The 72,089-nt window shown below is 43.3% G+C and overlaps 1 pseudogene; it reads right to left on the bottom strand.

Annotated features, from left to right (window-relative positions):
- Positions 1-53,385: 53,385 nt before the first annotated feature.
- On the bottom strand, positions 53,386-53,505 carry LOC136650383 (5S ribosomal RNA; annotated as a pseudogene).
- Positions 53,506-72,089: the final 18,584 nt, after the last annotated feature.

Below are 72,089 nucleotides of genomic sequence, written 5' to 3'. Positions count from 1 at the left end.
TTTCAGTAGCCTTTGGTGAGGGACCGTGTCAAACGCCTTCTGAAAGTCCAGATATATAATGTCCACGGGTTGTCCCGCATCCACATGCCTGTTGACCTTTTCAAAGAATTCTATAAGGTTCGTGAGGCAAGACTTACCCTTACAGAAGCCATGCTGACTCTCCCTCAGCAAGGCCTGTTCGTCTATGTGTTTTGAATTGGACTCACTGGGTGAGTCATTAATGGACTCACTGGGTGCTATCAAAAAGTGAGAAGAGATATACTTGGAAATGGTTTTCATGCTACTTCCTGTCATGACACCTGTGCTATATCATTATAAACTTAAAAAAAACTTTAGCTTAAGCTATCTGCTATGTAAGCAGTACAAATGTGTTACATCTCACAAAAATGTTCCCTGTATTTACTTTTATTTTCCTTTGTATTTTAGCCCAACTCTCTCTATTTACATGACCACAATCAGTGATATTTACATCTTTAAGAGTGTACAAGCTAAGCCATGACTTAAATAGTACATCATGTTGATAATATATGCTATTTAGGACTGTATGTAATTCTTGACTGATTTCTCTATCCCAGTGGTTCTCACACATTTAGCACTGGGACCCACTTTTTAGAATGAGAATTTGTCAGGACCCACTGGAAATGATGTCATGAGCAGAAGTTACATCAAGGAGGAAAATCTTTAACAATCCTAGGCTGCAATCCTGCCCACACTTACCCAGGGCAAGTCCCATTTACTATCATTGTTAAAAGGATATACATAGTAGCTTGTTAAAAGTACAGGTCTGTCACATTTCTCCAAATGCAGTCACATACCACGGTAGCATCAAATCTAATATATTAAAAATAGAACATTGAAATGAATGGGGACCCACCTGAAATGGGCTCATGACCCACACTTTGAGGAACACTGCTCTATCCAATTCCTTTTTTTTTTAAACAAAGTCAAGCAGAACAGATAGACCTTGCCAAATGGAAAATTATATATCTTACTACACACTACACACACACACACACACATACCCCGTGAGAGTAAGTGCGACTGAACTTGAAGACAAAGCCTTCCACCAAATGACTTGTCTAAAATACTACATGAGAACAAACAGGAATCAGTGTCTGAAAATTTAGAACAAACTTTTGGAAGAACATGAGGTTTGAGGTGTGTTTCCAAATTTGATTTTATTAAACTCAGCAGAGCCACTGATTTTCTCCATCTAAACATAAAAAAGGCTATAGCTTCGTATATGAAACATAACAGAAGGTCAACAGTAATCTTCTTGACATGATCGCTTAAGCTTATACAAATATATTAAAATACTTGCACCTAATCCTAAACATTTATATTGGCATATCCGCCTGCAGTGTCACTATAATATTTTTAGATTCTAGGCTGGCAACAGTAGTTGGTGTGTGTGTGTGTGTGTGTGTGTGTGTGTGTGTGTGTGTGTGTGTGTGTGTGTGTGTGTGTGTGTAGCTCGCACGCACTTTTTGGCCTCTGCCCCCTTAAGGGGAGGGGGAAGCCAGAAGGCAGGGAGGAGGCAGCGGCGCGATCCCCAGGCTCGTGCCGCTCAGGGGGCTGCAGGGGCTTGGCTGTATGTACCTGAGCCTCCTGCAGCCTCCCAGGGGTGAGGGGAGCCCTGCGCGACCTTCTGCAGGGCTCCCCGCAGCTTCAAAAGTGAAAGTGGAGCGATCGTGCCCCACCTCCGCTAAACCAGAAGTGGAGCATGATCACAGATGGTCACGCAGGGTTCCCTGCACCCCCAGGAGGTTCAGATACACGCAGCCAAGCCCTTGATCCTGGGGATCACGCCGCAGCCTTCCCCCAGCACCTGCTGCCTCCCCCCACCCCCGCAAGGACTCTTGGAGAGTTTGAAAACTGCTGTGCTAAACCAAATATCCTAATCTTAAAGGATTAATTCTACTGCTTGAGTTTAAATGGGGCCCTGTGATGAATGCCTTGTTGCTCACCTATTATCTGTTCTTATTTTGGACATTTCTAGCTCTTCAGAAGCTTCTGTGCAAGTTCAGCAGTCTGTGTCCTTTGTTTGAAACACCATTAACAGCCAGCCCTGTCTTGGCTATGGGCAGCTAGTCTGCCTAGAGAAGGGTGTACCTTGCCCACTGGTGTGCAAGGTAACTGTTCCAGTAAAGGGGAAGGATGGAGAGGCCAGGTGGCTCCACTCATCTAATCAGGTAACTTGATGACCTCATCAATGCTGAGTTACTTTAAGTCCAAACACAAAGAAACTCATGAACATTGCACCAGATTCTGTATTTGATATCTGATGCTGGTTCATGGACTCTCTGCTAAGTTCAGGGACTCGATTTCCTAGGACATTGTAAGTTAAATAGCTAGTGTCAGGGACTGCAGTTCTAACTAGATGCATTGACAGAATTAATTTCCTTTTATGTGTTTTACTCCAAAGCTGCTTACAGACTTTACCACTTAGGGATACGATGCATGGGGCAGGCTTCTGAGGATTTTGCTCACTTGCTGAGCATTATGAGATTTATTGCATCCATTGGATCAAGCTTTCTTGCAGTTCCCCCTACAGCTTAGTTCAGCCGGCTTGTACTTTGTTTTACCCCACCTTTTCATGTTTTAATAAACTCTTCCCGGGTTTTAACTTTTACCTCCCTATTGTCAGTTAACTCCATCAAAGTCTTGCCTCTGTCCCCTTGGCTACAGGATATGTATGAGGGATTTTTCACGTAACAGGTTTCCTCAGTTTATCTGTGTATGGCTCTGCCCGTGCATTAGTAGGATTTTCATTCTGAGCAAAAGGGAAGATTGGGGGAAGGAGGGAGATACCAGCACCAGGGTTCTACCCCCATCACCAAAGCATGTATACTCAGATGTCCTAATTGAACTCAGATGAGTTCAATTGACTTAATTTTAATTAGGTGTATGTTGGATTGCAGCCTTAAAAAACAAACAAAAAAACCCTCAGTATTCTTTTCTATGAAACTGCTTTTCATAAAATATGCACGCTAACTTTTTGTGGATACAACAGCTGAAATATTATTACCTATCACATGCTCTAATTTAGGACACCTTTCATTAATTCAAGCAAACAATATGTTAATCACCATTTCTCAGAGATCCATTGTCTTGGAAAATGGCACATGGTAATGATGCTAAATTACAGCAAACTTAACAGCATGAAATTAAGAAGAATGAAAATCCTAAACAGAAAGCTGTCAAACTTCAGAGCTGAGATCTGAAAGATACAGATAGTTAAATCCTCGTCACATCACCTCAGACACATGCTTTCACAGAAGCGGTTCACCTTCAGAGCCAAGTCATCCCACAAACATCCAGGTATAAATTCACCTCACGTGTGATTTTTTTCTTTAATTATCCAAAAAATACGCCTACCCATATATCTTTATGTGTCTTTATAAGACACATTCAGTCTGTTGCCAAAGTCATGTTACTTCCATTGTACAATTCTGCAAATATCCCCCCATTCCTTTCACTCCCTCAGCTACAACTTTGGCTCACGTGTTGTATCACCCCAAGCCTTGACCACTGAAAATTTCTTCTCTTTATCTTCCCCTGCCACACATAATGCTCTCACCTCCTAAGTCCTCCACCAAAACTGGTCACCTCTAGAGTCTTTTTTAATTTTGACTCTTAGTCAGAGACTGGGGACAGCAGAATCAGCCAGCTCAGTTCAGCACACATTCTTCGCGATCTCATCTCTTCTGGGATAGGGAACCATCTTTTGATTTATTTTGTATGTAAAGTGCCTTGTAAAATTTTCTGTTGATAAATGGTATATAAATAATTTTAATAACATTTTAATCTGGGAAGACACAGGCAAACTGCTTCTCCTAGCAGTTCCTAAAGTGTACTGTGACATCTAGGACACCTTGCCCTTCTCAAGGGTCAAGAGAAAGCTTTGGAGGCAATCAGTAGACAACCAGGAGAAGGATTACTGCTCCAAGTGCCTCTAGGACCCAGAGCCCCCACCCCCACAGTTAGTGAGGGGAGGAGCAGTGTTGGTGGCAGTCACAAATTTTGGCCAGCCAGAGTTTGTGGACTCCTATATATTTAGCTGCAATATTTAAAAAAGACTGAACTAGTGAAATCAGTATGAAGACAACACACACTGTAGGATGCTGCTTTTTGTCTCAGTGTAAACAAATCAGTGGATGGTCGATAATGCAGGCAATCAAAGTATTGATTGGTAGACCCAGCATTTCTATACAATGTCATGGCTGCAGGATGCAAATGACAGTAACAGTCAGCAACTGTTCCAAATATTTTTTTGTTGTTTTTTAAACCAAATTCATGGCGATGTTGGAATGATTATGTGCTAGAGCCTGAGCGAAATTCCTGGCTCTCTGCATCATGATCAGAGTTCATTAAGCCCACTCTGAGCATGTACAGACTGCCTAGTCAACAGAAGGGCTCGCAGCTCGCTTACAGCTAGATATTAAGAGATTTGTGTCTTTGAGAGGAAATAAAGCTAACTACAAGCCCCAAGCTGTAATAGGAAACTAGCTAGCTGTCTAGACCGCAAGCACAGGTAGAAAGGGAGAGAAAAAAGTGCTTTTAGAACAAAACAGGCACAGGCTAGTTTGGGGATTTTCCACTACACCTGAAAGGGTTGGGGGCTTCAAATAGAGTAGGGGGGATGCAAGAAGAGGCAGGTTCTTCACGTGAGTTGCTCAAACAGTTTTGATAGGTTGTGAGTTGATGTCACATTATGAACAGCCAATGAAATCTAACCAATGAAATGCAATGTAATGAAATAAGAGCTAGAAGCCCTGAGTATTCGGGGCTCAACCTTTGGGAAAAGGTTTCAGCTGAGACACATTGCTAGCAATGGAATGAAGCTTACTCCTTCAACCTCCTTGGTGTCCATTTGAACCTTGTCTAACCTGCTACAATTAGAATCTCAGTTTTATTTTTAAAAACACCCACACACCCCTCAACACAAACCTTACAGTACAATCCTAAGTATGTGCTCTCAGAAGTAAGCCCAATGAGGTTAAATCTGCCAATGGTTCTCTCACGAGTACAGCCACATCAAAACGGCCCACACTCCTATAACCTTACCAGGGGGTAAGCCTCTGTGGCACTCCTATAACCTTACCAGGGGGTAAGCCTCTACTTAGACCTGTGCCAGCAAATTCACTGGTACAGAGTCACATGGACCTGTATTGTAGGATTGGGTCCAGGAAGGGAGTTTGAATTTGGCAGTTGTCACTGCCACTAAAGTGGGCCTGCTCTACACTCCTCCCTGCCTGTCACCACCACATCTCACTTTCCCCTCCACCCCATTTCTCCTCCTCTGCCAATTTTGCTGGGTCAGTGAGCCAATCCAAAGCCATCAACAGCATGTGAGAGGCTGCTGTGGTCTCCCTGCCAGCACTTCGGTGGCTTTGTGAGCTGCCAATGGTCATTCTGCAACTGCTGTAAGGCAATCTCCACTGGCAGAATGTTCATTCCACTAGTGCATTGGGCTGTCCGTAATAACAGGAAAACATTGCCTATATTGATGCACATGAACATCCCACGACTGCTTTGTTCCCTTGTTTGGGTGGTATTAAGCATGCTTTAAACTAAATGATTAGATAATACGATTCGTGTAATCCGGTCCCTCTGAAGTCACACAAAAGCATGAAAGATATTGTGGCATCAGCTGAGATTAACAAGGGTTAGCGATTCCCATACTTCTCATTTTCTAAAATATGTAACAGTTCCATTCAATACAGTTCCATTCGAACTGTATTTGTTAAAATAATTAACCATTCTCAGACAAACTGCGCAGTTTAATTTTCTTCAGCCCTCCCACACCCACGCTGCTATTAAACAGAGAAACACTACTCAAGCGGGGCACTCATAGTGTGTTTGGCCACAAGTGAGGGGTCTTTTGGATATATGGATTAGGAAACAGGTATGCTACTTATGAAGGTAATTGGTAAGGTCACTTGCAGCTGCTCCAAATTTATGTAGAAATGCACTGTGTTCACCCAACAATAGTACTGTGAGAAAAGTTATTATAATTCCCTTTTTACACGTGCTGCTGAGAAATAATGACTTTGCCTAAAGGTCAAGGCTATACCACTATAGAAGATGAGCCTGAATGCAAATCTGCCAAAATATAGTCCCAATCTCTATTTAATGGGCCACTGTGCTCTTGGAAATAAGAGCACAGTCATTTGTATTTCATCACGTCAAATAAGATTATTGCTAGGATAACATAGAGCAGTGTTTCTCAAGCTGTGGGTTGGGACCCACTTGGTGGGTCGCAAGCCAATTTCATGCGGGTTCCTGTTCATTTCAATATTTTATTTATATTATGTATGATAAGATATAATATATAATATGGTATTATATAATATGATATGACTTGAAGTGGTATGTGACTGCATTTGGGGAAATGTTACAGACCTGTACTTTTAACAAGCGACTATGTATATTCTTTTAACAATAATAGTAAATGGGACTTACTCCTGGCTAAGTGTGGGTAGGATTGCAGCCTAGGATTGTTAAAAAATTTTCATGCTTAAGATGTCACTTCTGGTCATGACATCACATTCGGTGGGTCCTGAAAGATTCTCATTCTAAAAAAGTGGGTCCTGGTGCTAAATGTGTGAGAAGCACTGACATAGAGTTCATCCTAGAGCCAGGTTGGTGTAGTGGTTTGGGAGGTGGACTCAGACCTGGAAGATCCAGGTTCAAATCCCCCCTCAGCCACGAAGCTTACTGGATGACCTTGGGCCAGTCACTTTCTCTCAGCCTCACCTACCTCACAGGGTTGTTGTGAGGAAAAAAGGAGGGGAGCAGCTGTGTACACCGCCCTGAGCTCTTTGGAGGAAGGGCGGTATAAAAATGTGGTAAATAAATAATAGAGGTTGGGAGTTGTATCCCCACTCAGCCATGAAGCTTCCTGGGTGACCTTGGGCCAGTCTCAGCCTCACCTCAGCCTCAGCTCAGCCTCAGCTCTTTAGAGAAAGGGTAGAATGAAAAAAGCATAACAATAAAATTTATGTTTAGAAAAAATACAACATTTGTGATCCACTTGGAATATGTATCACATTGTTAATCATAATGACAACACAAGGTCAGCTTAGGTATGATTAGGCACAGAACTGCCTTTATGTTTCATGAGAATCCATGCCTGGCGTGGTTTAAACTGTGTTTTGTGCTCCCTGGCTATACATATAAATGAAAGTACATCTCTAGGCTACAATGTTCAGAGTCAAGTACAGGGGGAGGGGAAAATCAATCATTTACATAATAAGGTCTGTCTGACAATCCAAAAAAAACTTTATAATTTGCCAGGGAACTGCTTTACACAGATCAAGAGGATGACAAGGTTAAAAAGGAAGTTGGATTTGGCCCTGTCAAAAGCTTTTCTGAAACTATAATTAGTAAGCAGTTTTCAGACATTCTAGGATAATGCGATTATTAAAGCCAACTTATAAGGGTGACTCTTACTGCTCAGTTAAGTGCCCATCTTAACACTACGTTTCCAATCTACGATGCATTGTGCAAGCTTATATTTCTCTTTAGACCAGTGTTTCCAAACTGTGCGTAGTGAGCAATATTTGGTGGGTCTCAAAAAGTTTCTGAAATATTAAAGAAACAAACAAAACACTTTGCAAGCACCCTTGTCCAAATTGCAGAAGCAAAATGCAGCAGCAGGGAATCGTAAAGGAGAGATGGCTCTCATGACTGGAATGCTGAACTGTGGGATTAATCTTCATATCCCCAAATTAATGTGTCACATTTTCCAACTTTCTCCAGTAATTGGCATGCTGTAGATCACATGTGAACCCAGTTTCAGCCTTTCGCCTGGCCTGGAAGTCCCTAACTGCACATCTTGCTCTCCATCTCAGCTTTCTTGGTACCCTGAAATTACTTTAAAGGCTCATGACAGATTGGCATTTTAAAAAGTGGGTCCTGGTGTTAAAAGGTTTGGGAAGCACTGCTTTAGACTGTTAAATGTAAAGTCTCTGTAGTTTTCAAAATGAAGAATTCTAGGGTTCCTCAGAAGGTTATTGTAAATTCCTTACTTAAAAAGGTCAAAAACTGAAGACAACATTTCCTGAAATAAATGTTTCTAATCACTACCAATCTTTTCCTGACAGTCGGGGAGAGACTGTGTATTCTAGGCATACTGTTACCACAAACAATACTGAAGACAACCCAGCAGTACTCCAAATGAAATCACTGTGCGACTAAAACCTTGCCCAGAATTCTCTGGATCATGCCAGAATCCTTTGTCAGACAAGGAAGAAATGGCACCTTTGACAAAAATTTGAACACCAATTACACTGTTTTTTCCTATTTGACTTCCTTAATATGAATTTGACTGTGGGTAGTAAGGGTCAACCACTGGTATATCAAACAGTATATACCCATGTATATCAAACTGTCCATGTATATTCAAACTGGGTGAATCTTTGAATTTTCAGATCAACCTCTGAACTTTCAGAAGTGCCCAATGCTCCATCAGAAGTACCATGGGGGACCCAGTGCAGGGTTTTGCTCTCTGATTGCCAACAGCCTGTCAGAGAGGGCTGTTTCAGCATTGTATCAATGTCACCTAGGACAAATTTACTATGGCTGCCCTTACATTTGCAAGATAGTTCAGTATAAAAGGTTTCTGAACAGTAACACTAAGTATCAGTATGACAAGTGCAGGGACCATGATGGGTTTACTGTGAGTCATTTTGAAGGCAAAGGAATCACAACTTTATCTCATGACCTACCAGGAACAAACCCAATCAACAGAGATGCCTGCATTGTGCACAGAGATGCATAATCTGAGCACATGACTTATGTAGGCTAGTACCAAATTTTATGATGCAGGAAAAACTACATAATGCATATTGCATATAGGCTATGTGAAAAGAGAGACTTCTGCTAAGGGCTAAACACTTTTTTTACAAGAACCACTGAATGGATCTCACTTCCATTATCTATGCATCTGTGGGAAACTCTGGCCTCTGAGCGGCCCGCTTGGAGGCAGGCAGTGCAGCATGGCCTTTCCCAGGTTGATGAGACACTTGGCCAACAGTCTGAGGCGAAGAGGCAAAGAAGGAAGGCCCATGGCCAGGGAGACAGACCAGGGATGGACTGCACTTGCTCCCGGTGTGGAAGGGATTGTCACTCCCGAATCGGCCTTTTCAGCCACACTAGACGCTGTTCCAGAACCACCATTCAGAGCGCGATACCATAGTCTTTTGAGACTGAAGGTTGCCAACATGAGGATGTCTGCTATAATGAGGATCAGTAAAGAGACTGCACCAAATCAGACAGGGTAGTCGGCGCGCGCTCTCTCTCTCGCCATCCTAATATATCTCACTGAACTTAGGGCCCAATCATAAGAGCACACTATGACAAGGAAACATAGTGTTCCACACTTTCCTGCTGTCGCAAGTGCAACTTTGCCAAAGAGTGTGATCTGGCCACTGTTAGAAGCAATAAGCAACCGGGTTCACATGGCAACAGACAATGGATGCCCGCCATTTCAGGTAATGGTGCATATGGAGTTGGAGAGAGACTGGTGGAAGCTGGAATGGGGTGGGAGAATTGAGTGATGACATGGGCCGGGAGGATGACGGATTGGGCCCAGGAAGTGGGCAGGTTCAGCAGTAGCACCAGCACCCGCTGACTCTCTGATCCCTCTTCATGGGTCAACATGAACTTGAGCCAGCAATATAGTTGGCATGGGTTCAATTTGACCCACCAGTCCTGCAGGGGCTTACCCCGGGTAAGGGCTGAATCTTCCCCAAGGAATTCAGCAGATATCACGTTGGCACTGCTGCATTGCTGCACGAGGAGTTGCACTGGATTGGGCTGTTAGTCTCTGCTCTACAAATTCAATTACCAACAGTGTATAATGCCACTAAGCAGAGGCTACGTAAATCAAGGGTTAAGCAATTTAACCAAGCCAAGAGTTTAGAGCAGTGTTTCTCAAACTGTTGGTTGGGACGCACTAGGTGGGTCATGAGCCAATTTCAGGTAGTTTGCTTAGCAACTAGCTCAACTGCCAATGAAAACACAGAGCTGAAGATATAGGGCAGCGGTTCTCAAACATGCAGGGTGTTTGAGCTCTGCAGTAAGTCCTTGCGGGAGAGGCGGGAGGCATCCCACACTGGGTCATGCAAACCGTAGTGATGCCATTGGAAATACAGCAATCCATCCATTCCAAGATGTATGTGCAGACTTAATGACTTTCAAGACCTTTTGAACTCACTGCTATGACTCCTTTAATTCTGCACACTGGTAAAAATGTATAGTGAGACCTCATGAAAGAATTATATCAGCTAAACAGATTAGGAAGAGTTCACATTATTTTGTATGAAGATTCATTTTAAAGAAACTCAGCTAGGATGGGAAAAAAACAATTCACAAAGGCAAACATTTCTGTACTGTTTGATTACAGAGAACCACTTCCATCTCAGAATCCAGACTAAATAAAAGCCGTATGCATTCAGTGCATGCGCAACCCTCTTAATAACTTATCTGTGTTAAAACCATTTCAAGGATTTTGTAGTTTAGTCTGAAATATATGAATGGTTGTGTATCTGGTGGCTCACTACTGAGAAAGGTTATTACTTTTCTTCTTGAGCAACCTCAAATACATACAATGGTATAGAAGAGATAAATATGATTTGCAAATGCCCAAGCAAAAATCAGCCCACCAGCAATGTATTCTGGCCTACCGGGGACTCAATAAATCTGCTGTCAGTGATGGCAAAAACTGGAGAGGAGGGGTTTTCAAGCACCCAACAGTTCACCATTCAAAGCAAGTGAACTCTGTTACATCTGGCTTCATTCTACATATCTAGAGACACAGCTCCTCTCTTTAGTTCAGTGTACAGAACAGAGATCAAATCACCCATGTGATTGGTTAACCAACAAGACATTAATTTTGTTTCTACACAGGTTTTGTTCTTTTTTCTCTGAAATTATAAAGACTAAATACTTACTCCTCTGTTAGAAGGGGAGTTCAGATGCTCAGGATTCCACATCAGCCACCAAATTTTCTCTAGAAGCCACATTCTGTGTTCCAAGATCTGATCATATGTAGATTCCTCAAATGGGATCCTTAGTGCATTTACTGTTTACTGACTGAGATAGAGAGTTAAAGAGTAAACTCATCTCTCTTTGCAGGAACTCTGCTTTTCTCAATAAGCCATTGCTCTGAAGGATACTTCAGAACATACCTGAAGTATCATCTTGTGTGAGGACTGTGAGGTCAACCAAAAGGGACTATGGATACCTAGTAAGAGATGTGCAAACAAATGATGCTTGACAACCTCCCATTTGGCAGCCACATCAAGACAGCCAGAGTCCCCATGGGAGGGGAACAGCTCTGGGGTCATTTTTGCCCAGGCAAAATCAACAGGTGGAGGTTTTGTTAAACATCACCTTCCAATAATTCTCTCTTGCAGAGTTCTCCTCCAAAAGAATCCTCATTCCTGTTATCACAATAAGCATGGGGTTGGGACAAGGTATATAGCCAAAAATTGTGGTGTGCAAAGTGGGGTTTCAAAGGTGGGGAATCACCACAGAACAGCCAGTGGCACCAGGTTGCACGTCCCTTGTTGTCTTGTGTGCTCCCTGAGGCATTTGGTGGGCCACTGTGAGATACAGGAAGCCGGACTAGATGAGCCTTTAGCCTGATCCAGCAGGGTTCTGGCTTATGTTCCTATGAGCAAGGGAGCAGAATACCACCCACATGCTTTTCCTTGTAACTGCATAAACCAGAGAGACTCCATAAGGCTACAGACTTTCTTTTAAAGGAGAACTCCACATTCAGGAAGGGGCCTGCAATATTTTCAAGTGGGGGCAGGCTCCCCTGTGGCTACATCCCCTGTTGGGACAATGTATTTGCCAAGATAACATCTAGTCACAGTAACACAGCTTAATCTCAGAACAAGTCCCGAGGTTTCACTCAAGAGAGAAATGTATGTATGTGGTCAGATGCTAACAGAATGCTGAATTTGTGTGGCCACTGAGACAAACACTTCGAAGCAGTATTTCTCTCACTTTGTTCCTTCCTGATGGCTAAGGATGTAATCAATACATTTTTATCCTTCCCACGAAACTCAGCACTACAATGTTAGAAAAATGGAACATATTCTTTTCATATTTCATTTCCTCTCATACATTGATTTCTTTTTTCCCCCCTGTGGCTAGAACGGTGCTGAAAATTTACATTCCTCCATTTAATACAAACAACTTCAACTTAAATAGCTGCTTGATGCTGCAGCATATCAGAGTTCAGCATTTTACATCCCGACACCAGCACAGGTTTAGGAATATCCAGTGCTTTATTAAGCATTCTGCAAACAGGTAAGACTAACAGTCTTCCAGACAAGATAGTAATGTAAAATCTGAAGGGTCAGATTTTAGCATCAGCTATTTAGAGATATCAACATTGACGGTGCATAACCTTCCCACAAAATTCTACAGCTCACTGAAAAAGAAGTGAGCTCAATAAGACAGAAGATGCTAGCTTGGAGTAAATAGCTGAAGATTCACTCAGGTGTCTATAGCTGTAGCGATGCTCGTTTGCCTAAATTTCAAGTAACCGACACTAAAAGAATACGCAAAGGTTTTAACAAAACAGTGGTTTTCTACACTTCTTGCAGGTAGAAATTTACAGTGAGCATCAACCAACGGTCAAACTAGATGCTATTTAACACATGATTGGGTCTAGCTGGGGGGGGGGGTATTCAGATCAGCTGCATCCCTTCACTGTCAAACTCAGAAGTGAGAGAGCTCCATTTGGCAATCAGAGTGCTGTGCAGCTGCACGGAGGGGGCTGTAAGCCCCCAGAACCCTCGTGGATGCTTCCGTTTTTTATTACTGCAGCGCCGTCAGAGATCCTATTATTACTAGATATTACTGCAGCGCTGTCAGAGATCCTATTGCTGGGCCACTCCCCTTAAGGGGGAATGGCCCAGTTTACATGCTCAATGATGGATCGTGACCCACAGTTTGGGAACCACTGGACTATCTCCATTTTCCAAGCAAGACTCACCCCCAAGGTCCCTTAGACTTGCACCACCTAAATGGTGGAGTCAGGCAGTAGAGTAAGTAGAAACTATTTTTACTGACCGATCTCAGGACATCTGGTCAACCCCCACATTGCAGACAGCATGCACTCCATCGATGCCACATTACGCAGGCTGGTGGGGGTTGAGACTGGGCTGTTGGTTTGTCACTGAAAAACATTGGGACTGGCAGATTTTCATCAGCACAGAACTTTATTTTCCCTTACATATCTGCCTAAAGAGCCCTGCCCCAGGCTCCCTGACTGTATCCAGGTAACAGTCCCCGAAAGGAAAGTTTTTAAGACACATCCAGAGCGCAGTGGTACATGCATTAAATGGAGAAGGTTCCAGGTTCAATCATAATCATTATCAGAAAGATTCCTTCAGCTTGTCAATGTAAATAATACTGATCTGGATGGACCAATGGTCTAACTCAGCATAGTTTCCTACGTTCCAAGCCTTTCCTCTAGCAATCTCTCTGAATACCCAAACTCTTAAATGGTGCTGCAGTGCTAGCATTCCTATGCTGCCAACCCCTAGTTTAAATTCATCCTCATTTCCTTCTCCCTGGATTGGCTACCTGACTGTGACCTCAGCTCTAGTTCTCCTTTGTCATCTCGCCTGACAGGCTTCCCTGAATGTGAACTAGGTTGTTTTTCCAATTGATCATGCTCTTGTTGGCTAATGGTTGTCCTTCCACAGCTCACCCAAATCCTCCAGACCTTTTTGCCTACTCTGAATCTGCAAGGATTTTCAAGATAGAGGCTAATAATATTTGATGCTGAAGCAGCCTTGGAGGAAAATTAAAACAACTGTGCCACAGAAAAATCCACACTTCCCCAAATCATCAATTATACCTTCTTTAGCAAGCTCTCCACATAAATAGATACAGAAGTGCATAGATTTCTTTTAAATACACATGCTGTCTGAACTATATATGCACAGGAACATTCCATGGCTATTGATTTCAGTGGAATTAAGCCTGGCTTCCTGTAATTCGTTTTCTAGATTCATGTCAGCAAAAGGCTCTTTGCCATGCACCTGCCATGGCAAGTGAATAGTTGGGTGCACCTAGAGCAGGCCTTGTGAATAGTTGGATGCACCTAGAAAAAGCAATATGCAAGTTACTTGTTTTGAGCCCAAACACATTGGGATTATGGTGTGAACAAATAAGCTGAAGCAGTTGCAACAGATCGTGAACTCTTCCAAATGCAGTGAAGAGCAAAGTACATTTACATGCCATGGGGGGGGGGGGAGAAGAGGAAAATGGTTATCTGAATCCACCTTGAGCTTTTCCAACACAGAGTTTACACAACCAAGAATTATGCCAAAGTGGCATAAGTGTCTCTGCAATTTACCTGCGCTTTCTAGGAACTGCACTGAGCCCAAGATTATTTCATCGTCCCAGAAAAGCAGTTTACTGAATCCCAGGCATCTCTAAACTGACTGTGTTCTGCTCAGCCGTCAGTTACAGACAGAGAAACATTTTTTTTTCTCCAAATGGTAAATCTTACAGTAATAGCTTTAGCAACCAAGTACAGCAGGATTAAGCTCCTTCAGTAGCTCATCAGCCGCAGTTTAGCTCAGTCAAGTTAAATTACGGTCAGAGGTTCAAGTATAGCTGCCTTTAGCTGATGAGTTCTGGGATAAGCACGGCTGCTTCTATATTGCGACAATAGGCCTAAAAATGTGCAGAAAAGCTTGTTTCCATTTCAGCTTATTTCTATATACAGCAAGGCTTAACACAATGGCTTTCTTCCACTGCAAATTCCTCTCAGCAGAAGTTTGCCAATTGGGTGTTTTAATTAAACAGCAACGGGTTATATCCAAAGTAGCAGGAACAGAACTCCACAGGAGTAACAGGGATTCCCCCCTTCCCTCTGCAGTCCCTCCATGGTCCCAAAAATCCAGTGTTTGGAAGAGCATGGGGAGGAAGGGTTGCAGTGAGAGGAGGAAGAATAGACAAAAAATTGAGGGACACCTTACACAAGTGGAAATGCATTTCTGCTCACACATATCTTTTGATGCAACCCAAATACCTAAATGTAACTCAAAGGTATTGTTCAATATCTGCAGCAGCTACTGCATAGGGTTTGGGTTTTGTTTTCTGAGAATTAGTTTACATTTCTCATGGGAGCTCTTCATAGTTAACAGGAGTGTTCTTGCTCCATGCATCATGCAAAAGCTTCATTTGCGCAGTGACAAGCAAGAAATTCTAATGCTGGAATGGTGTAGTGGCTAAGAATGGACCAAGCCTCATCCATCTCACAAACTCAGCCCTTCTGTTGGTCTAACAATACTAACCTACCTTACACGATTGCCATAAAGGACTTCTGACATACTGTATGAAAAGGGCTGTGAATACTCATAAACGTGCTATTATAGATGCAGGATTTGTTCACAAGGACAGGGCAGTAGGGTATAATTTCTAAAAAGTGTGGATAAAGTGCATCATTGAGAGGAAACAATAAACCCAAGACTAACAGGCATTCAAGCTTTTACAACTGCTCTCCCATCACATGCCATAAAAAGTCAATTGGCTGCCACAATCTGCATCTTGAAACCCTTCAGGTTTCCAGAACCTTCAGAGAATTGTGGGAACACCCATTAAGTGGTCTATATTTGTGTGCTTCTGTACAGAGAAGGGGGAATAGTTCCTTCTACAACTCTAGTGCTTTAAAATAATACATCATACTTTAAATACATTTAAAGTAGATACATCAACTCATTGGCGAGCAGAGCAACTATTGAAAGCAACTCCATCTCACATAGAAGATGGAGGAGAAGCAGGACTATCTACCTGCCATGAAAAGTTACTCATCACTACAAAATCCCACCCACTAAAAACACCAGGATATTCTGGAAGCTTTGTTCAGTAAAGCAGATATTAATTCTTATACTATAGTCAGTATTCAGTGTGGTTTTGACTGATTGTTATGAATTCATGTTGCTCAATATCTAGTTGTATAAGGACACAATCGGATACTTCAGACATGCCAGTCTGTGGAAAAGAATATGGCATATGCCTGTGGATTCTGGTGCAACAACAGATAAACCAGTACAAGATAGCACCACCATCCCTGCTCCAGGTCTGCTGATGGATATGCCACAGGGATAACACCACACCAATGCAATGTGACACCACTGTAACTGTAGCCAGCAGAAACCTCCAAATAGCATGGAGACACGAGAAGGATGTAGATGGGACTAAGAGAAGATGGTGTACACCGTATCCTAAATTCCCTTTAGACTACAGACACACACAGAGCATCAGCAAACCACTACGCAAACAGAGCTGGTGTAGGAATTGAAGAAGTACAGGAAATCATGGGGAAGGAAAAAGAACACCAGATAGTCTGAGTTCACATCACCTTCCCTATCCCACACACTTTATGTCAGAACATAAAATGCAGGCTACACTTTGCAGCCAATCACAGCACACTAACCTCAGTACTAAAGCCCCTGCCAGAGAGACCAGAATTCAAACGAAAGGAGGTGCAAGGATACAAAGGGCAAAGGGTATGGGGGGGGCTTAATGGGTGGGCTGCTGCAAGAAGGGCCCTGTGTCACATCACCCCTACTGACTGGTCCACTGATTTTGCCCAAAGGAACACCCTTTTATTGGTGCTACAGTATCCCAGCCCAATGTACCCATTATAGTGCCCATTATAGATGCTAAATATTTCTGACCAGTCATGGGAAAGGGGGAGTATACTGCTGGTTACAGTAAGCCCCTTGGTAAACTCCATCCTGCCTGGCTCCCAGCCCGGATCTCTGTGCAGGAAGCTACCAGCACCCTACCTTGCCTAAATGCTGATGAGGCTCACCTTGTGACTCATCCTAGTCCCATCCCTGGCCAAAAAGGATCTCTCCTGCAGATGAAACTCACACAGGAACTCACACCCTTGCTATAGAGAGACTTCTGCATTTACGCCAAGTTGCAGCTCCCATGGAAGAAGACAATCTTCCATCCCTTACATTGGTCTCTACTCAAAAAGGTATCGTTTGGAAGTGTGTATTTCTGCGAGTGGCATAAAAGGACTTGAACCCTGAGAAGTGGGATTCCAAGCAAGTCTGCTTCCTTACTCCCAGTGCCACAGTAAGGGGGTGTTGTGGCACATGCACATATGTGCATGCGCATGTGGAGGGGTGTGTCAATGAGGCATCTCCTCATGGTTGGTCACTATTAGAAAGGCTCTGCAATTCATCACTGACACTGGAAAATCCTGCATCACCCCCACCCTTCAAAGCACAGTTCACAGGAACACACAGTCTACATTGGGCCATAACTGTACTAACTAGCCAAAGTGAGACATCTGTATCCACATATACATCAGCCAGTCACTAAACAAGGGCACCAGCCTTCCCTATTCAAAGTTATCAAATATATATGCTACCTTTATATTGCTTTATTGTAGAAAGGTGCTTCTAAGTCATCAAATGCAAATATTATAATACACTCCCCACAAGAAAGTCAGGTTGAAGTATGAACAAGATTAATATGATTGAAGAAAAGGAGCTCCAAAATTTTCAGTGTTGGTCCCCACAAACTGAAATTAAAACTCTTCAGAGCAGTCTATCAAACTTCAAAAAAAGGTTGTAATGACTAAAAAGATCAGAGACTGTTTCTGTGAAGAAGTGATCAAATGTCATGATCCAGCAGAGTGAGTCATAGGCTTGTGAAAGGCAGTATTGTGTAATGGTTAGACTAGAACCAGGGAGTCTTGGGTTCAAATTCACATTCAGTCATGATGTTCAGTGGGTGATCTTGGACCAGTTACTCTCTCTTTCAGCTTAACCCTATACCACAGGATTGCTGCATGGACAAAAAGGTAGCATCCCACATAACCACCTTGAGTTCTTTGGATAGTTGGTGGACTTAAATAGACGGTAAGCACTTTCTTACTGTGGCAAACCCATGTCTGAGCTTTACCGTTTCAGAAAGCAGGTAGGGGACCCACATGACTACATCCTCCTCCATGCAAAATCCCTACCACATTATGAACTAGAATAGCCTAGGCTAGAACATTTCTCTCTCTCTCTCTCTCTCTCTCTCTCTCTCTCTCCCCCTCCCTCCCCTAATGCTAGCCCGGCACCCATAGGATACAGCGGTCACCATTTTGGTGCCACTGCCTCCTTGGGTACCAGGGAGGATAGGATCGAGCTGTTAGAAAGGTCCAGCAGACAAAATCCCAGACTCAGATCCAGAGACCCCCACCAAGGAGTTCCTGGTTCACATATATGCTAAGGTTTAAACTGAGCCTTTGGCACATATTCTCTTTCTTCATACCTCCCACTCCTTCCTGCCCTCAGACTCCCTGCTTAATCCACTAATTTCTCCTTTACAGGGAACCATAATTAGTTGTTACAGTTGAATTTGCAGGCTATGGTTTGTGCTTGTCCTACGAGTCGGAAACCAATAATGTGAACACACCCATTAGAAGAGGATGAGAAAGTCACTGTCTCAAGCCTCTGTTTCCCCCCTGTAAAACGGCAACACTACTAGTGATCCACTTCAAACAGTTGTTGAGAGAGTAAGCAATTGCAAGAGTGTGCAATAACTGGCCTGCCATCAGCCTGCTAGGACATGAAACTCCAGTTTAACTGTCAGGGGAGAAGAGAGAGCTTCCTCCCTTTATTCTAATCTCTGCCCTTCCTGTCAGAGGAAACCTTAAGCAGAGTAGGCAGATTCCAGGAAAAATTAGATTCTTTTAAAACAACGGAACCTTTAGGAACTGGTTTCCTCAGCTATTTTAAGGCATTGCAACACCAAGGCAAAACATGGTACTGGTTTTGCATAAATTGTGGGGGGGGGGGGGGACAAGCAAACATCCAGGACAGGAATATTGTCTGGTAGATTTTTTTTTGTCACCCTAATTACAATTCTCAACTTAGGGGGTGGGATCCACTAGCACTCTTATTCTGTGCTCTTAAAAATAAACATGAAGAATTTATCCTTGGAGCCTGAAAAAAGTGACCCAGCGGGGCTAAATGAAATTCTGCAGCCCTTCATTATCACAATACTTTTAGCCAGATACAGAAAACAAAACAAAATGTGACAGGCAAGAGCATATGCGGTTTATACTAGTGCATAAACAAACAGATAGCATGTAACAGACAATGTTCTCACCTATCGCTAATACACGTTTTAGATTTTTATGGATGCATAAAAGAGCAATTACAGCACAGCTACACGAAAAAAATCACCCAAAATCAATAACCACGACAGTCGCCTCAGTGCAATAAATTGTAAATCTGGTATAAATGATTAATTAAGCTTTACGAAGCCACCATTACGTTCCCTGTTTGGGGAAAAGGGGGAATATACTGCACATGAGCAGCCCGCCAAGGGTTTATCTTGCCACAAGACCATATGGAGGTCTGTCCTCGTGGATTCTGCATCCTGTAGTGGCATAACATCTGCTGCACAGAGCAAAACTTATCTGATGTAATAAGGCCTTCTGCTCTCCGGGATTATGAGTCATAAATCATTTGTTTTTTCTCCACCGTCCGTAAGTTTGTCGTACCCTCTGTACAAGGTGGGTTGAAAATAAACAGTGCTTCAAGCAAATAACAAAACAAAATTGAGATTTAAACACAATTTCAATTACGGGGGGACGTAAACAAAACCTGGACGGATGCGGATATTAGAGAAGGGGGCTCTGTTCCAGGAGGGGGCTGTGTAATTGTATTCTAAATTCACAAGAAAAGAGCTGTTGATTTTAAACGGAAGAAAAAGATTGAAGGAAGAAAGGCTGAACTAGCAGCAGCTTTCTGTTCTTTTAATACCATCCAAGAATTAGCACACTCAGCACCAGTGGTAAGACAGTTTTAAGCCTGCAGCCATATCTTACACTAGGATTAAATAAGCACAGTGAGGTCAAGAGTGCCCAGACAACCAATTTGTGGGAATACATCCCTTACTCTCAGGCTTACCCTCAACATGGTAAAATTCAGCAGTGTTTCCCTTACTTCTTCTCTTTTGGTCCCCTGCCCCTCTGTAAATAAATCCAAGTTTTTAGTTTCTCTTTTTATTAAGTTGCCTATTGGCATGTGTTCTCCCAATAGCCCTTTTGGAAGTGTGGGGCTACGAGGCTGCAGACACTGCACATTAATTTGGATCTCACTAGGGCAGTGTTTCTCATACTGTGGTTCAGGACGCACTAGTTGGGTCGCAAGCCAATTTCAGGTGAGTCCCCATTCATTTCAATGTGTATTTTATTTTTAATATATTAGGCTTGATGTGACCATGTTATGTGACTGCGTTTAGGGAAATGTTACAGATCGGTACTTTTCACAGGCTATTATGTATGAACCCCTGGGGGCTAAGAATAGGCCCTCAGTTTGGCTGTACTTGTCATAAGAGGTGATGAAACAGCCACCGGGTAGATGGGACTCGTCAGCCTGGGAAGGCAGCTCATCTGAGAGAAGGAAAACTCTGATCCCAAACCTCCACTGCCTTGTGGCTACATCCAGTTATGGAAGAGGCTTCAGGAGTCAACCTCGAGGCAAAATCTGGAGCCGGAGTCCCTGAGGCAGTTCATGGCTGAACACAGTCACACTCCGGCAACTCCTGCAACGCCGCTGGAACCAACCATATTGGCTTCTGCCTTTCCATTGGACCATTTCAGCGACGTGGAGAGGGGGGATTTGCTGCATGGGTCTATCCTCCATATCCACTTTACCCAGGCTTCTCGCACTGTACACTGTTCCAGAACCACCATTCAGAGTGCGATACCATAGTCTTCCAAGACTGAAGGATGCCAACAACAACAATGTATATGCCTTTAACAAGGGTAGTCAATGGGGCTTACTCCTGGGTAAATGTGGATAGGACTGCAGCCTTCCAGATGATTGGGGAACTTTTTTTTAAACAGATGAGCAACTGCTTAGGAAGGTTAGGAGGGTGGTTCTTTATTTCAGATAAATTTTTAAACTTACACTTATCATAGAATTTTAATTTACCTATTTAGTTAGATTTTGTTGTATAAAGGGGGATAAAGATTTTCCTACTTGATGATGTAATTTCCAGCCATGACATCACTTCCAGGTTAATGGCATCACTTCTGGTGGGTCCCGACCGATTATCATTCTAAAAAGTGGGTCCTGGTGATATAAAGTTTGAGACCCACTGCTGAGAATTTGGGAACAGTAGGTAGACTCCCATTTGGGTCCCAGAGTCCTTTTCTAAGAAAGGAGGTCAACCAAATGGTCTACTGACTATTATTTTACTGTACTAAATGATTTCATGAAGCCCAAATGCCCCTTTGGACATTGAGGCAGGAAGCAGAGTACACAGATGCATACATACATATGAGGGTATTCCCACCCTAGGAGGAAGCAAGAGCTGTCCTCTTCCACAATACAGCAATAATGGCTTCATCCTTTATACTTGCTATGTGGTTTTATTTCATTTTAAACACCATTTGTAAACATTTGGGGCTATCTCTGGGGTTCTAAGGTAAATGCCAGGCAGTAAAAATATTTTGACATGTGGCATTTTATCAAAGTCAAATAATCGGCAAGTAGCTCAAAATCTTGAATATCATTTGCATATGTTCACGTACACACGGCATTGTTAGTTATAAATAATAAAAAGATTACAATCATTTAGAATTTAATTTGTTTCATAACAGTTACTAAATGGTATTTTTGCAATAGGCATAAATCTTTTTGACAGCTATACAGAATTCATGCTTTAAATATACAAATACTCCACAATACTTTATGGGTCAAGTGACCAACTCTGCATGTGCATGCAAGAGGTTCCTCTTTTCCCCACCAAGGTAATTCTCTACACCAGTGTTCCTCAAACTATGGGTTGGAACCCACTAGGTGGGTCATGAGTCAATTTCAGGTGGGTCCCCATTCATTTCAGTAATTTTAATATACTAGACTTAATGCCCCCATGATTTGTGACTGCATTTTGGGAAACGCTGCAAATCTGTACCTTTAACAGGCTACTCCGTATATGCTTTTAAAATGATAGTAAATTGGACTTGCTCCTGGATAAGTGGGGATTATTAAAAGTCTTCCTACTTGATGACGACACTTCTGGTCATGACAACAGTTGCAGTGGGTCCTGACAGATTCTCATTCTAAAAAGTGGGTCCTAGTGCTAAAAGTTTGAGAACCACTGCTCTACACTAATGGCTGATCTTCAGTCCTCAGCAACAGGAGTGAATGCCTCTTTCTGGTGAGAGTCTGGATACGCTAGCTTGCCGAAACCAAGATAGCTTGGAGGGCTCTCCTGCCTTGTGAGCAGAACAGGGTTTCAACGCCCTTGCTGATGGTCAGTTTGCCTCCCAACTCCTAAATAGAGTTGTTTCAGAAGTTCTCCCCTAGATAGTGTTCAGCTTTGAATTTAGGATGGTGGACAAATCTCAAGGAGCTGAAAGTGGGGTGAGGAAAATTTTCATGTCCCACATTTGTGAGAATGGGGTGGGGAGAGACTACCTCACTGATGGAATTAGCAGCTATCCGCTCTTTTAAAAATGCTTATTTCAGGTGTCACTTTGGTGACAGATGCACTTTGCCGCTCTTCTTGGAACCTGGCTCCTGCCACCCACCATGAATTTTACTTTCTGAATGCCCTGAGAATGACACTATGTATGACAGCGCAACTTGTGGGACATTCAGGGAGTGGGGATTTTGTGGCAGCTGGCAGTACACAGATACAGAGAAAACTGAAAACTGCTGCTGCTGCCACCAAAAGGTCCCTGGGAAGAAAAACTTCTGGGAGGGAGGGAAGGGAAAGAACAAATGAACAAACGAACTGATGCTGTGGACATCAGTGAGATGTAGGGCCTCTTCTGAAAATTCCTCAGAAATGTTCATGCATCTACACACAAAACTGTCTGTGGATGGAGGTTCAAAAATAGAAGCGTGTTCAGATTACCCCACATTCCAGTTGCCTCATAGGAGAACACTCTCTTCCCACCAGCTATCCTAGAATTTCTGGCCTCAGTACTGCCACTGTTCTGAAAGTCTACCTTCTGCCTCAGGCCTGCCACACCTCCCATGTGCCAAACCTCATCCATGATGCCTCATCCACCTCAACCAACATTGTCCTTGGCCTACAGGTTACATCACAAGGTGCCACTCAGCATGACTAAGATTGCTTCTTGTAATGTTTGACAGGAAGACAGAAGGAAGCCAGCAGCCCTCCTCAATACAACCTGCTAATAGAATAATTTCAAGTGGTGGAAGAAGTGGTATCACTGAATAACCCAACACATTTAAAGCCAGCATTGACACTGAGTATTTATTAGCACTGTTCTGTATTCCGCTTTTCCATGGTGATTTGAGTGTGTCATTTTATTCTGAATATTTTAGTGTGCTGCTTTACAGGGCTCTGCCAAAAAGTGACCGATACACATTTTAGAATCAAATAAAAATACTATTTCATATTCAGCAGCATAAGAACAAGAGGCAGTCAGGCAAGTGCATTACTAAAACAAATGACCCTTCTAAAGAATGCCAATATTCTTTCTAATGGAGCCTTTCCAGATAATTACAAAAAATGGACTTTGGACAAAATCTAACCAAAATTAAACACCTTAAAAGTCCCACTAAGTGCTTACATGTCTCCCATTTAAATCAATGAGATTTAAAAGGGTATCAGTTTGTCTTTTATCTTTGGTGTTACTTGGACTCTGTCTCCTGGTGTGAGATTTCCCACATGGAACAAGGGGTGCTGAAGACTCTCCACTGTCACTGCATCACAGTCAATGTCACACTGGAATGGAGTTCAAGCCCAGCCCATGAAATCCCTTCCACCTGTTCAGCATTTTCAGTTCTGAGCCCACATACAGGGTAGGTCAGGGAAGCATGCAAAATAAGTGAACCAATTGGACATATCAACATCTTTGCTGTCATAATACATTTGTGTGTACGTGGCCCAGAGTGTTTATTGGATCTGATGAAGATTATGGGTAAGCAATGATGCATATTTTGTGCCAAAATACTCATTTTCAAAGCAGAAAACATCAAAACATGCATAGTCCAATGATCTTTCCCTTCATTTAGCCACTGGGACCTTGTGAATTGCTCTCCCTACAGAATCTACATTTCTGCACACATGCCTCAAACATAACAATGCAGAGTTTTTTTACAATACAATCATAAAAGCAGAATGTGTCCTCTTCTCATAGAATGGCTAAAATCCAGGCCAAATTTCACTCATTAGATGAAATTGTTCTTTGCCTGTTTATGTAGAAAGCTGTGAGGTTTTCAAATCTTCCACAGTTAGCATGCAGAGGATGGAAGTGTATTCAGTGGTAGAACATATACTCTGCATGCTGAAGGCCCCAGGTTCAGTCTCTGGCATCTCCAGGTAGGGCTGAGAAAGGCCCTATGTGAAACAAGGGAAAGTTGATACTAGATTACGAGAACAACACTGAGCTAGATGACTAAATGGGTACAAGGCCACTTCAACAGGTTCATAATCTACCAGCCAGAAAACTAGTATTCTAGACAAGGGGTGCCCAAACCCTGGCCCTCGGGGGCTCCCAATCCAGCCCACAGGAAGCCCCAAGTCTCGAATGAGCCCCTGGCCCTCTGGAGACTTGCTGGAGCCAACGCTGGCCCAATGCAACTGCACTCAGCATGAGGGCGACTGTTTGATCTCTTGTGTGAGCTGTGGGATGAGGGCTCCCTCCACTACTTGCTGGTTCACGTCTGTGATGCAGCAGCAGCAGCAAAGGCTTTGTGAAAGGCCTTTTATAGGCTTTGAGCTACTGCAAGACCTTCATTCATTCATATAAGTTCCATCTCTAATATATTCATTTAAGTAAATTTATTCAAATTTGAGATGTAAATTAATTCTTTTTTCCTCAGCCCCCGACAGTGTCAGAGAGATGATGTGGCCCTCCTGCCAAAAAGTTTAGACACCCCTGTTCTAGACCATTTCAGCGTCTCCTAGCAGTCTAAATAAAATTTTCAGATTCAGATTCACGAGTCAAGAGGAGCAACCGTTCCCCACCGAGTCTCCTGTGACATCACAGAAAATACTATGCAACTCTCAAATGGTGATGGGTGAGCTTTCCCAAGACTCTGAATGGTTTGCCTAAAAACAAGCTAATTCGGGCACCATGTGGATCAGATCTTAATTAACTCGTATTAAGCTTGGGCCCATTCTGAGTTCACAGCTCACTGCTTTCCTGATAAATAGTGTCCATCAGGAACACAGTGAGGTCTGGAGAGCTCTCCAATCCCTCACAATGCCCCTTCAGATAAGGAACACAACTGCGCTTTAAGGTTTCTGCACCTAACGTCTTGCTGCAAGTTCCCTTTGCCACTTTTCCCCCCTCCCCTCAACCCACACTTACCAGGTCGAAGTAACAAAGCTACTGTTGGTAATTAGGCATTAAAAACTGCAGAACCCTGTCCTGGAAATTGTAGTTTTCCAGGGCTTTCGAGTCTGAACCCAGAAATTGAGGGAACTCATGTTACCCAGAGTGCCAAGAGCCACAGCAGCAGGACTAGTCATTGCTAGTCCCAGGTCAGGTTAAGTAAGAAAGGTAAGGTAGCTGGGAGCACTAATTATGAGCCACCTAAGGATGTCCACGGCATTTAGACTCAACTTCTAATTAGCCTGAAAATTCAAAAGTGGGGTAGCTTACTCAAAATTCCTCACACCAGCAGCGTAGATAATCTTAGATCTTGCACTGCAGCTCTTTCCTTCAGTCACCTTGCATGGCTTCAGTCTGTGAGCTGAGAGGTGTGCCCCAGGGGGTTGTAAGCCTCATTCTTTTAGAAATGAGCTAAGAAATTAATTATAGAGCAAAAAGAGTCTTTTAAAAAGACACAAAGATGCTACACAGGCAGATAAAGGGGAGAAGTATATGTTCTATTGTATTTGAGAAACACTATGTGGTCACTTAATTATAGACAGCACCAAAGTTAATACTGAGAGGGCAGTGTTAATGCTGTGGAAGCTAAATCAGGCTTGCCTTTACAGTTCTTGATGTACTTTACCAGGAGAGCTTCTTCCAACAGGAGCAACAATAATGCAATCTGCAGTGCAGAAAATATTTACCACAAACGAGTGACTATCAGAATGTCTGGTAATTTTCCAGGCACAAAAGGCCACTGCATACTTAGCCTTGAGAAAACCAATGTAGAAAGTCTCCAGTTCAGTGCTTCCCAAATGTTTTAGCATCGACACCAACCTAAAAACAGTTTCACTTTACCAGTAGCTCCAGCCTTTGTGGTTATGACAGTGAGTGGGCAGCAGTGCTCCCCCTAAAGTAGCAGGTTAAGTCTTGATGCACATAGCCTAATGTGCCTTGTCAGTTTCACGATCCACCAAAAACTGAGCTGTGACCCTCTGGTGGGCCACAGACCCACAGTTTGGGAACCACTGCTCTAGTTCAAATCTCCCTTCAGTTACCAGATGACCTTAGGCAATTATCTCTCAGACTGTTATCTCTCAGTCTCAGCCTTCACATAAACATCTGGGGGGAGGGTAATAATACTGATCACTTTACTGGATTCATGTAAGGAAGTTTTATTAAGACAATGTACAGTACATAAAGCATTTCTAATACTTTGTATACTAATACTATATAAAGTATCACATTTCATTACTGAAATGCATCTGCCCTAAGAGAGACTGGGGAAAAACAAAAATGAAATCCTGTTAGTCCAGACCCACCATGACCTTCAGAAGAATCTCAGCTTCTTTGCACTACCTCATTATGAATCATCAAGACAAACCACCATTTTTCTTCACAGACGCAGCCCTGTCACTATAGCCAAGGTTTTCTCCTTGCGGCTCTCACTGACAGCTATGCAACCATTCCAAGGTAAGCAAAACACAATTATAAACATACTGTAGAATATTTCACCCTGGTGCTTTATGACAATAAACACACACACACACAGCATATGAAACATGCAAGAAGAAATCAATAATCTCAAACCACATACTACAAAAATACAATGTGCTTCCTTATCTCTTTTCTTTTTTTGTTATAAAGTGCACTAGGCTAATAGGCCATTAGGCCAAACCACCTAGGGAGTTTATATAATACACTTGAACATTTTCAAAGAGGATATCCTTGCTAAGGGTGGAATGCGGAGTGCAGAGCCCACTGGATCTGTTCCAAATTGATGATTTCACAATAACTCTCAACTCTGGAACTGCCAACATAAAGGCTGTAATACTTCTTACAATCAGAGGTCAGAGCAAAGCACACAAATTAAGTGCACGACAGCAGACTCAAATGTTGAGCAAGATGCACTGTACAGTATTCCAACAGACTATCTGTTACAGAAACTGGGGGATCCCTTGTTTGAAAGCCCAACTAAAATCTTCTTTAGCATAAAGAGCCAAAACATTGAAAAGAAGGTGGAGGAAAAGTCCATCACAGGTTATAAGTCATGATGACTACAGTATATGCAACTTCCAGATTTTTAGAGGTAGCCTCTCTCTTGCCAGATGCAAGGGTGTGTCAACAGGATAGCGGGTATCTTGTTGTGTTGAGTGCCCCCCAAGACATCTGGAGGACCACAGGAGATACATTTAACCCTGACAGAATTCAGAGAACACCACCAAACTAATCTCCAGAATTGTACCTACCTAAATATTTTTTGCATGCATTTTGAACATTACAAGAGGAATGGAAGCAATGCCATTCTGTCCCTGAGCCAAGCCAATATGTGGTTAAGAAAGAGAAAAGTGTACTTTTGGTGATAAAGTCAAGTATCTTTCAAGAAAGAAAATTGCAATGGCAATTACTTCAAATTGGGAGATAGTTCATCATGATAGCCCATTTTTACCGAAGAAATGTCCTGCTCTAAGGAAAGGAGGATATTCTTGGGTACAACTGAAAAAACCAAATAAGAAAGCAGAATGAGGACAAATGAACACATGTGCTTTGAAAGTATGCCTAGGATTCCAACAGCTGTATAAGGGACTTTGGGCTGAGAACTGCTAAGGCCACAGGTATGGCCAACTGAAAAGTCACCTCTCATCAGTACATAAGAGCCTTGCTGGATCAGGCCAAAGGCCCATCTAGTCCAGTTTCCTGTATGTCACAGTGGCCCAGGGAGTGGCTTCAGGGAGCACACAGAACAATAAGACACAAGCTGCGTTCTGGTGCTCTCCCCTGCATCTGGCATCCTGAGGTAGCCTATTTAAAAATAGGCTTATTTATATAATAAGGAGGTTCTACCTACCCATCATGGCTTGTAACCAGTGATGGACTTTTCCTCCAGAAATTTGTCTAATCCCCTTTTAAAATTATCTAGGACAGATGCCATCCTGTGGCAAGTAGTTCCACTACACACTGGGTAAAGAAATATTTTCTTTAGTCAGTCCTAACTCTCCCAACACTCAATTTTAGTGGATGTCCCCTGGTTCTGGTGTTGTGTGAGAGTCTAAAGAGCATTTCTCTATCCACTTTATCCATCCCTTTCATAATGTTATATGTCTCAATCATGTTGCCCCTCAGGGGCCTTTTGAAGAGCCCCAAATGCTGTAGCCTTTCCTTGTAAGGGAGGTGCCCCAGCCCATTAATAATTTCAGTCGCTCTCTTCTTCTGAAGACACACACATGGCCAGAATGTCCTGTCGGGTAGCATGAACTAATATAACTGGAAATTATGTGTGCAGCTGGGGGTCTTTAGAATCTTAGTTCTCTTTTCTCTGTACTACAAACTCTACATTCCATACATTGTCAACACTATCCATATCCACTGAGTTTAGCAATGCACTCAGGGGTGACCAATCCAAGTTCTTCTAAACTAACTATATGCCTGGATGCAGTTACCAGTAGAATGTGAAGCTCTTACATATGAAACCCAATAGCAGAGTTATTGTTTGCTTAATTATTTCTAAAATCAATATACTACTCCACAGCCATAAAAAAAAAACTCACATAGCAACTATCTACACACTGGAGTTGTCAGGAATCAAATTATTACTATTTGCCTTACTGAGATGAGTGTTGCTGCTATTACAGCACTTGTGATAATGAAGCAAACAGCCTGGTCATTGACACGGCCCCAAATCCACAAGCCCTAAATTTCCAGAATGGATTATTCTTATAGTTTATTCTCCATGTCCGTTGCTTTGTCCAGAACAAAATGAAGTATTTTCCAGGAAAGAATGGGTGAGGTCTAGGGAGGTCTAGGGCAGGAGGTCTGGTCTAGAGGGTAGAGCCTCCATCTGCCTGAAGATAACATCCACAAGTCCGAGGCCACCGGCACTGTGCGACCTTGAAGCAGCTGACAAGCTGAGCCAAGTTATTCCATCTGCTCTGAGTGTGGGAGGATGGAGGCCAGAATGTGAAACCAGATCAAGAAAAGAAACATCTGAGTGTTGTGGTTCTTGAAAGATAGAACCTTCTCTCAATTGTAAAAATCCCTACGGGGATTTAAATACGAGTAGCCTGCCTTTGTAAACAGCCTTGAATAAAGTCTTGAATAAAGACCAAGAAAGGCGGTATATAAATACCTGTATTATTATTTTATTATTTAAGGAGAGAAGCTCACTGGAAGAATTTGTGTAAATAGGAAGGAATAGAGTTTCATAGAGGAATTTACAGGAAGCAAAACCAAGTAGGTCAGAAACATCAAACAGGAGCTTCTCTCCATGGAGAATCACCACAGCTCAGGCCAGCCTGCTGTGTAGACATGGTTCAAAAAAAGAGACACTGCCGGAGTTATATTATCAACAGGCTAAAGTGTTATCTGTACTCACGTGCATTTGTAACCGAACTATCCAAATACATCTAGCAAAATTTCATTGGATCATATTCAGAGGATCAGCTCCACAAAGTAGAAATTTGGAATTCAAGCAGTAGTTTATAGACCAATGAGAAAAAAAATCATAAGGGACCTTGTGGGCCATTTAACTTTCCGCTTGATGCACAAAATTCTGAGCTAGAGCCACCCCAACAGATGGTTGGGTAGCCAATGACTAAACACCTTCAATAATATCCTATTATGCAATACCCACGTGCGCTGTACATGACAATAACCCAAAAGATGCAAACCTGTCCTCAGATCTCTTTTAAACTCAGGCTGTTCTACAATGACACCCTGGGCAAGACGGAACACACTCTGAATTTTGCTCTCTGCATTTAAAAAAAATAAGCATTTTGCACACACCAGGTAAAAGTCATTTGTTGAGGATCAAGATGTAAGTTAATTTGAGTGGTATGCCAACTGCCAAGTCAAAGTCTGAGGAAAATCCTTTGCCTTAAATGCTTTTTCCCCTCCGGAAATTATTCTGCAAAAGCGTAAATTAGATATGACTAATTCCACAGTTCCTTTATTTGACGCAAATATTCAGCTCAATCTGATGAAAAAATCCAGAGGATTAAGATAATCAGAACATAAAGGAGACTTGCTCTGGCGCAATTTAAAATAAAACATTAGAAAAGGCTTTATATGAGCGCTTGGAAATTCACCCTACAGTCACAAGTGAGCCAATTTTGAAAAGAGCCCTGCAGGATCAGACAAAGTCAGCAAGGTCCAGCACTCTATTCTCTTCCCTGTGGTGGCTAACCAGATGTCGCCAAGAAGCAGAGTTTGAAGTCAATAGGTACCCCCACTAGTTGCTCCCCAGGAAGTAGTATTCACTGGAAGTCCCATGCAGTTTGTACGGCTAACAATCATTGTTAGCCTGTCCTCCACAAAACACTGACATACGTTTCAGTTGGGCAACTTTTAAAAATGGCTTACAAATTATAAAGCTACATTTCATACCATTAATTAGATAGATCCCTCTCTGTAAAAATAAAATCTTCTGTTTGTAAGTAACACGTGGAAAATTGAGGACCGTGGAAGACCAAAAGGTGTGAACAGTCTCCAAGCCAAGGCTTCATGATGGTGCCCAACAGACACTTCCCTGTGATAACCTGCTATTTCACATGAGCAAGGCTACATCAAAAAAGTGCAGAATGGCCAACTCTGGGCTGCATGACACAAACAATACAAATAGGAAGGAATCTACAAGCTGAGCAGCTGTAGACAGCTAATATAGCACCAATCTGGCTGAATAATTCATTCAGTGGTTCACTTGAGAAGTCTACACAAACATCCCTCCCACTTCCAACAAGCTTCTAGTGCAACAATTTTCACCCTTTTTCATCTCACAGCACACCGTCAAGGCACACCATCAATTTTTTGACAACTGACAAAGCACACCACACTGCCAGTGGGGGATCACAGGGCCCTAATCATGACCCTCCCCCAAATTCCCATGGCACAGATGTGGACTATTTGCAGCACATTAATGTGCTGTGGCTCAGTGGTTGGAAAAAAAAAATCACTGTTCTGGTGCCATAACGGAAATTGTCACCTCTTCTGTCTAAGACAACAGTCCTATAGCCAGAACACTGGTGCAACGCCTCCGCCAACCTCCTTCAAATTCCTTCTCAAAACTTACCTTTCCTCTGAAGCTTTTGGTACCATGCCTCCATTCCTGACTCTCAGTTACATGTACTTGAGCTTAAAGACATGCATAACCTCTTCTTCCTCCTCAGTGCAGCTTCCATTTGCCTCCCCTTCCTTTGTTGTCACTCTCCTGTCAATGTCAAGCCTGAAAGCCCCTCTGGGCAGGTCCCTCTCCTCCCACTCTTTGCAAAGTGCCATGTACATGGATGATGTGGTAACAACAGCACCAGTCTCAGTGGGTGTTTTCAATCCAGCCATTACTTTGAAAGGGCTTGTATCAAATTTTGTAGTCCCTATATATATATTAATATATTAAAGCACAAACAAAAACCTTTCCAACAACATTCAAAGCGCCTTTGTGTGTTTAGACATTGTTTATTCTTTCTATTGGAAGCTTTCCTGCAGTCTGGAAATACATTTGATATTTTTGAATTTCGCAGTATTTCCTTAATCTGCGAGACACACAATATACATCTGCTCTGGTACAAGGAAAGCCTGGTGCATGCCTTATAGTGACTGTTCATTAAACTTTAATTGAAAGCTAAAGATTTATAAACAGTACGTATTTCATCTCATTACTGCTCTGTTCGTGTTCCAAACCATTTGAGTTTTGAACGATGGCAGAACAAAGCAGTGAAAAAACGGTGCTGTAATTCCGCACTGTCTGCCTTCATTAGGCGGGCATTAGTCTTTTTAATATGTCTGTTCCTTGGAAATCCTAAAACCACTTCCTTCCATTTACTCCATAGTAGTCTTATTCAGAAGGTATGAATAACTGAGCAACCTTTTAACCACTCAACAACAACAACAGTATTTATATACCGCTTTTCAACAAAAAGTTCACAAAGCAGTTTACAGAGAAAATCAAATATCTAATGGCTCCCTGTCCCAAAAGAGCTCACAATCTAAAAAGATGCAACACCAGCAGACATCCACTAGAAAAGAAACTGCTGGGGTGAGGTGGGCCAGTTACTCTCCCCCTGCTAAATAAAAGAGTAGCAACTTGAAAAAGTGCCTCTTAACCAGTTAGCAGGGGTTAGCACTCACAACATGGAACAGTTCTTCTAGTGCCCTGCTCTAGGCAAAGCCATTCCAGTCGCGCTCCATGTTCCCGAACGGCTTCCCCAAAGAGACTGTTCCACTTGGGGCTGATATCCACTATGTACCATAGACATGTACTCTTTATAGAGAAGAAGCACTTACTAAGGCAGGGGTGACAAACATAAGGCCCACAGGTAGAATGCAGCCCCCCAGAAGCAATTTATCCCCTCTCCCATTATAATTGGTTCTCTCGTATCTTGAAAATATGAACAAGGTTAGTACATTTTCTATTCTGTCGTTTGCAGCTAATGAGTTTCTATGTTAGAACAAAGCACTTGTTTCTGGCCATCATCTGCTTAATGATGTCACTTTCTGCTTAATGATGTCACTTCCAGCCCTCAACAGTCACCATGAATACTAACTTCAGCCCACTGTATGAAAGGAGCTTGATACCCCTGTACAAAAGATATGAAAACTTCATCTGAGGTCTTCCAAATCTGCCTTCCAGACTTCCATCCCAGCCTGTGAGTGTTAGTTGGATTTCTCACCTCATGGCAGGCTTTCCCTAAAAGTTTGCATCCCATATATTTTATTTATTCTTCACATCTTTATATTGCCTTTCTCCAAGGAGCTCAGGATGGTGTACACAGTTCCTCCCCTCCTTGTGTCCTCACTACAACACTCTGCAGTAGGCAAGGCTGAAAAATTTGTGACCGGTCCCCTAGGAAGCTTCAGGCATGAGTGGGGATTTGAATCTGACTCTTCCAGATCTAAGCCAAAATCCTGAACCACAAACCATTTTGGTTTTTAGGCTTAGGCAGCAGTTCTACACATACTTTCCTGGGAGTGAGCCCCACTGAACATAGGACTCACTTCTGAGTAGACATGCATAGTGTTGCTCTGTTATTCACTTTTGCTGTTGTAGTAGCAGCTGAAAGTCTTAAAAAAAAAAAACTAAACACCACACACTAAACTGAAAAGGTTTGAGGTGCACCTGGCTGGGTATGCAAAAAAAGAAGTTGTGAGATAGCTTTGTTCAACATTGCTTGGTTTAAACCCATAATGCTGCCACATCACATCAGATCACTGGTCTCTACAGCTCAGTGTAGTCCACTACTTGGTAGCCATCAGAATTATTTGGTCATGGTTCCTCAAGGCTCAGGAGGAATTTTTCCTAACTTAGCTAGCTACCTAGAGACCCGTTCGCCAAGACCTGGGATTCACATTGTGCAAAGCATCACATCTCTAGCACTAGCTACAGCCCCTGTCCAGGCTGCAATATCATGGCCAAAAAATAGTGTGCATGATAATTGTTTGGGATATAGCGACAAGCATGGTTAATTACAATACTAACTTATTGCTATTAAAGGCTTAGTATTGATATAGTGTCCTCGGTGTAGTCACAGGCAATTTCCCACACCAAGGACTTCGGAGCTTAAGGGAGAAATCATTAGCCATAGTACTGAACTACAAAACTCCCAAAGGTTTTATTACCACAAGGCTGTATTCTAAAAGAGAGACTACAAGATTCGAGGGTTGCAGGGGAGGGAATCCAAGGCTTATACATGAAAACTGCAAAACAAATGCAACACACACAAAAAAAAACCAATCCTATCCAACATTCCAGTGCTGATGCAACCATGCCAATGGGGCATGCACTGCATCCTGCAAGGGGGTGGTAATTATGGAGGCCTCCTCAATGTAAGGGAACCTTACATTGTTCCATTCCCTTGGGGCTGGAATGCAGCTGCATCAGCATTGTAAATTGGTTAGGATTAGTCTATTTTAGTTGGCTAACACCAACTAGATTTATTGCCATCCACCCATCTTCAAAATCTGTGGGCATTAAATGAATTATAAAATGCAACTATTAGGGTGATGATTTTTAAAAAAAAATTTAATTCACTTCTTCATGGCAAACACCACTTTAAAAACAGTAAGGGGATATTTACCAAAAAATATGGATTAGATTTCTGAGGCTACAATCCTTAACCTTCCTGAAAGTAAGTCCCAATGAACACTAGGGTCTTACGTCAGAGCAGAGTAGACATGCCTAGGATTGTGCTGTTGGTCTTTTCTGTACTCTGCTACTGATCTAGAGCCCAATCCTAAGGGCTCTGAGTGCCAGCATTGGGTGTTGTAAATGTGCCATAAAGCATGTGTACCCTCTGTGTAGGGAGTGTTGGCACTAGCCCAATGCTGGACAAACACTACCTGGAGCAAGGGAAGAACTCTGGCAGCGTTAAGGACTTTCAGGGTGGGGGGAGGCATTCTGGGGCAGGGGGAGGGTGCAGCAGGGGGAGGGGGTGGGACCAGTAGAGCCCAGCTCCACTGTATCCTATTCTCCATGTCGGGCTGCAAAGCTTAACAAAGTTCTACAGTCAGCGCCAGCAAAATAGCCAGTGCAGACTTGAGAAGTCCCATTGTGTGGTCTGGCACTTTCCTTGGGGGAAGGGAACGAAAGTCCCTTTCCCTGAGAAGATCTCTGGTGGTCCAGGTGATGCCACTGGATACAGCGGTAGCCATTTTGGTGCCACCGCACCTGTCGGCACCGCCAGGGATAGGATTAGGCTGATTGTCTAACAGAGTAATAATTATGAAAGCAACTACTGTGGGGCTAATTGCATTTTGTGAGATGGCTCGCTCTGTCGATTTTCACAAGCCAACCACAACTCCTTTTTGCTGGGATACCTGGTGGAAATAGGCTAAGCCACTTTATACAAACAGCTTCTCAAATGGAATGATGGATCCTCTTTCTAAATGTTTGGTCCATAGCTAAGCCAACATCCAAATCAGCCCTTAGTAACCGAGGGTCATAATCCAACTCTCTTGAGCCAAGTTCCCATTTTGCATCATTGCACAGGCATGCGCGCGCACAGTGTCTTATGCTTCACTGTACATTGCACATACGGACATTTATTTTTAAAAATGAACGAACACACACCCCTAATGAAATGGCTTCAAGAAGCAACTACATGACAAGTCCATGAATAAGAATTATGCTGCCTTCTGCTCATTCTTACAGGCAAAATAAAGACCCAGTGCTGAAAACACACGCATGTCCTGTCAAAGGCAAACCGATCCGCTGGCTAGCTGTTGAGAACCCCTGTGAGCATCAGTGGAAGCTACTGATGTCACCTTACTGCTCTCCTCAGCCACTCAACTGGAGCCTGTTGCTATATTTTTCTCCAGCAGAGCTAAATAATTCATCAGGGCATGGTGCTTTGTGAGCAGGGCAGATTGCAGGCATCAGGCCAACACCAAGGTCGCCATGGAGACATGCAAGCACCATCCTCCTACTCCCAGGCCCTGTTAGTGCGAGGCATGCACAATGTAACTGCACAGCCACATGCATCTTGCCAACGTGAATGCTGTGTTTAAAAAAAGCAGCAGCACAGGAGGAAAGCACTACAGAGTCTCCGCTGCTTTTTTTCCCTCCCCAAGGAAAATTATATCTACTAACAACTAGCAAAATATTCTTTATTTCTAGGGATATCAGATTTCCATTTTGCAGAAAAAGTTTCAGCATGCAATCTCAAATACGTCTACTCAGAAATAAACACCACTGAGTTCAGTGTGGTTTACTTCCAGGTAAGCATGTGGTTTGTGGTCTTAAAAGTACATCGAAGAAGTTGTTTTGCTGCAAGACCTCAAAAGATAATACCAAATCACTTACCAGCCATTCCACACTGTACTGGGGCTCGAGATCTGAGCTCTGTGAATCTTTCAGAAGAAGATCTCAAACTCCCAAGCTCTGGCTTAAAATGTTGACTCATCAGGCACCCAGAGTGCTGAATAAAACATGTCACGCATGAATGAGGTTTCTAGGTGCTCTGGCATATAGGTGCTTGTCCTCCACTATCTCACAATGGAATTTACAGTAGATACCAAGCATTTGAGGAAAACATCATGCAAGCATGGGTTTTCACCTTCCTTAGAGGAAAATTAAGTCAGTGATCATATGTACGGTTTAGCATGGGAAGGGGTTGCTTTCAAAAAATCAGGATAAACAAGAGGGGAGAACCTGAGATAGGAAGTACACAAACCAATAAATGTGGGTTTGTTTTTTTTTAAAATGAATAGCATAAAGACATTATTAGTCAATTATAAAAGTTCAGATGACCCAAGACGAAACAAAGATTCAATTCACACAGTGCCAAAACTCAAGTTAGGGAGTGGTTACATAAACTGAGTGCAAACCCCTACTCCTCCTGAGAGCAAACTCGCCCTGTCCTTTTCTACATATTTTCAGCATACTAGGTACCTGAAGCTCTGAACCGGGTGAAAGTGACCAAGGTTCTGCAATTAACCGCGTGTATACTCAAAAGTCATTCCCACTAAATTAAGTGGGGCTTGGTCTCAGGAAACTGTTATAATATAGTTCAGTGGTTTCCAAACTGTGAGTTGCAACCCAATTGTTGGTGGGTCGCAAAACTGACAAGGTAGATTAGGCTATGTGTATTAAGCATTAAACAAGCTGCTACGTTGGGGGGGGGGAAGCACTGCTACCCAATCACAATTATAGCCACACTCCTTGGGAATTATAAATCAGACTGCAGCAGCCTTTATGACTGTAGCAGAATGGGCTCAATCAGATGAATGTAGAGCTCAAATGCTCCAGATGGCAGTGCCCCCCCCCCAGTAGAAAAGATAAAAACCAACTTAGGCAGCTGGCAAAGTGAAACACTTTTCTTAAGGTGTGTAAAGCCAGGTGGGACCTGAAAAGTGACATTTTAGAAAGTGGGTCCCTATGCTAAAGTTTGGGAACCACTGGTACAGTTAAATTATAATCTTATGCACAATCGCATGGGGGTAAAACTCAGTGGAATTCAATTCAGAGTAACAGACACAGGATAGTCTAGCATGCGGGGTTACTGTTGCTCATTCAAGAGAACCATTTCAAATTATCTATTTGAACTCTCCAGTATACTTACAAGCCCTCTAACACAAGCAGCCATAGCACATGTTGCTCAATTAAGCAGATTGTGCTACTGCTGCCTTGTTCCACCCATCCCACCTGCAATTTGTGCATAAGGAGAACAGAAGATGAGGTTGCCTGGGTCTCCCTTCCTCCATGTCACTAAAGCAGTGTTTCTCAAACTGTGGGTCAGAACCCACTAGGTGGGTCACATGCCCATTTCAGGTGGGTCCCCATTCAATTTCAATATTTTATTTTTAATATATTAGACTTGATGCTACCATGGGATGTGACTGCATTTGGGGAAATGTTACAGGTCTGTACTTTTAACAAGCCACTATGTATACTGTTTTAACAATCATAATAAATGGAATTTACTCCTGGATAAGTGTGGGTAGGATTGCAGCCTAGGATTGTGAAAAATTTTCCTGCTTGGTAATGTCACTTCTGGTCATGACATCACTTCTGGTGGGTCCTGACAGATTCTCATTCTAAAGATTGGGTCCTGGTGCTAAATATGCGAGAACTACTGCACTAGAGCATTGAGGAACGCATGTCTCTGTGTCTCTTCCTTTTTCTGACTGGCAAAATTGAGAGGAGCAATCTTGGAGGGCACCAGAACACTGAGAAGGAGTCATCCTCCTCCAATGAAATCACTCAAGAGAAGATGGGTCTCATCCCAGTAGCCGATCACTCAGCACTCTCCAGCAGTACTGAGAAGCCTCCTCCAAGGTCACGGAGGAGTGGGTGAGCATGCAAGTTCGGGACGGGGCTAGAACCAGGCTTGGCCTGAGGGGCTGGCAAGACTCTGGGACCAACACTAGTAATTATAAACAATTTTCACCTAAATAAGTAGTTTTTAAACTTTTGAACTTCATGTTGAATTGTCTTCCACAAAAATGGCATGCAACATGGACACAGCTGTCAGCCAATGTTATCCAGGACTCTGGGCTTTCACCATTGCCCAAATGACTGAGGGGAGACTCAGCTATCCTGAAACACATACAACACATCCCTGCAGGTGCACAGTGATTGCAGGAAAGCTTAGTAGTAGTGGGCACACAGTCTCTCTGGGCAGTTGGTCTGCCTATTTTGAACCTCTTGTTTGGGAACCCTTGATAATTTTCTGAGGAACCCCGGGTATCTGTTGGAAGTGGAACGCAGTTCAAAAACCACTAGTCTAAAGAGGTTTGGACAGAATTGTGTCACGTTTATTGTTGTAAGTTAAAAATGCTGGAAAAAACCTCAAGAAATCTGTGACAAGAAGAGAACTTGATACTAAACACCGCTATATGTGGGTGAACATTTTCTCAAAGGAAAGTAACAGACTTCTGGATCTTAGCAGCGTACAGTTTACCTTCTTCTCACAAACAGGTTTCAGCAGGTCTCAAGACAGAACTGGCTGCTCTGGCCTCAATTGATTTGCTTTGTAGAAGCACAGCACACACACTTGTCTCCCCAGCAAACAAAATGCTCTCTTCAACTTTCCAGTGCTATCAGCAGACATCACATGCCTGTCTGAACTCAAAATGCTACCAGCATCAAGCTTTTTCAACCCCTCGCTACTACAACTATTAATACAGTGTTTACTTTAGACAATGTGTTTAGCTACTGAAAAAAATTCATCTATAGCTGTTTTTAGTGACTTAAAAAAATTATACCATTACATTCTACTATTAACCTTGACTCATGCTGGCATGAGAGACAGCAAATGGTGTGACCAATGAGAAACAGCATCCAGTACTTGGCAAGCAACCAGGCAGGATCTATCTAGTTCTTCTCAATAAAAAACCATAGCTGTAGTGCAAGAAAAAGGCCTTCACAAGTTTGTACCTATAGGCTCAAAAGACTTTTTGTAAAGGATAGTCAATGAAGTGGTTTTCACACTGCATTCATTCCACCAGAGGTACATCATTGGCTTCCACTACAATATGTATAGAATAAGTGGACTTTGGCGCTGGAGAGGACATAATATAGGTGTTGATATGCAAATACCGGAAGCTCAAGCCAGGGTGGGAAAGCTGGAGTGCTTGGTTGCAAAGAAGAGATGTAGTGGAGTAACAGAAACCTGGTGGATTTGACACCTGATCAAAATACTAGATGTGAAAAAAGAGGATAAATCTAAAAAAAGGTACTGTAGTAATGGGTGACTTCAACTACCCTTTTGTAGACTACGTAAATTCGTGTTCAGGCCATGACAAAGTTATCTAGACAAGGGAGCTATAGAAGGCAAGGAAGTCACCTGCAGAAAATGGAAGTCTTGCCCTGAGGAGAAGAACAAAAAAGGAACACAATTTCTGGCAAAAACATGCAAGTTGACAAAAAAAAGGATCTGAGGACAGAATGAGCAGCACATGGCTAAAACCATCAAGGCAAACAATAAAATGTTATTTAAAGACAATACAACAAAAGCAGGAAACCTGCTAGGGTGGTTGTTGGACCATTAGATAACAAGGGAATACGAGGAAGGGTTAAGGAAGATAAGGGAGATCACACAGAAGCCGAATGAAATATTTGCATCTGTCTTCACTACAGAAGATGAAGAGCAGAAAACTATGCCTTAACTAACCTGAGGGGGGGGCAATCTGAAGATCTGAGTCAAATGGGCCCTATGTTCTAAATCTCTAGAACAGTGGTTCTCACATATTTAGCACCAGGACCCACTTAGAGTGAGAATCTGTCGGGACCCACTGGAACTGATGTCATGACTGGAAGTGACACCATCAAGCAGGAACATTTTTCACAATCCTAGGCTGCAATCCTACCCACACTTACCCAGAAGTAAGTCCTACTGACTATCATTGTTAAAAGAATGTACATAGTACCTTGTTAAAAGTTCAGGTCTGGAACATTTCCCCAAATGCAGTCACATACCATGGTAGCACCAAGTCTAATATAATAAAAATAAAATATGGAAATGAATGGGGACCCACCTGAAATTGGCTCGCAACCAACCTAGTGGGTCCCGACCCAGTTTTGAGAAACACTGCTCTAGAAACTAGATTAAACCAATTGGTTTCAAGGATTGCAGATCATATAAAATCAGAGGAGTGATTGTCAATGATATGGATAAAGCAGACCAAATCTGCTCCCCAAGGATGTCAACCAAAATTCTGCTGCTTCCTCTTTCCCTTTCCAGAAACAAACATTTTGGGAAGCTCGGGAAAGAGCGAGGAAGGCAACAGTGTTAAGGAACAGTAACAGTGTTGTCAGTGATGGGAATTCAGGAAACCTGCCAATAGATCTAGCTGAGAAGGTGAGAGTGAATTTGGCCCATCATCTACCCTTCTCTATCTCCTTCAAGTGCCCCTATCTCGACAAGTCAACAGATGCAACTAAAACCTGCTAGGCTTGGTGCAGTCTCACTATCTTGTCCAATTTTTTTTTAGAATTCCATAAGGAGAGGGATGTATGCAGTACTGACAAACTGGTAATAAAAAAAGATCATCATCATCATGACAAAAGGAACGTTGAGCCAGGACATTTTAGTCCAATATTTCCAACTTCAGTTTGAGGAAAAAGAATCAAACACTCACAACCAAGGAGATTACAAAACACTTTAGAAATTTATGAAGTACAGGGATGACAGAGGGAGCTCCTAAACAAGTTCAGACTTCAGACTTGTTTAAAATTTCTTGCACATTACTGATCTAATAGACAAGAGAGAAACAGCTAGTATTACCACAATTTCAAAAGATGGCAATACTTCAGCACATTGCAGATTCACTTTACAAGGTCAGACAGTGCAGTGTGCAGACAAACTATTCAAGGGGGAGTCAAAATAAGGTTCAAGAAACACAGAGAGAGACAGACTGTGTGTGAGCAAAAGGGGAAAGCAAGTCATTCAGGTGTAAAGGAGTCAGTCAGGAGAATAAATGTCAAGTATTCGTCCCAAGTGGCCACACTACAGGTTGAGTATCCCTAATCCAAAATGCGAAATTTTGAGCACAGATATGACACCAAAAGGTGGAAAATTCTACACCTGACCTCATGTGATGGATCACAATCAAAATGTAGGTGCACAACAGTTTATTCAGCATTTCCCAAGACACCCCCTCAGCCCCCTTCAGCTGCAATGTATCTTTTCTGTGCATGCCCAGATTCCCCCACACAAGCACACCCACATCACAGACAAATTTCATGTTTAGACTTGGGTCACATTCCCAAGATACTTCATTATGTATATGCAAATATTCCAAAATTCAAAAAAAAATCCAAAACATTCTAATCGCAAGCACTTTGGAGAAGGGATACTCAACAAAATTCAAACAGCAAAGAGGAACAATCAACATACAAAAGCATCCAATCCTGCTGATTCTTAATGGCACTGCCATAGGCTGAGCCAGTCACGTTGTGTTCGGACATGGAGCACTCAATCTACTTCTGGCAATTTATCAATATTGCAGCTTTGAGTGGCTGTGATCAAGTGTTAAAAACCCAGTCATGTGACTTCTACGCATTGTGTTTGCATGAAAGAGACTGTCTCAAATCACAGCACCACAGCTAAATGTGAATCTAGGCCAATTTAAAAATAATATACAGCTGTCACCAGTTAAAAGGGTCACTTCTCATTGAGCCCATTGTTAGGCTCTGTCTGTGTAAACACATGTGTGTGGTGCTCTACATGGGAACTTCATGGACGAGCTGAGCCTTGGCACGTTCCCCCAACTCCGCTGCCCAGTTTCAGAGGTCTGCCAAAATATATATTCACAACTAGCCATCTTCTACCGAATCAGATCATTGGTCTATTCAGGACTCTTTTGCCTACTGGTGTATCTCAACCAGTAGTATAATTACCACCAATGGTACTTGAGGTGGTGTTTGGTGGTACTAGTGAGACTCCTGGACAGCTGCAGCCCAGCAGCAAGACCAAAAGTGTGACACAACAGTGGTAGAAGGCCCAAAGCATGCTTTTCCATGCTGGACAACATCCAGAACTTCTATTACTAAGCAAAGAGCAAAAATGGCTGTGATCATCATGCCTGCAAGAATTCAACAAAGAAATGAAGAGAGCATACAAGGGTGATTTTGTATCTCACAAGCATGTATTTCACCTCTAAATTTTCCACTGGTTTCTACTTATGGCCAAGACCTAGAACAACAATGATTTGTTCCCCTCAACTATGGTTAAACACCATGTCTGCAAGTAACAAATTAGTGTGCATTTGTTTCCACTATTTACATGACCAAAAAAAAAGTCATGAGAGATTTGAGCAAACCAAGTGTCATGAGACCTTTCAAATATTCTCAGCAGAGAAACTACAATGAGGTATTGCTGTATCAACCTGTTCTGTACAGCCTGTTCAAAAATACCTAACTCAGTGGTTTATTAACATCTGATAGGACTTTGTGCTACCTTATTTCCTTTGGGGTATTCAGGCCCTGTCTAGTGATCAGCAAGCCATTTATGCAATTAAAGAAAAAGCACTATTGTGAAGCATGAAAAAAACCACAAAAGGCTCAAGAGATAAATAGTCCTACTTACTGCCACTGACCCCAAACACTGACAAAGGTACAGCAATTTAGAGAAACTACACAGCCATGCTGATTACCAGATTATTCCTGGTAGACTGAGTTTCTGACAAGGGATTATAGCTGACCACACATGGCCAAATTCTGTGAAGTCAATAACCTTATAAATGCACGAGTGGCTGACTGAAACCATTACTTCTAAGAAAAAAAATCATTATTTGCTCTGGATGTAGAAAGCCAATATCTGAATTGCAGCAAATATATGCATTCTCAGTCTCTGATGCCATGATCTTCATCTCCTCCCCCCCCCTCCTACCCACAACCACAAATGGAACCATGAACAGCAACTAGAGAGTAAGTGCCTAGGGACAGGGGCGGGGCTTGGAGAAGGGCAGATAGTGAGGAACATTCAGCTTGTGTTTCAGAGTTCACATCCCAGCCCTGCATCAGCCTGCAAAACAGGTGTCTCACTATGTACCCCCAGGAAGTACTGAGAAACTGTCATCAATAACAATCACAGTTAATACAAACCATCATGAGATACATAGTGGAACAGACTTGCATTAGACAGAAAGTCTCATGGTAAAAGGGAAGCTCTTGTGACATTTAAAGGACAAGGGCAGAATCCACAGGGAAGTTCTCCTGCACAAGCATCACTGGAGTTAGTCAGGCATGACTCCCATTCATTTCAGGGGTTTATAGAGGAGAACTTCCATCCAGGAGCAGTCGCCAAACTTGCAACCACTGTGCGCCAAAAAGGCAGTCTCTGCTTGGACTACAGCTTACTATTCTGCCTCCATGCTGCTCATCTGTTGAGTAGATCTGGGTACCAGGACACTCTGGGCAGTTGCACCTGTTGCCTGGCATCCCAGAAGTCTGTGCAACAGGACATCCGAGCAGACGCGACTATTCAGAACGTCCCTGTGCCCAGATCTACTCAGACAAGCCACACAGAGGCAGGACGATAAGTTCCGCTCACGGAGCAGAAGGCTATCCCTGAGCCCTAGATCCAGCCCCTGGGCCAGGGTTTGGAGGAACCCGATCTAGATTAGTCATAAACACCACACAGGAGGGCAGAAAGAATTCTACCCTTGACCAGACTTTTGACACAGTCACTATTTAATGTAGTTAAATTCTGGTGTTTTTGTTTTGTTTGTTTACAAACACAACCCAACACAGAACTCAAATCACATGAAAGTATTCAGGGGATCACTGAACCAAACTCTCACCAGACACAGACCTGAGTAGCTTCAGCAAAATGGCCACAGGATTAATGCGGTTGACAAAAGTATACCATTTGCTTTCAGATATTGGTTTTCAAGACTATGCCTGGATCATCAAGCTATAAATCTTTGCCAAATATCCCCTTCTCCTTATCTTACATAGCTTCGTCCTTATCAAGAAAGTCACAAGTTAAGGCAATCTACTCCTACCAGTCAGTCTGAAAATATACATATTTTATGTTTAGAAACAATTGCCTGGGGATATCCACCATAGTGGGGATCCCCCACCTTCACTCTGAAAGCCCGACTTTCCCCAGTTTGCTCAGATCACCACCTAATCCCAAATTGGATACCAGAGACCCAGAACATTACCAGGGTCACCCAACAGCCCATAAAGAAAAGGCTTCCCAAGGATCCAAATGACCATGCCCATTGTCAAAACAGGTGTGCTGCATCCTGACGAATCAAGATGTCACAGTCCTACAGAGCTTGTGCAAGCTGCAAAAAATCCTTTAAAACTTCAGTCCACGTCAGTGATGAAGGTGAGCAGGACCAAAGCTGATAAGCTTGACTCTGGTGGAAGGGCATGGAGTCTTCACAGAGCCTGACTCAAAATAAAGGTGATTCTCACCCCACTTCCCTCACAAGTACACTCTGAGGTCAAAGTTATCACAAAGGATTCCTGGGCAGAACCCTCAAGGTACGGTTCTGACCCACCCTGATGGGGTCTGACAGCCCAAGGGTACCCCTCATTTTACAAAAACTTCAGAATCAAGTGCTTAAGAAGAATTGGAGTTACTTTTTTCCATTGAGAGTGCAAAAAGAGTTGAATTTTTTATAGGCACTGAATGGTAACAGTTAATTTAGCTGCATAAGTACTGTAAATTTAAGGAAAGGCTCCATTTTGCACTTCATCAGGGATTCACATGTCAAAATCTTTAAAATGAGTTGCAAACTTGTCTCGCTTGAGCTTGAAGTAGAAGATTCTGTACTGTGCCTCTTCTGCTGTGTGAAGCACACAGCTCCCTGTGGTTTCAAACATCTAAAGCAGGGGTGTCAAAATTATTTCAAACAGCAAGTCGAACAGCATTCGCAGCACCTGATGAGGGCTGGAAGTGATGTCACTTAGAAGGAAGTTACACCATTAAGCAGGTAATGACCAGAAATAAGCACTTTTCCCCCCCACTTAGGAACTCCTGAGCTGCAATTGACAGGAGAGAAATACGCAAATGTTGATCATGTTTTCAAGATATGGGAAAGCCCAATCAACACATGGGTGGGCCTTTCAGCAGCTCCGCTTCTGCTGAGGTGTCACTTCACAGCTCAGCGGCTGAGAGGTACTCTGCAAAGTAAACTGGGCTGTCCCAGAGCATCTGTAGCTTCTCCCCTTCTCACCCATCTTGCCTCTTACCCATACTGTTCCTCACTTTCAATGCCTCCATCCATCTGTCCCTCCCAGCACCTCGAAAGAAGCAATGCTGCTTAAAGGGTGGCCTGCGTGATAACTGGGCTCTCCAAGTGCTGCCATTTCAGCACTGCCACTTCTGCCAGTGTGTCATTTCACAGCTTAGCAGCTGATGGTGATGCTGGCAAAGCTCAACTATCATGCAGGCTAAAGAAAGAGCCTGGGCCTCATGTCCGACACCCTTGATCTAAAGCAGGGGTGCCCAAACCCCGGCCCACAGGCCATTTGCAGCCCTCAGGGACCCCCAACCCAGACATGGGGAGCCCCCAGTCTCCAATGAGCCTCTGGCTCTCCAGAGACTTCCTGGAACCCATGCTGGCCTGATGCAACTGTTCTCAGTGTGAGGGTGACTGTTCAACCTCTTGCATGAGCTGTGGGCTCCCTCCACTGCTTGCTGTTTCACATCTGCGAAGCAGCAGCAGTGAAGGAAAGGCCGGCTTTGCTTTGTGCAGGGCCTTGAGCTATTGCGAGACCTTCATTCATTGATAAAAGTTCCATCTTTAATGTATTCGTTTATGTATGTTTATTCAAATTTTAAATGTAAATTCTTTTTTTCCCAGCTTCCAACACTGTATCAGAGAGATGATATGGCCCTCCTGCCAAAAAGTTTGGATACCCCTGATCTAAAAGATCAGCCTCTTAAGAAATTAACAGTTCCAATATACGGGTATAGAACTAAATAAATTAGTGCATAAGATGTTGGAGCACATCTCTCTATCCCCAGAATTTAGTCACAATCTTGAAAGGATCAAAGCAATGCTTTAGCATAAATACAGAAATTCCCATCATGTAACAAGTGAAATTACACCTAATTGTTATTACTAGCATTAATACTATTCTTAATTCTTCACAGAAACGGAGACCTTAAAACACCCCGATCCGTACATTCAAAAATGCTTACAATGAATGGCAATAAGCAGCAGTGTGGCGTGAATGGTTACCAAGCAACCAAATAAGTGAAATAAAAGTCTCTAAAATAGCATATGACCTCTATTTAAAAGATAAAGCCGTAAGTACATTTTTTTAAAAAATCAAAAAACATTGATTTTAAATTGTGTCTGCTATAATCTAGGTCCATATTTCTACAAACGATAGTTAACAGCAACTTGTAAACATGATGCACATCTGAAAGCAAAAATGAAACACTCCCCACTCTCCCTACCCTTATTGTAATATGTGGTTGGCAACCTTCAGTCTCAAAAGACTATGGTATAAGCCTACAGCACCAGGTATTCCCAGGCGGTCTCCCAACCAAGTACTAACCAGGCCTGACCCTGCTTAGCTTCTGAGATCAGACAAGATCAGGTATGTGCCAACCTGAATGTAACTTCAGGCTAAGAGCAAACACAAGAGCCCTATTCAGACATTGCAGATATAGGCATAGACATCAAAGTGGAATCAAATTAATAATGAGAGGCCTTGCCCTGACTGGACCTCCACACACTTATTGTTGCTTTGGAGACAGAACCTGCATTCCTTCAAATTGTATGCTCTGTTCTTATGCAAAATGCAAGGCACTGCCCTCAGCCTACACATATGGGCTTCTCTTAAAAGAATTATCAATGCATGCAAGTCAGGGAGGAGGTCATCAGATGTAATCCTGCTGCCCCCTCTGCATGCATTTATTGCACTGGTGCTCAGAACATCCGAATGGGGCTATGTTTGTTCAGAGTAACCCAATTATAAAGATGTGTTACATTAACAATTCCCAAGCGACACCGAACTGAAAGCAACTGGCCAGGTTTAAACGCAGTAGCAAGTGATGGGGAAACTATGGTCTCGTTTTTCTAGCGCAAGTTTATACAACTCATGCGCTTCTTCCTTCACTTGAAACACAAGATGAAGAAAGGCACTAAAATGCTTCCATTCCTGGTTGAAAGCAATCCAAAATTTGCCACTGTATCCAAACTCAGTTTGTTCTAATCATATTTTGGGATCAAACTGAGATATCAAGCCAGGGTGACTGGCTTGTTCATAAACTGAAGTTGGAACAAATCATGACTTAACCTGTTGGATACAATGACAAGTTTGTTTTTTTAGAAGTTTAAATCCAGGAACAGAAGCAACAAATCTCCTTCCCTCCTGTGCAAAGAGAAGGGGCCCAATGTTTAGGCTAGTAACACCAAATAATGGTTTAATTATTGTCTAGTATTATGCCTGAATCAGACTGCTGCGTCAGGTTTTAACCGTGCAGTACATTAAAAAAAGGCCACACAGAGCATGGTTACAGGAACCTGACTTTGCATGCATCCATTCCTACGCCAGGACAAAAGCAAAGGCGCACAGCTTTTAAACCTGAGTCAATGCCAAAATACTTATCAACCTATATAAGATTGTGTTCCGGCTTTATAAACTCTAACAGAGTCCTGCAAAGTGTATTGGAAGAGCTGAGCTGCCTTGAGCAAGCCCTGACCTTTCAGACAGTTTCAAATAAAACGGACAGAGGGAGATATAAACCTCAGAACAGTTAAGGAAAATAGGATGCCCATACCGAGAAGAGATAATAATTGGTAATACAGTATAATAAATTCAGCATGATGTTGGGCCAGGTGTGGAAAAGTGGATTTAATTTATTTTAAAACAGAAAAGTATACAAAAAAAATTAGCTTACCAAAAACTAGAATTAATATGCCATTACTTATCAAGCAATAAGATATGGGTTCTTACCTCCAAGCCTCTCTTTGGTTCATGACAGAACATCAAAGAAAAGCAAGGAGTGTTTTAAGAGCAGTGGTTTATCATGGATCACATCAGGCCTGGAAGTATAGACTAAAAGTGCTTGAGGCAACATCTTTGTTGAAGCTAAACAGATTTGAGCCTGGTCAGTACCAGCAAAGGAGATAATCTGGGCACTCTGTATGTGCTAAATTGAGTTCCATAATGGGGGGGAAAATGCAGGATCTAAATGCATTTCTTCAAATATGCTTTCCTTGGGGGAACAGCTGCCCTTATCTAATTGGAGTAAAGAAACTGAGTGTATAGGACAGCTCTTTTTTCCCCCTCCTTGGAAAACCCTTGGAACAATGTTGCTACAGTAGTGCAACTGGAGAGGGGTGTGCACAAAGGTTCATTGAGCATGACAACTTTATACTGTGTAGGCCATGTCTATGTTGTATGTGATTGCACCAGAATCCAGTTTGCTTGGCACAACCTACGCTGCAGTACCCAAAGAGCTGTCCTACACAGCAAGTAATTTAATTTACATGTTGCAGAATGGATAAATGTGGGAATGCAGAATGGATAGGTGTGGGGATATACCAAGTCTAATTTTTTAAAAACTGCATGCTGCAGACAGATGAGTACTGATAAACCATGCAATTCAATATTCCTGTCAGAATACTGTCCCTATGTTGTTTTTGAGGGTTCAGATGTTTTGTATTTTGGCGTTTATGCATTTAAACTTTAATCTAGTGTTAAAATAAAGTCATAGACGAGCAGATCATCTGTATCCCTTTCAAAGAGAAGTTTTTTTGTGTTTTTGTGTTTTTGTAAGCTCCTACCAACATCACCATCAAGGTCCTGAAATAAATATTTCTTCAAGGTGGTGCCTGCTGCTCAACTATTCAAAAAAAGCATGTATGAAAGTCTGCATTCAAAAAACGACACTACTGAGTATGTTTGACAGTAATTCAGCTACTGGCCAGGCCAGGAACCAGCTTAACTACATGGGAAATTTGAGCCCACAGCCAAGAAGATCACAGATGAAGGCCAAGAGTCAGCAAAGCATTTCCACAGTTAGAGCCTCCTCCACGCCAACCTTCAAAAATGAATGCCAACAATGGCCACAGTTCATTCTACCAGCATGGCATGCAAGACCACAATGCTGGTGTGGATACAGAAAATACTGTGAGCAACACAAAGCTCACTGTCTGTTAACATGCTCTAAAAAAAAAAGATAACACACATTGAAGACTCTCCACCTTTAATTAAAAGAGTTTTAAATGAGGGAAGGCTGTAATAAGCTCTCATTAGGATAAATCAGCACTCAGCTGCCAATTGAAAAGTACATTTAAATATGTCAGGTTCCCCTCCCCCTTTCACCAACCTAACTTCTTTAATACAAATTGACATGCACATAACTGCATATATAACCCACTCATTTGTACATTTACTCAGAATTCAGACTCATTTGGTTAAATCCTACACATGCCTACTCAGAAATAAGCCCTATTCAACTCAATAGGACTTACTCCCATATAAGTGTGTATAGCAGCCATTTTCAACCATTGTGCCGTGGCACACTGGTGTGCCGTGACTATTCTGCAGGTGTGCCGCAGAAGTTTGGGGGATGGTCATATATTAGTAGAGCCAATGGGGATGTGAGCCCCCCACCAGCAGCATGGTATGCCTGGTCAACTGTCAAGAAACTGATGGTGTGCCTTGACAATTTTAGTGCCTTGTCAGTGTGCCACAAGTTGAAAAAGATCAAAAATGGCTGGTGTATAGGATTGCAGACTTACTTCCAGTGTCAACTATATTTAACGTATTTTGCAAAGACTGTTCCACTGAAAACTAGAATTCACTTTCCAATAAATGTTTAAAGATCATGATGTTAGACAAACACAGAGAAGTAAAAAAGGCAGAAATGGCAGACTACTAATTGTGAAGGCTGTTAGCAGGGAAAAATCAAAGAGGTTTACAGCAGCTGTTTGCCATGGGCAAAGAATATTCTACATTTTTTGACAGTGTCTCTCAGAAGTTTTGAATCCTCTGTGTTTTATTCCATAATAAGTAATTAAACTGCCATGCTTATTAAAAGGGAATGTTTAAACTCACTGAAAAAAAAAATGCTTATAGCAAAGTAGGGCTTCTTTCAAAAAATCTCCTCAGCTTGCTCTGAAGTAAGAATTTGTAGACAAGAACTACAGAAACAGCATTTGAAAAGTAAAACAAACATGTTAATAATGTTTTATCAGATGGGGTCCCCTTTATTACCAAAATGAGATCCTTCCTCTTAGTTGTGTTTTACGCCCAACTGGTTCCAATCCAATTGGTGTTTTAGGCAATACTGACTTCTAGAGGTCAATACCAGCACAAGTGATTACAATGATAGCAGCACAGATTCATGAGCTTCAAGAAAAATTCTCTATTTTAACATAGTCAAGATTTCATACGAAATATTGTCTATAGCAAAGATCTCAAACTTGCAAAACAGGATAGAAATTACCACCAGGAAAATATTAAAACTACCTACAGCAGTGGTTCCCAAACTTTTTAGCACTGGGACCCACTTTTTAAAATGACACTCTGGCAGAACCCACCTATGTTTACCAGACTTTTAAAAAGGAGATCTAGAAAGAAATATTTATTTATATGTAATAACAACCAGAAAAAAAAGATTCTTGAACATTTATCTCCCTATATTTTGTATAAAGAATCTATAAAGATTCTCAAACATTTATCTTCCCATGCTTGCAAACTTCAGGAGCCAAGTTCTTTGAAGGGTAATTAGCAGCTACAATATGATTTTTGAATAGCCTCAGGTCTTGAGGCAATCAGTTATCCTTCCATCACCCTTTGGTTACCCACCAAAAATCAAGCCGTGATCCACCGGTGGGTCGCAACTCACAGTCCAGAAACCAATGAACTACAGTAATTGTTTCTTTAGCACACAAATGAACAATAATCAAATAATATTAATAAAGTGGTAGATCATATGGCAGGTTGGCTAGTGACATTTGCAGACTTGATATACTGCACATTTGTGTATACCGAGCTTATTTATTTGTGGAATAAAATGACTTTATGTATTTAAAACTTAAGAAATGACCCTAGACATGGAGAAATGAGTACACTTGCTTCTAAGTTCTCTTCACGAAAGAACGACTTACAGCCCAATCCTAACAAGGGCCAGTGTCATCGAAATGCACATTCTGCTGGTGCCCACTCTTGGAAAAGCACTGTAAAGCACTTTGCGACATCATGAGGCCCAGGTGCGCCGGTGGGGAGGCCGGAGCCTTCCCACAGATACTGGGGGCCATTAGGAGGTCCGCTGGAGTAAGTCCAGCACAGGGATGGGAGAGGGAGCAAGCAGATCTGGTCAGGGAGGGGGTGGGATCAGCCGCGATAGGATGTACCATATCCAAACCCCCTTCCCAAACCTGATCCACCTGCAGGGATTAAAGCAGACTTGCATCAGCAAAATCACAGTGACCTACTGCAGCTGCTGGGGCTTACCCAGTCAGTGGACAAATGTTCCTTTACCCTGGGGAGACCTCCAACAGCCCAAAATCCCCCACAGAATGCAGAGTAGCCCATGCCGGTGCTGCTGCATCACTGCAACTGGTTCCAGTTTACAATGGATTGGGCTGCAAGAATTACAAGCAAGGTATTTTGGACTACTGCAACTACACACTACAGAACAAGAAATATTGTTCTGTACTTGAAATACTATCCAAGTTATCACAGGCATTCACATTGCTGTAATTAAGGCCATATTTCAAGCATCTTAACAGCAAAATTCATATTCTTCAAATATGACAACCGTTTTCTACAACAAAGAATGGCCAACTGCTATCAGACCCACAGGTTGCTCCCTATGCACCAGCTCCCATGACAAGGACAAACATGGGGCAGAATTGGATTGCCTTCTTTTCACCAGCATCAATGATGGAAGTGCCAGAGTTTCTTCTTCTACCTTCATGTTATCCATTACTCCAAAAATGACACAAGAACTGCCAGGTTGATGGAAAAGGAAAGGCCAAGGAGAAGGTACTTCCACCCACACTAAGCCTGGCTGGAAGACAAACAAGAGAGACTTCCACCTTTTGATATCCTTCCAAGTCCAACAATGAAGTTGCTGTCGGAGAATGGATCTTGGTGTCAAATAGTTTGACCATGGAAGATACAGCCTCCCCCCCCCCCACTTCGTTTACCATCTTGGGACTTAGTTCATCACAAGAACGTTTACAAAACTTCATGTTACAATGAATTTTAACTACTTTTTAAATTGCCATAGGTCTATTGATCTTTGCCACAACAAATTTTAAAAAACTACTTCTCTGGAATCTCAACCTATTGTGTAAAATTGAATTTCAAGCCAAACCAGCTAGAGACAGATCCAATGGGAAAACATATCCCAATGGAACAGATAAGAGAGATGACTTGCCCTTTATCAGTGGTTAAGGATCCATTCAACCAACAAGATCAGGCTATTCAAGAGTAAGAAATGAACACAAAGTTCCCAAGTCAGAAACCTGTATGCTCCATGATGCACACATTACGCAGATACACATATACAGAACCTCCATGAAATAAACAGAGCAACATTCACAGGATGTTACTTCCTAGACAGTTATAAGAGATCATTAAATGATGAACAGTCTTGGTTACAAAGTTCTGATCTTCCACAGAGCTTATGAGCTCCACTGAACAGATTCATACTGGCCACTCTACATTCTTCCCGTAAGGAAAACAGTACAGACCAGTATGATTCCATGCTGCAGAGATGATCATGCCCTTATTCTTGAGAAATGCTTCCTTAGTGGGTCTCAACAATTACTTGATGCAACTGAAGATCAGTATTTTAAGAAGTCTCATCTCGATGAATTTGAATCCATAATATCAACAAGATCTCTTTTCAACAAGAAATGTACAGAAGCATGGTGTACATGTACAACAGATCTGAGCTCCATTCACACTAAACTACTAATATACTGTACTTTGAATACATCTCCGGCTTACTAAATTAAAAAAAACAAAACAACCAGGGATAGGAGCCAAAGAATATAAAGCATTTCCAGATAAGGTAAGGAAAATACAAGTTCTGAAATATTTGGTTAACACAATGGTTGTTCTTCAGTCTTCAGTCTTGAAAGACTATGGTATAAGCCTACAGCACCCGGTATTCCCAGGCAGTCTCCCATCCAAGTACTAACCAGGCCTGACCCTGCTTAGCTTCCAAGATCAGACGAGATTGGGCATGTGCAGGGTAACAGTTGCTGTTAGTTAACACAATATAGGTTTGCAAAAGCCCATATCAAACTATAAAATGTGTAACAGGTGCCACAAGTATGTCCTTTTAGTTTACAAAAAAGACACTGCAAAAGTGGTCACAACAGCAATATAAAGAATTCACACCAAATAATAGCCTCAGCTAGATTAAATGCTGTTTTTTAAAACTACTGACAAAGTATGTTCAGCCACCATAAATCCAACTCAGTGAATTCTGGTGTACAGCAGCCCCCTCATTTTTTGTATTTATTTAAATTGCTCCTGGAACAGAATTTGCTGCACTCAAGCAGGGATGGGATCCTAGTGATTTATTGTCTTGTGTAAGTGTTTTATGGGTCTGAGGCTGACACAGAGAAATGCATGCCACCATGCCACAGTGCTGCTGCCAAGTCTTTAGCCTCACGTTTCCTCTGCATTGTGGCCACGGCAGCTCCATTTTACAACAAATGGCACTTGAAAAGCTCTCAGCCTTACTCAAAGATAAATGGAAATTAATTTTCCTTCAGACTGCTAGCAGCAAACGTGCTGATTTTCCAGGAGGCTGAAGGAGATAAGGTGGCACACCACCATTTGCGGCAAGAGAGCACCCAGGACATTATTCCAAGTCTGGAAAAAAATCCCAGCCAACTGGTTCCACGGCAGCCAAATGTTTTATTGGCAGTATCTAGGAATCCGGAATCTTTTTTAAGGTTGGCATTATTCTACCTTAGATTTGGCCAGGGTTCAAAAAAAATACAGTAAAAGTGCAGCATATGAGTGCTCAATTTCACTTACATATATAGTAATTAAAGGGTCTAGAACTGCCAATGGGACACATCTTATCACATTTACTAAAAAACACTATCCTGAAGCACACCAACCACCTTTTCTCCAACTCATATTCATTGATTTGCTTTACTCTGCACTCCATTTAAGATGCCTGTATCCTTTCATCCTTGCTACTACTGACCTCTTCCTAGAGTCCCAGCAGACTCAAGTCCCCTTTCACTCCACATGTCCTAGCACCATCTGCTGCTGGCCTGTTCCCTGCAGAGTAGGCTGCTGGCACAGGAACTTGCAGTAGCAGGAGGAAAGGCTTGTACAGCTGGTAAAGTCTCCCTTTCTCCCTGCAGGGTGGCACCCCCAAGTTTGTCTTTTCTCAGCACTCTCCCAAACAGAGTAAGAAAGAATGGAAAGAAACCAAAGTGTAGAGGAGAGCAACAAGAAGAATAAGTGTAGAATTCATATCACTGACATATCCAAGAACAGCTGAGTTTGGTCAAAATGAGCTAGGCACTGTCCAAACATTCGGGAAACAGCATTTCCTGCTCCAGCAAGCTTATAGCACTACCTTACACTGGAACATGTTAGGGAAAAATAAGTGATAATGGGGGGGGGGGGAGAAGAAGGGCACAGAGTGGGATGAAGTCAAGGTAATTTATGACACTGAAAGCAATGACTCCAAATATCTCTTTTAGTGACTGAATACAATTACCAGGTTTAAGGGACAGGAAGAAAATCATAAGTATTCTTAACAGAAAGAGATGAACTGGGACTTCACAGAAGATAATGTGGTAGAAGACTTTGAAAGAAGTTCAGCTTGTCTGGCTATAAAGCGCAGAGTTTCTTTGTTGTGGGGAAGACACACACATGCACACACAACAAACCTGCAAGCCAGAGGAATGAGCTTGAGTAAAAGCAAAGACCAGATGCACATGAGTAAAAGAAGCCCTGGGCTGGGAAGCTTACTGGGGTTTGAAACCAATGGAGCTGCAGGTATATAAGCCCAGGCAAGACAGATGGAGTCAGAGGCAGGAATGAGAGTTATGCCTGTGTGGTCTCTTTGCACTTCTGGACCGGGAGTGGTAAGTGAGTGAGATGAAAGGAGGCTGTCTGAAAAGAAGGCAACACACAGCAGGAATGGAAAGCTTCTTGTTTTGATTTGTCAAGCGCATGCTATACGGGAAGAAGCCTACAGAAAACAGTGAAATATGGGGGTTGGGGAATTACACCAGGCATCATATAAGATTATGAAGAAACAAAAAGCAACCACAGAATGAACTGACAGAAGAGAAGGAAAAGACCCTGAAGCCAAGAACAGATTCACAATCCAGGTCCACCAGAACCTAAGCACACCAAATCCAAGCCAATCTGTAACCGGAACCAAGAAGGCACTAAAAATCTGTGGGGAAGGAGGAGACTAACTGAAACCTGACCCAGCACAGATGCTCTGTGGGTGCTGCTGCTCACCTTCACACATATTAAAGAACTGCAGAAAGTTCTGTTCTGCTCCACCTCTCAACTTTTTGGATTTGTGGTTGCCAGAGGAGGGGGAGGGGAAGGCACAGTGGCAGAGTCCTCAGGTAGGACTTACAACACCCAAAGGACTCTGGATCTGTCCAAACAGCCTCTCTTGCCCAGCAAACCTCCTCTGCTATCTTTTTAAAAGAGAGGGGAAGAAAGGAGAGGATTTGCCACCTGAAGTCCTGCTCTGGCTCGAATGTCCACCAGCCCCACTGCCACCGCCCCAGGGCTCCACAGTGCACATGTGGAGGGGTGTCACATTCCCCACCCCTGTGGGAAAGGGCATTCCCAGGACACAATGGAGTGGGTGCCCCAGAGCTAAGCATCGCCTGGGATAAGGGGATCAGGAGGAGGAGAGAGGCGCCCATCAGGGACGGGAAACCCTCTGGCCCCTGCAGGAAGGAAAGGTGTCCTGGCTGCTCCCACCAGTAACTGCTGAGTAGCCTCTTTTTAACTGAATCTGACCTGGTGGGGGGGGAGATAAGGAAAGCCCCCCCCACTCACTCACCCCCACCCCCGGTCTTACCTCTACATTGAAATACTGCTCCGCTCTGCAGCCGGTGGCACATAAAATCCAAAGCAAGGCTTGCAAGAGGAGCACCCGGGAATGCTGCACGAAATCCCCCCGGCTGGCAGTGCTGAAGACGGGTCCGCTCATAGTGGACGCGGAGGAGAGAGGCGAGGGGGGCAGCTGCTCTCGCTTCTCCGGCCGCCTTCCCGCCGCCGCCTCCCCTCGTCGAGCACCCAAACAGAAGCGGGAGGCACATACACGCGCGCCCGCCCGCCCGCACGGCGCACACCCGGCCTGCCCTCCCCTCCCAAGGCGGCGAGGGAGCAGCGCGCGCTCTGCAGGTCCGCCGGCAGCCGGGGGGTGCAGGCAGCGGGTCCGGCTGCGGGGAGGGGGGTCAGCTCTCCAGCATCCTCATCACTGGTCCCGCCAGGGAGGGATCGGGCGCCCTGCTCCAGCTGCCGCTCCCGCGAGGCGCCTCTCCAGCTCTGCTGCTGCCGCTCTGGAGGGCCTCGGCCGCCTGCTCTTCCCTTCTCCCCGCCACTCCACTCCACTGGGCTCAGCTGCGCTCTGCATAGCCCCTCCTTCCCCCGCCTCCCCCCTCCAGCCAGCCTCCTCGCAGGGATCTTAAAGGAGACCGCCCTTCAAGGCTCTCCGGGCTTGGCGGACCCCCAAGGCAAGAGGGCAGGGCTCGTCTCGCCTCGCCTGCAGGGGCTTCAGCCAGCCTGCTGCAGCCCAGCCGGCGGTGGAGGTGGAGGCTCATTGGGTAGGAGCAGGGAGGACTGATTGAAGGGGGGGGGGGTGATCGCGTCCAGTGGCGTAGCGAGGGGGGGCAAAGCACTAAGTTTTGCAGGGAGCCTCAGCGCCTCACCTCCTGCCCTTCGGAGCCCGCCCAGGCGCAGGCCTCTGTTTTGCTCCCCCTCCTGGAATGGCTCTGAAGGAGGAGGGGAAGGGGCAGCTCGGACGCTGCGGTGAGGCTCCCTGCAAGACTTCGTGCTTTGCCCCCCCCCCCCCTCCAGCAACGACACTGACCGCGTCCGCCTCTCCCCAAATCAAAGCGAGTGTGGCTGCCAAGAATAGCCGGCTGCGCGCGCCGCGGAACCAGCGCAACCATCCAACCGGGTGGCAAACCCCATCACAGCTCCCGATCGTGCCCTCTCTTTGCCACGACACCCCCGGTGGCAACTTCGCGTCGGATCTGGGCTCCACTGAGTCGAGCCTGGGCATGCAAGCAGTGAGGCTCCTTGCAAAACGTATTGCTTTGCCCCCTCTCTAGCTACGCCACTGACTGGGCTACCAGAGTTCCAAGAGAAGGTGGCCAGCACTGCAGGAGCGTTGGAAGGCTGGCTTCAAGGGGCGGATGATCTTTCTCTCAGACAAAAGGCTGGATGGACCCTGCTGAACTCTGTGAGGCCATCTTCTGAGTAAACATACCTCAAATCAGACTATCAGCAAGTGTGAGGAGAAGGTTGTTGCATGACCAAATGGCTGAATTAACTTTTAAATAGAACTTTTCAAGAACAAACAAGGTTTCTTTCAGCTGCCCACTGAGGTTAGAAGAAGAAGCTACAGCAATGGTTCCCAAACTTTGTCAACTGGTGGCTCGCTAGACCTACTGGGCCTAGAACACAGACACTGTACACAGCTTAGAAAAAAGATCTGTCAGGGACACTCTTTTACAGTCCACCAACAGATACACTAACAAACAGGGGTGATGGGTGACCCTGTCAACCGCAAGGTGAGCCCATCAATGGAAAGGGACCCCTAATTCAGCTAATTTAGGGCACAATGCCCTTGGGCTGGCACAAATCCCTTGCGCAGGCCCAGGAGGGTTGCAATCATGCCGTGAAGCATGTTTGTGCCTCCTTGGGAGTCAGCTGGGCTGACGCAGGGATGCACCGGACTTCATGGAGGAACCTTGAATTGGGCAAGCTCAGCTGACACAAGGCTCTAGAGAGGGCACTCCTGGGGCACGTGGGTGGGGAACAAGAGGCAGCACTGGGACCCAGCAATTATGCTGGATCCCAACCCCCATTCCCAAGCAGTGTGGAGCAGCTCTAAGCCGCTCTGCTCTCCTTGGACTTATGCCACTCCTGGAGGTGGCGCAAGTCCAAGGAGACCCATTGGGGCAGTGGTTTACCCAGGGGTAAGGGAAAGAGTTTCCCCTTACCTCTAGCTCAGCCACTTTGGAGCCCTATCTTGCACTGGATAAAGTGCAGGTCTCCTGGATAGGATTGTGCTTTTAGGTGTTTCTTCCACCCCAGCCCCTTAGTCATCTCTCCTTCCTTCTGAGTTACTATTGAGGTTTCGCTTTGTCAGGGGGTGTTAGTAAGTGTGATCTGTGGACATAACAGTCTGACTGGCAGGTCTGGAGTCATCTTACAAACTGGCACCCCAGCTAGAACAGATAGTCTTAACTGTCTTTATTGTTCTGGTTTCCCTGTTATCTCTCCTTGGCCTCAAAGCTTTGTGGTTGCATCTGCCGGCCTTGCTAGTCTTCATTGCCTCTCCTTCTTTCTTCCTAAATTAATTGGTAGACATTCCAAAATCAACAGATCAGTACTTTTTGAAAGAGCATCTGCACTTCCAAAATGGCAGAACTCTGGTTAAGTAAGCCAAGGCCCTATCTGGGTTCTGGCAGATGTTCCTTGGAAGTTTGCAAAAAATGTCTTGACAAAGTTTGGATATACTGTATAATTCATTAAAAGCCCAATCTTATGCACATCTACTCAGAAGTAAGTCCCATTATAGTCTATGGGGCTTACTCCCAGGAAACTGTGGATAGGATTGCAGTCTGAGTCCCCAACATATATCCTGGTTCCATTCCAGAGGTCTGTCCAGAAGTCAGAATGTACATAGATCACAAACATCCAGTTCTTGTCAACCCAGAACTATCAGCTTGTGCGAAAGCATCACAATAGATTAATGATACCTGCACAAAAGCATCAGCACAGCTGACTATAACTCAGGTGTCTGTAACTCAGGGAGCCAGTGTGTTCTGTTTTATAGCTGATGGTTGAGCTCAATAGCCATTTGCATCACCACCATGATAACTTCCAGACAGTGACATAGCTAGGTACAAAGCACTCTGTTTTGCAGGTGCCTGAACATGCCATGCAAGTGGCCCCAGCCCCTCCCCCTCAGAGCCATTCCGGATGGTGGGAGCAAAATGGAGGCTAAAATAATTTTAATTATATTAACTAAAATAATTTTAGTTATGCACAAACATATCTTCATCCAAATACTGGGCTTGGCTCTGTTGGGACATTTCATCCCATTATATAGAATTTATGGAGGGCAAGTCGGTTTGCTGGCTCCACCTGTCTTGGAACATTAGAAAGAGGTTTCTACATGTGTGCAGCACAGCTTGATGAGCTTAGGGTCTTCATACAATCAGGTGTTATGCATAGTCCAAGTTGTCATTTTGCGCAAATAATGAGAACTGAACCTTGGGGAAGGACCATTGCTCAGTGGGTAAACCTCACCTTGCATGCAGAAAATCCCAAGCCCAGATAGGATTGGGCCCTACAAGACAAATCTAAAGCCAAATCCAGAACCAGTGGCCCCACTCTTGGTGGGGAGGGGACTGTGGAGCAACAAGGTCAGGTCAGTCAGAGCACTTCTTCCTATATGCTGTCTACATGAGAATGATGTGCTTGACCCTTACAAAGCTCCCAGTATGAGATGGCCTTATAAGATGTTTAGGAAGATTTTAATAAAGAGGTACTTTAAAACATGCAATTCACCCCACATCTATTCAGTGTTGCTTACAGACCCATTTATGATGGTACACTCCATGAGGTTGTACAGACCTATGAGGATTCAACCTCAGACAGAGGATTTGCGCCATTGATCTTTTTTAAACTCAAGAGGCAGGGCCTGGAAGCACCAAGGTGCTATAGACAGCAGTGAGTTTCACCTATTTAGGGCGCAATCCTAACCCCTTAATGTCAGTGCCCTCCGGCACTGACATAGCGGTACCAATGGGACGTGTGCTGCATCCTGCAGTTGGGTGTCACTCACGGAGGCCTCCTCAAAGTAAGGGAATGTTTATTTCCTTACCTCAGAGCTATATAGCTCATGTCAGTGCTGGAAAGTGCTGGAAAGCACTGACATAAGAGGTTAGAATTGCACCCTTATTTGTAGTAACCACCTAAATCCATGGGTTCTTCCCCCACTTTCCTTTCCCTCCATTTCCAATTCTGTACACCATCCACAGAGAATTTGAAAGTAAGTTTCTGTTTGTCATCTTATCGATCAATTAATTCTAGAGTATTGCATTCAACTGACAGACATTTCATGAGCACAAGTTGTGGCAAACTGGGCATGTTTGTTTACAAATGATTGGCAGTAAATTCCCTGACCAGTTCTATGTATCAAAATATCCCCCCTTATTAAATCACATCAATGAAGATTCCAGATCTAGGGTTACACTGCAGTTTATCCCCCATGACCCAGGTGAAATAAAATTGTGAACAAAGTAGTAATAATTCTGAGTAATGAAATCTATTTTCATTTACAACTATGTGCCACAGAGCAACAGACACCTTGCAAAATGTATCCCATGAATCATGTATATTTGTCCCAGGGTGAATGTCCATATCTGTTATACTTTTTAAGGACCATTTTACAAGCCATCTTAAGAATAGTTAACATAATAGGAGTCTTTTCCCTATTCAAATTATATAGTCCCCTGGCCTCCTAATATTTTGTTCCATTGTAAAGGAAAATGGCACAAGTGATGTACGCTATTGCACAGAATGGTATTGCTTTTTGAACCAGAAGATTGAGCTTTTTTGCCACAACAAAAGAGTACAATGTGAAACATCAATGATACACTTTCCCTAGTAGTAAGTCATTCAGTTTACTGGATGCTACCTGAGCCCATGGCAATGAGCAACAAAGCAATATGTTAGAAACAAAAGTATTTCAACTTTATTGACCCATCTGTAGAAAGCAATCCGTTCTTCATATTTTGTATCTGTAGGATCTGATGCTCGAGGCCCAAAGGCTGTATAACCTTTTTGCTTTACATGTGTTTAGCTGAGTCCTCTCTTCCCCACCAAGATATTTTGTTGCTATGGTGATCAAAAAAAGATTTCCGTTACACTCAACTCACACACTAGTCAGTCCCACCTATTATTTCAAAGGTGATAAAATGAAGGATTGTGATCTGGGAATCCATGGGAAGAAGGAATTACAATAAAATCCTTTTTTTAAAACACATTGGTTCATTTTTCCTTTCTTATTTTACCAAATCAAGTTTTTAATGACTTGACCATCTAAAAATCCCCCCCAAAAGTGCTTGACCTATATAAAGCTATAGATTGATAAGTTCTTCCACACTAGAGGGAGATATATGTTTATTTTACTACTGCTCATTAAAAAATTTTCATATTTGCTTCAGTTTGCATCTTTGAGCATTTCCCCCTCATTTTGAAGTACAGGAGTTGCAATTTTGGGTAGCTGTATAGGTAGAGGTGTTTGTGTCATGTGAGTAAGATAGGATTACAGCCTAAATCTTACTGAACACAATGGGCTTACTTCTGAGTAAAGTAAATCATACCATTTTCAAACACCTTTTCTTTTCACAAAAGGGAATTCAAATTTTTATACAATCCAAGCTGAGTTTTAACTACTCCTTCACATCACATATTTCCAGAACAGGGCAGTCCAACCTCTAACAGCTATGGGGGGGGGGGAGAACACAATCCTGGTGTCACCCCCAAGTGCGCAGACATGAAAATAATTAGTGGTGATGGAAGGATGCCACTGCCAATCTCTTCTGGGTATTGAGTCTCCAAAGTCACTGGGAAGGCTCAGGAGGTAGAGGCAACAGTGGGTCAGGAGAATGGTGCAGTAGAGAGACTGAAAAGCCCCTGAAGCAGGAGGAGGTGATGGGTGGTGTCAGAGGTGCAGGTTTCGAGAGCCACCAAAAAGTCCTGCCCATGGGCTGTGTGTTGATCGACCCTGTTCTAGAAAATATGCCACTTCTTCACTGATTGAATGAAATGGTTTTGATCATCCAAAATGCACCACCTTGAAGACTTTCAGAATGTCTTGACTGAGAGCCCAATCCTGAGCTCTTTAGCACTGGTGGGGATGAGCATACCACTGGTGCTGGATGTTGCAAACATGCCCTAAGCATGGCCGCAGCACCTGGAGAGAAGGGGCTGCTGGTGCTGGGCCAGTGCCAGTTGGCGTTGAGCCACTCCGAGAGCCAGCTGGCACTCCAGCAGTACTGGCTGGCAGTAAATACTGTAGGGGCTGGGGAGGCAGGGGGTGGGCTGAATAGGGTGGTGGGAGGGTGGACAGGGGGAGGAACCAGGGCAGGAGGAGGCTGGGACTGGTGGAGCAGAGCTCCACCCAGTCCTGAACTCTGTGTCACGCCAGAAGTTGCCACAAAATTAGCTGGTGCAGATTTGAGAAGCCCCACTGTGGGGCTTGGGGCTTCTGCCGAGGAGACCTCTGGCAGCTGCTGCAGGGCCACAGGATGCAGCGATAGCTGCTTTGTCACTACTGCACCCAGCAGCAGTACCCAACTTCGAATTGCACTGCCTGTAAGCTGCTGGCTTTGACAGGCAGATCCAGTTAAGAATCAATGACCAGACAAAGCCGAATGAGCATACCAGTGATAGATATTCCCAAAAAATCAGATCAAAGTATGAGTCATGCTAGTGACAACGCGGCAATAGAATGAGAAAGAATATCCAGAATCAGTAAGGGAAGATAGCAGGAAATTATATGTTGCTTAATGAGGGGGAGGGAGTGACCAAGATGAGTCCCAGCTAATGCTACTGGGAACAAAGCCAGAAGCCTGTGCTACTCTTTGCTTGCATTTTAACTTTTTATAGTGGAGAGCACACATTAGCAAGAAAAATCAAAATCTAAAACAGACCAAGGTGATGTGCACCCACTGGTGCATCTATACAGTACAACAGTGTTTCTCAAACTGTGGGTTGGGACCCACTAGGTGGGTAACGAGCCAATTTCAGGTGGGTCCCCATTCATTTCAATATTTTATTTTTAATATATTAGACTTGATGCCACGTGTGCATACTTGATGCTATGTGACTGCATTTCGGGAAATGTTACAGACCTGTACTTTTAACAAGCTACTATGGTATATTCTTTGAACAATGAGAGTAAATGGGACTTACTTCTGGGTAATGGTGGGTTAAAAAGGTTCTTGCTTGATGATGTCACTTCCAGTCTTGACATCACTTCTGGTGGGTCCTGACAGATTCTCATTCTAAAAAGTGGTCCCGGTGCTAAATGTGTGAGAACCACTGCAGTGTACAGCAGCCATTTTCGACCACTGTGCCATGGCACACTGGTGTACCGCAACTGGTCCCCAGGTGTGCAATGGAAATTTGGGAGAGGGTCATTTATTAATAGGTCCATTGGGGGATGTGACAGCACAGTGTGCCTTGTCAATTGTTAAAAAACTGATGTGTGCCTTGACCATTTTAGTGCCTTGCCAGTGCGCCATGAGATGAAAAAGGTTGAAAATCACTGGTGTACAGGAAACCATTTGCATTCTTCTAGAAGAGTAAATACGATCACAAACCTTATGGCTGGCCATTCTTCCTTCCCCTCCCCTTCACACATGGAGGAGAAACTCTGAATCTTTTGTTCATGGTTTAGAACAAGGCGCAATGTTTTGTTGTGTCCAAACCTAGCAAATCCCACTTCTAACCAATTTGTAAACAAACCAGGATCAAGCAAGCCCCACAAGGCTTCGTTGTACATACTAACTAGAGGGAAAATCTTGATTTTCTTCATTGCATAGCAGCCATGATTGCAATACCTCTGTAACAGGCTTGGTCTATTCAAACTGGCTTCCAGGGAATTGGAGTGGGATTTACAGTGTAAAATGCAGGGAAAAGGCGCTAATGGAAGGGTGAGTCAGCTGGGAGAGGCAAGGTCGTGTACTGATTACGCACCTCAAGTGACAGAATAACAGCTCAATGAGGACAGAGGAAAGGTGAAGCTATTCTGAGAAAAATGGGATGAGATAACATACAGGGGAAAGGCAGACAAGCTTAAAAATCAACATGATGTAATTTCAGGATTAAACAAGTCATGGGGTCTGTTTGGAGAAATGCTCTTGAGCAGCATATGATTCAAAGGCATATTTTCAGGAAAATGGCAATGCAGATGTGAAGCACTGATTCAGGGGAGGGGAAAAAGAGGGAGAGCCAGTGACAGTAATTATGTCTTTAGTCATGCTCTTTGCATTGTCATTCTGCAATATGTTGTCTCTTATTCTTCTTGATCCATAGCTCCAATCCTATATTTCAGAGATGGGCAAAACCAGTGTGGCTTGACTCGAGTCTGCCCCCTCTTGACTCAAAAACAAATCCTAACTGGCAAACTTTCCAAGTCACCCAGAGCATTTTAGGGACTCTAAAAGATTTGAGTTCTGAGTCTTTTCTATAAAAAAGTCAGTGGTGGCTCGGCAGAAAAAAATGGAGCTGCTGCCAGGGTGTGTGTGTGTGTGTGTGTGTGTGTGTGTGTGTAGCCGCCCTGGGTCCCTTTTTGGGAGAAGGGCGGGATAAAAATAAAGTTTTATTATTATTATTATTATTATTATTATTATTATTATTATTATTATTATTATTCTCATTTAATACTCACCTGATGTCTCCATCCCATCTATAAACAAAGCAGGAGGGGGTGGGGCAAACTACACAAGAGTGGGGACAGAAGCAGCAAGAGGGAGGAGAGTCACATGCAGCAGCTGGGAAGCTTATCAGTATGATCCAATCTTTTGTGGCTCTACTCAGAGGTAGTCCCATTGCAACCAGTAATTCAATGAGCCTGTGGGAGCCTTGCCACTTCCCCAGGATGTCTGGGAATCACTCGCCCCCCTCCCAACCTTCTCCCCTCACTTGTCCAGGCCAAAAAACATTCATTCAATGATCATCAGTTCCTTCAGAAATGGACAAGACAGTCCACTCATGCCTCCCTCCTCCCACCTCCTCCTCAATGCAAAAGAAAAACATTAACCCTTCCCTGCCTCCTGGGTGGAACTTCCCTGCTGCTCGCCTGGTCTGAATGATGGCCCCACGAGATCTTTCATGCCGCCAAAAAAGTAAGCAAGCACATCCAGACACAGACAGATTTGAGTCTGCATGCATGGGGACTCATTTATGAGTCAGTGGCCCCAGACTTGAGTCAGTGCAGGAGTCACTGACACACCTGACTCAAGTGTATACGAGTCAGCAAAGGACATGTGTTTTTGCAACTTGGATTTGAGTCACGGGACTTGAGTTCCCATCCCTCCTATACACACCTAACAGGAGTTATTTCTGTTAAATTCAGTGAAATGTACTTTTGAGTCGATGCGCACAGGCTTCATTGCTGGCCAACTTATGCTGGATCCCAGTTCTTTGCAAAATGAACTACCAATGATGTTTGACGATTCGCAGTGATGTGGGTGGCTTTGGACTTTTGAAATAAGTAGATGCACAGGAAGTAAAAGTGAAACAAATGGGGGGGGGAAACCCTTGTCCCAAAAGCATCCACAATCTAAATAACAGACACAGACGAGACACCAACAAACAGCTACTGGGAATGTCACTGTGCTGGGATGAATAGGAGCAGTTGCTTTCCCCCTGCTAAAAATAAGAAAGCCACCTCTTAAAATGTGTTTCTTTGCACCAGTTGGCTGGTGTTGACAGCTAAGCATGCATGTGTAGCAGACTGCAGAAGTGACCTTGCACTCTCAAGATCCTCTTGGCTTAAGGTTATGGCATGCCAATGTTGTGCATGTTAAGAGTGCTCCATGGAACAAGGGCAAAGGTTCATTTCCCAGGTGTGCTTTAAACCAATAGTCCACACCTAGTCAGAGAGTTGAGGTTTCTTTTTATTGCACTAAAGGATGCTGGGGCCAAATACCCAAATCAGAATGAATACAGAAAGCAAAATGTAAAGTTCTGTGTTACATGATGTCAAACATTGTAACTCTTTAAGATTGACAGGGTGATGTTGATGATTAAGTCGTTTCAAAACTTCCTCATTTTGGTATGCTTTGGGTTTCAGGAGTGTCCTTACAGTCTTCCTGCAGATCCTGATCAAGGTGTTGTGAGAGGTCAACCCAACTGCAATATCATATAAGCTATATTTCTCCATAAGCAATATCTCTAGAGTTGCCAGCCACTGGCATACCTGGGAGGGGTTCAAGGGGGACAAATGTCCTTGGGCACTACACCTCTGGAGGTGGTGCTGCCAGCGGCCCCCCACTGCCGCCATCTATGCCCCCGCCCCCGCCTTCAGCCACCTTCTGGAGGCCTTCTGAGGGCTAGGCAGGCTGCAAATGTGTGACCTCCAGCCCCCAGAAGACCTTCTAAGGCCTCCCAAGGGCCTTTAAATGTCACTTTCAGTTTTCATTTCATTGAAAAGGAAATGTTTAAAAGACTCCCGGGAGACTCCGGAGGCTGCACGCTCCTCTGATGCAATGGTAAGGGGGGCAATTGGTGGGGAGCAGTCATGGCTCTGGGCAGTACAAGGCCAGGATTGCCAGTGTCACCAGCCTTGCATGAGTCCTTCATGACAGTTTTGACAGTTCCCTCAGTTCCCACCCTTCTATGACAGTTAACTCAGTTCCCACCCTTCTATGACAATATGAGCTTATTCAGAAAGGAATAAAATGCATTCTTTTATCCATATCATCCTAAGCACAATGTCCATAACATAACGTTGACTTGGGGTACTATCTTGTGGTTTCCTTGCAACAAGCAGGCTTAAGCACCTTCGTTTCACCAGGCTTGCAAGCAGCATGGAAAGTACTGGCAACTTTAGGTCTGAGTGAAAGACTTTTTGCCTGTCCCTTTCAGCAGAATTTCTCCTTTATACCTTATGGCCGCTTTTTGTTCTCACACTTTCTTCAGGCCTGTTATATATATATTAGGCTTGGTACCACACAACTTTTCTCACCCATCTGGGGCTTCCACTTGATAGAATGAAATCCACCCCCCCCCCCCCCAAAAAAAAACCCTCCAGGGAACACATCACCAAAAACAGGCAACATATAGGAATGTCCTTTTGGATCATTGACCTCATAAAGAGGTCAATGTTAGCATTCAACCTAATCTACAAAAGAAATAAAATAATAAACTGATACCACCGCTGAAAAAATTTGACATTTCACTACAAATCTAATATCACCATCTTGCATGTACTGTAGATAAGAAACCAGCCATGAAGCAAAAGATGAATTACATTGCCACCAAATCCAAATGCAGCCATTCTGCCAGTAATTCTTTATAAGTTCTATAATGTATTTGTTTATCTGGGGTTGTGTCTTCTCTGTCCTAGAGGCTTGGAGTAGATGAGAATTCTAAGGAAGGTCCCTACTAGAGATGCGAAGATTTTACTGTGAATTCCATATTGCACTTGTTTTACCCTCGACAGGAACTCCTTTTAGGTGTGTGCATCCCACTTTGATGTTTTTTACTAGGAAGTTCACAAGTAGGTCACCACAGAATTACTGCACTGATGTAAAACAATAACTGTAAAAAAAACCAAAAAAAAACCCTGAGTTTATTGCAAAAAGTGTTGCACAAAACCATTTATCTTGGACATGATCCAAAAGGACGTTGTCACTGATCACTACCATTTCTAGTACTCTCTTGCAAATCCACACTTATGTCTCCATGAAACCACAGATAAGTATTCATTGCTCTACCAAGACATGGATAGTTGGTTTGGAAGGAGAGACTGGCTTCTCAGGGTTCCTTTCCTGTTTCTGCAAGTCAAGGTACATGTGAAAAAGACAGGAAGAACTACCCCACCTGTTATCACATAATTCTTTCATTACCTGCATACAGCAGGATCTCCAAGACCAGGTTAAGACTTCTGATGCCTGAGGCTGCATTCTTACCTAATGGTGAGCCACCCTCTTCTCTTCCCACTCTCCAACATTCTAGCTCAACATTTTCCACTTCCTCTCTTTCCCTCTTTCTTTTCCAAACCAGGGAGTGACAGGAGGAGGAGGGGCAACAGAGGCAAGTTGGAGGACAGAGCTGGGCACCCCTACTGATCTGCTGTCTGAGATGACTGCTTCAGTTGTCCTCATGGATGGGCTGGCCTTAAAGATGCCATATGGGTTTCTGCAGTTACAACACATAACAATGGAGCTCCTCTTGTTTTTAATGCGTTTCTGGCATTCGGTAGTGAATTTTACCTATGGAAGACCAGTTCGTGCATATGTAACATTCCCACCTTCCATGGGAAAGCATTACTTCGGTGGGACACTTTATTTCAATCACTCGTACCCTTTCAGATAACATTTTTTTGCTTCCTAACTGCTGTGCTTCAAAAGTTAGCTTCGTTCCCTATCCCCAAAACAATCCTGGCAACTTTGACATGCTGACTAATTTGGAAAACTTAACCAAGCATTTAAGACTCCGTAAAACTTGAATAATGTCTGGGGGATGACTGAGTTTGATTAATACATGCACAGCAGCATTCAAGTGACAGTCACACACTCAGTTTAATTGCATGGTTGGAGACTTATAAAATCTCATTAGGTTTGCTTGGCTGCTGTCACTACAGGGTTGATTCCGAACTTTTCCATGAGAAGTTGGCTTCATTCAATGACTTAAGATTGTAGGAAAGGCATTTCTGCCTTGAATTGTATTGTAGTATATTATGATCACAGAGAATATATATTAGGGAAAAATCCCATGAACTGTCAAAGGAAAGTATATTTTCTAGTTCACACTCCCAGCTGGATATAGTGAGGTCTGTGCTTTGTGGAACCAAAACATTCTTTATTTCAGGATAAAAGTGCAACAGCATATAAATGAACCCACTAGAGGGCAATAACATTGCTAATCTAATGGACACTTCTGCCTTCCTCTTTTGCTGTGAAATACAAACAAAGCAGACTTCTTTTCCAGCTGCAAATTGCTAGTTTGTTTGTTTGTTTAAGATTTGTGAGTTGCCTACAGGCACCAAAGGTGACTGGCAGCATTAAGGAAAAATAGCTTATTATACAATCAAAGAGAAACAAAATCCTTATAAAATCTCACATCATGTTTAAGAACTGCACATGAGAACATATCAAGTGTTCTGGAGTTCTTTGGTCCATGGTCTGCAGCTCCTGGCATACACAATGTGCAGATACCTAGGTTTCAAGCCAGTATAGCTCAGCACAGTTTCAGTACCATGAAAATCTGTGCTGAATTGAAATTGGGTGAGTGAATGAAATGCAGGTTTCATAGGGCCCAATCCTATCCAGCTTTCCAGCACTGATGCAGCCACAGTGCAGCCCTGAAGTAAGGGAACAAACACTCCCTTACCTTGAGGATGCCTCCATGATTGCTCCCTCACTGCAAGATGCAGCACATGTTCAGTGCTGGAAAGTTGGATAGGATTGGGCCCATAATCATTTTTGCCCCTGATGATGTGATTCTATTTCCAGATATTTGCACTCTGTTGCAAAAGGATACATAACTCTTTGCAAGGAAGTGAGAACATCCCTACTGGTGAAACCACCATCCTGATGTTCCTTCATCTCATTCCAGTTCTGTGTGTAATTGTTTAGTGGCAGAAAAGGGAAAGGGATGGGAATGTACAATCCAATGTGTGTACAAAAGCGCAACCCATTCACTGAGTGTGGGTCCATCCATCCATCCATCCATCCATCCATCCATGGGTATTCCAATGAGGTGCACAGTTACTCGTTCCAGTAAGCATTCTCATTCCCTTTCTACCCCTTTCTACCCCATGCTTAAAAAGGTAAAAGTTCCTCCCAGTGTTAAGCCTAGTCGTGTCTGACTCTAGTCGTGTCCGACTCAGTGCTCATCTCTGTTTCCAATCTGAAGAGCCAGCATTTGTCCATAGACAGTTTCTGTGGTCATGTGGCTGAAATGACTAGATGCCTAAGTGCACGAAACACCCTTAACTTCCCACCAAGGTGGTACCTATTTATCTACTCACATTTACATGCTTTCAAACTGCTAGGTTGGCAGGAGCTGAGACAAGCAACAGGGAGCTCACCCCGTCATGGAAATTCGAACTGCCAACCTTGTGGTCAACAGACTCCTCAGCTCATCAGTTTAACCCACTGTGACAGTGTGTCCTTTCCTACCCCATGCCTACTTATGCTCAACTAACAATGGACTGAGATGAAACTGGTATACAATGAAACTGACCACGCAGCAAGATAGGGAGAGTCAGACCATGCACCTAGGCAATGGGAACACATTTCTGGGCCCCTGGCTTTGCACCATTCATACTAATAGCAGTGGGATAGCTTGACTTTACTGATGTCATCATATTGCCAAATCCAAATTGCTATGTGCTGCCATGGCAGGAGATTCACTTTGTGAGCTTTGTTTTGCAGGAATCAAGCAGTGGAGAAGCAACTGGGAATATTAACCTGTCTCTCAAAGTTCTGTATGATATGAAGGATTGTTCTTTCCTGTGCACAGCTGAACCATTATCTAACATAATGGTAAAATAAAATATGATGGTTAGTATAAGTGTCACACAAAATGAAAAATCTTGGCACTCTGTAATGTATATATAAATGTAACTTGACATCTGTTTTTCTTATGAAATTATGGTTGGTATAAGATTATAAACCCTAATATGTGTATATACATCATATATCACTTCCTAACAGGATGAATGTGTGGGGAGGGTGGATGACCGGGGGCAGGAAGGCTATGGGAGGGGGTGGATCTGGCAGTGATGGTGCACACTGGATGCCATCCCATCTGGTAGCAGCTTCCCTGCCCCCTTTCTCTCCTCAGACTTGCTTTAGCAACACTGCTTCACAGGTCCAAGGAGACCCCGTGCAGAGCTGGTGGCTTATGAAGGGTTAAGGGGATTTAAATCCCCTTACAGTACATGCCTTTTTGATGTCACTGCAGTAGCGGGGGGGGGGTGAGGATAGGACTGGGCTGTATGTTACTAGGATGGATAGTAACAAAAGGGATTATGAGAATGGTTGCAGGAGGACCTTAGGTTTCTCATCCTGGTTGCTGCTGCAGTGATCTCATGATTCCCAGAACCTCTAGATGCTTTCATGAGTATCATTAAGTCTTGGAAATGGAGAGGTCCTGAGAAGGATTAATCTAAATAGATCTGGTTCCTGTGGCACAAGGCTAGGTCCTTCCTTCTCAAGTCATACAGTAGAGGATTGCATCATCAGGTACATGGCAGTATAAGGCCACCTAGTGAGTTTATGGCAGAATCAAGATTTGCTTTAGGGAACTCCTAGTTCACAGATCCGGCTCTTAGACACTATGTTACACCAACTCTAAATAGTTTGCAAGCAGTTGGTGTCTGATCCATCCTCCTTCCGTGATTCTACCCCAGGAATATGCTGGTGCAAAAAGGAAAACAGCAAAATGTTATCATTGTCACAAAATCTTAGGTCATCATGCAAACTGGCTACATCTGGCTATATTCTGACCACAATGCAAAATTGCATTGGGATTGGATTTTATCCCTCCATGATTTAAACAAGTACGGTAACAAGCATCTGGGTGATGTCATGTCACACTTATCAGCAAACCCGAGGATTCGCTTCAGGAGCTGGAAAGATGAGAAGTTTAAATGATGTCCTAATTTGGATGGTGCCCAAATCGTATCATGAACAGCATATTATAACAAACAGAACAGCTGGACAGGAAAAGGCTGCAATTGTCCCAGTATCGGTTACCAGTGTAATAGGAACAAGACGGTTGAAGTAAATATCTAGAAGGATTTGAAAATCATCGTTTGTGAAACCAGTGAGAAAAAAAGCAATTAGTTTAGGAATGAAGATT

The sequence above is a fragment of the Tiliqua scincoides genome, chromosome 4, assembly GCF_035046505.1.
Source record: "Tiliqua scincoides isolate rTilSci1 chromosome 4, rTilSci1.hap2, whole genome shotgun sequence".
NCBI lineage: Eukaryota > Metazoa > Chordata > Lepidosauria > Squamata > Scincidae > Tiliqua > Tiliqua scincoides.
Note: the sequence above shows the minus strand (reverse complement) of the source record. Positions and strands in the feature narration are given on the sequence as shown.